The 72,089-nt window shown below is 46.7% G+C and overlaps 1 protein-coding gene across 5 annotated transcripts; it reads left to right on the forward strand.

The window, feature by feature from the left end:
- The first annotated feature begins 7,499 nt into the window (after nt 1-7,499).
- On the forward strand, nt 7,500-60,242 carry LOC122930725 (zinc finger protein 211-like). 5 transcript variants are annotated; one of them, XM_044284292.1, is made up of 6 exons: nt 7,500-7,763; nt 8,647-8,780; nt 8,861-8,980; nt 40,501-40,678; nt 44,171-44,548; nt 48,961-49,991. In XM_044284292.1, the coding sequence occupies exons 2-6, from the start codon at nt 8,661-8,663 to the stop codon at nt 49,749-49,751; spliced, it is 1,587 nt and encodes a 528-aa protein (XP_044140227.1). In that variant the 5' UTR covers nt 7,500-7,763; nt 8,647-8,660; the 3' UTR covers nt 49,752-49,991. The 5 variants fall into 5 exon arrangements, with proteins under 5 accessions (XP_044140227.1, XP_044140228.1, XP_044140230.1 ...); XM_044284293.1 differs by having other exon boundaries at nt 7,500-7,756; nt 48,964-49,990; XM_044284295.1 differs by lacking the exon at nt 48,961-49,991 and adding an exon at nt 59,506-60,242 and having other exon boundaries at nt 7,501-7,756.
- The last annotated feature ends 11,847 nt before the right edge of the window (nt 60,243-72,089 follow it).

Here is a 72,089-nt window from a genome sequence, read left to right on the forward strand (position 1 = left end):
ATGACGAAACACAGGTGCCAACTGCTGGGGCTTTCAAAAGTGTGCAGACCGACAAGGAGGGCAGGGGTGAAGACTGGGTGGAAGATGATGTGGAGGACGATGAGGTCCTCGACCCCACATGGAATCAAGGTCATGCGAGTGACCTATGTAGTTCGGAGGAAAAGGCGGTGGTTGCACAGAGCCACCAACACAGCAGAAGAGGGAACAAGGGTGCAAAAGCAGAGCGGCTGTGCCCTAGACAGTACGCCTGCTACTGCCCACCGCAGCAAGGGACTGAGCACACCAAAGCCAGCTCCAAGGAGTTCCCTGGCGTGGCAGTTCTTCAGACAATGTTCTGATGACAAGACACGAGTGGTTTGCACGCTGTGCCATCAGAGCCTGAAGCGAGGCATAAACGTTCTCAACCTGAGCACAACCTGCATGACCAGGCACCTAAGTGCAAAGCACGAGCTGCAGTGGAGTAGACACCTCAAAAAACAAGAAAGGTCTCTGGCTCCTCCTGCTTCCTCTTCTGCTGCAGTCACAGCCTCTTCATCCACCTCGGGAGTGACAGCGCCACCTGCCACGCCGCAAACAGAGGATCTACCAGCAACACCAACACCTGGGTCACCAAGCATCTCCACAATGTCCCACGGAAGCGTTCAGCTCTCCATCTCCCAAACACTGGAGCGGAAGAGGAAGTACCCCCCTACCCACCCGCGATCCCTGGCCCTGAATGCCAGCATTTCTAAACTACTGGCCTATGAAATGCTGTCATTCCGTCTGGTGGAGACGGAGAGTTTTAAAGGCCTTATGGCGGTGGCTGTCCCACAGTACGTCGTGCCCAGCCGCCACTACTTTTCAAGGAGAGCCATCCCTTTCCTGCACAACCAAGTAGGGGACAAAATCAGGTGTGCACTGCGCAACGCCATCTGTGGCAAGGTGCACCTGACTACGGATACGTGGACCAGTAAGCACGGTCAGGGCCTTTATATCCATAACAGCACACTGGGTAAATGCAGTGGTGGCTGGGCCTGAGGCGGATAGCAGTTTAGAGCATGTCCTTCCACCACCGAGGATTGCAGGACGCTTCAGTTTGCCTCCTGTTGCTTCCTCCTCCTACTCTGCTTCATCATCCTCTACCGGCTCCTCATCCGGTCAGCGTAACACCTTCACCACCAACTTCAGCACAGCCAGGGGTAACGACAGCAGGCAGTTTTAAAACGTATCTGTTTGGGGGACAAACCCCACACCGCGCAGGAGCTGTGGACGGGCCTTGAACAACAGACCGATGAGTGGTTGCTGCCGGTGAGCCTCAAGCCCGGCCTGGTGGTGTGCGATAATGGGCGAAATCTCGTAGCAGCTCTGGGACTAGTCGGTTTGACGCACATCCCTTGTCTGGCGCATGTGCTGAATTTGGTGGTGCAGATTCCTTAAAAACTACCCCGACATGTCAGAGTTGCTGCATAGAGCGGGCCGTCCGTGCGCGCTTTCGGAGTTCTCACCCTGCTGCTCTGTCAGCGGTGCAGCGTAACTTCGGCCTTCCCGCTCACCACCTCATATGCGACGTGCCCACCAGGTGGAACTCCTTCTTGCACATGCTGGACAGACTGTGCGAGCAGCAGCAGGCCATAGTGGAGTTTCAGCTGCAGCACACACGGGTCAGTCGCACTGCGGAACAGCACCACTTCACCACCAATGACTGGGCCTCCATGCGAGACCTGTGTGCCCTGTTACGATGTTTCAAGTACTCCACCAACATGGCCAGTGCCGATAACGCCGTTCTCAGCGTTACTATCCCACTTCTATGTCTTCTTGAAAAAACGCTCCTGGCGATGATGGAAGAGGATGTGGCACAGGAGGAGGAGGAGGAAGAGGGATCATTTCGTAAGGTTTCCGGCCAGTCATTCCCAAGTGGCTCCGAGGGTGGGTTCCTGCACCCACAAACCCAAGGTACACAATTGTCCAGCCAGGGCACAGTTCTGGAGGATGACTAGGTGGAGGATGAGGAGGAGGAACCATGTTCACAGCAGGGTGGCACCCAAGAATAGCTCATGGCCATCACTGGTGCATGGATGGGGGGATACAGAAGACACAGACGATACACCTCCCACAGAGGACAGCTTTTCGTTGCCTCTGGGCAGCCTGGCACACATGAGCGATTACATGCTGCAGTGTCTCCCCAACGACCACCGAGTTGCCCACATTCTAACTTGTGCTGATTACTGGGTGGCTACGCTGCTGGATCCCAGTTACAAGGACAACCTACCGTCCTTATTTCCATCACTGGAGCGTGATTGTAAGATGTGCGAGTACAAATGCACGCTGGTAGATGCACTGCTGGTGGCATTCCCACCTGACAGCGGGGGCACAGTGGAAGCACAAGGCGAAGACAGAGGAGGAGGAAGAGGTCGCCAACGCAGCTGGGGCTCCGCCAGCACCTCAGAAGGCAGGGTTAGCATGGCCGACATGTGGAAAAGCTTTGTCAGCACAACAACCAGCACCACCGGCTGATATGGAGCGTCTTAGCAGGAGGCAGCATTTCACCAACATGGTGGAGCAGTATGTGTGCACACGCCTACACGTACTGACTGACGGGTCTGCCCCCTGCAACTTCTGGGTCTCCAAATTGGGCACATGGCCTGAGCTTGCCCTTTACCCTTGGAGGTGCTCCCTGCCCTGCAGCCGGTGCACTGTCTGAACGTGTGTTTAGCTCGGCAGGAGGCGTCATCACAGACAAGCTCAGCCGCCTGTCCACAGCCAATCTGGACAAGCTCACGTTCATTAAGATGAACCAGGCCTGGATCCCTCAGGACTTGTCCGCACCTTGTGCAGAATAGACATGTATACCGGCACTGAGCCGCCATTGTTATACTGCAGCACAATTGCTCATTCATGTATTTTGGATATTTCCCACTCTTTTGGAGTGTACCCTAATAAAAAAATAAAAAATATTAGAACCAAAAACCAGTGTTGGCTACCTCGTCCTCCTCCACCTCCGCTTCCACCTACTACGCTACGTCCACCGCCTCCTCAAACTCCTACTCCTTATGGAGTGAAATTCACCAATTTTGGGCTGTGATATACCCCTGCTATACCTAGTAGATAGTTTAATAAATTTCACTCATTTTTCTGTCACATTCTTGGGTGACATTTTACTATTTTTGACGTGAATAAACCCCTGCTCTGCATAGGTGACAGGGACATAAATTTCTAAAATTCGTCTTTAATTGGCCCTTTCCTTCGATTCTTCTGCTTTAATAACTTTTCCCACATTTCTGCTCAATCAAAATAAAATTTCATCCATTGACCTCCCTTGGCGGTGGTCTCTCTTTCTCATGCTCCCTCTCCGGCGTGGAACCCTGATTCGCCGCTAACCGTGATCACCATGGTCGGCGCAGAAAAGAACATGGAACGTTGATAGAGCAGATATCCGAATGGATGGTGGACGTCACTGGGACGCCTCTGCATAGGTAACAGGAACATAAATTTCTAAAAATTGTCTGTTACATTGTCAGGAGATATTTTTCAAATTTTGCCGGATAGAAACCCCTGCTCGGCACAGGTGACAGGGAATACATTTTCTGAAATTCTTCTGTAATTGATCCGCACCACATCCTTTCATTCAATGCTTAAACTTTAACAAGTTGTCCCATATTTCCGCTCTATCATATTTAATTTCATCCATTGACCTCCCTTGGCGGTGGCCTCTCTTTCTCACGCTCCCTCTCCGGCCTGGAACCCTGATTTGTCGATAACCGTGATCACCATGGTCGGCGCAGAAAAGAACATGGAACGTTGATAGAGCAGATATCCAAATGGATGGTGGACGTCACGGGGACGTGCGACATGGTGGAGCAGTAAGTGGGCGCACGCCTACACGGACTGGCTGACGGGTCTGCCCCTGCAACTTCTGGGTCTCCACATTGGGCACATGGCCTGAGCTTGCCCTTTACCCCTTGGAGGTGCTCCCTGCCCTGCAGCCGGTGTATTGTCTGAACGTGTGTTTAGCTCGACTGGAGGTGTCATCACAGGTTATATTTCCCAATGTTTTGGGGTGTACCCTAATTTAAAAAAATAAAAACATGGATCACTCCTCCTCTCTTCAGCTCCCCCCCCCGAGTCTCCAGTACATGGATCACTCCTCCTCTCTTCAGCTCCCCCCCCCCCCCCGAGTCTCCAGTACATGGATCATTCCTCCTCCTCTCTTCAGCTCCCCCCCCCAGTCTCCAGTACATGGATCACTCCTCCTCCTCTCTTCAGCTCACCCCCCCCCAGTATATGGATCACTCCTCCTCCTCTCTTAAGCTCTCCCCCCTTAGTCTCCAGTACATGGATCACTCCTCCTCTCTTCAGCTACCCCCCTAGTCTCCAGTACATGGATCACTCCTCCTCTCTTCAGCTACCCCCCTAGTCTCCAGTACATGGATCACTCCTCCTCCTCTCTTCACCCCCCCCCCCCCAGTACATGGATCACTCCTCCTCCTCTCTTCAGCCCCCCCCCCTTAGTCTCCAGTACATGGATCACTCCTTCTCCTCAGCTCCCTCCCCCCCAGTCTCTGGTACATGGATCACTCCTCCTCCTCTCTTCAGCTCCCCCCCAGTCTCCAGTACATGGACACTCCTCCTCCTCTCTTCAGCCCCCTCCCCCAGTCTCCAGTACAGGGACACTCCTCCTCCTCTCCTCAGCTCCCTCCCCCCCAGTCTCTGGTACATGGATCACTCCTCCTCCTCTCTTCAGCTCCCCCCCAGTCTCCAGTACATGGACACTCCTCCTCCTCTCTTCAGCCCCCTCCCCCAGTCTCTGGTACATGGATCACTCCTCCTCCTCTTTTCAGCCCCCCCCCAGTCTCCAGTACACGGATCACTTCCCCTCCTCTCTTCAGCTCCCCCCCAGTCTCTAGTACATGGATCACTCCACCCCCTCTCTTTAGCCCCCCCCAGTACATGGATCACTCCTCCTCCTCTCTTTAGCCCCCCCCCAGTACATGGATCACTCCTCCCCCTCTCTTTAGCCCCCCCAGTACATGGATCACTCCTCCCCCTCTCTTTAGCCCCCCCCCAGTACATGGATAACTCCTCTCTTCATCCCCCCCCAGTACATGGATCACTCCTCCACCTCTCTTTAGCCCCCCGCCAGTTTCAAGTACATGGATCACTCTTCAGCTCACCCCCCCAGTCTCCAGTACATGGATCATTCATTCTTCTCCTCTCTTCATCCCCCCCCCCAGTACATGGATCACTCCTCCTTCTCTCTTCCGCCCACCGCCAGTCTCCAGTACATGGATCAGTCCTCCTCTCTTCAGCCACCCCCCAGTCTCCAGTACATTGATCACTCCTCCTCCTCTTTTCAGCCTCCCCCCCAGTCTCCAGTATATGGATCACTCCTCCTCCTCTCTTCAGCCTCCCCCCTAGTCTCCAGTACATGGATCACTCCTCCCCCTCTCTTTAGCCCCCCCCAGTACATGGATCACTCATCTCTTCATCCCCCCCCCCCCCCAGTACATGGATCACTCCTCCACCTCTCTTCAGCCCCCCGCCAGTTTCAAGTACATGGATCACTCCTCTCTTCAGCTCACCCCCCCCCCCCCAGTCTCCAGTACATGGATCATTCATTCTTCTCCTCTCTTCATTCCCCCCCCCCCCCCCCAGTACATGGATCACTCCTCCTCCTCTCTTCCGCCCACCCCCAGTCTCCAGTACATTGATCACTCCTCCTCCTCTTTTCAGCCTCCCCCCAGTCTCCAGTATATGGATCACTCCTCCTCCTCTCTTCAGCCTCCCCCCCCCAGTCTCCAGTACATTGATCACTCCTCCTCCTCTCTTCAGCCTCCCCCCCCAGTCTCCAGTACATTGATCACTCCTCCTCCTCTTTTCAGCCTCCCCCCAGTCTCCAGTATATGGATCACTCCTCCTCCTCTCTTCAGCCTCCCCCCCCCAGTCTCCAGTACATGGATCACTCCTCCCCCTCTCTTTAGCCCCCCCCAGTACATGGATCACTCCTCTCTTCATTCCCCCCAGTACATGGATCACTCCTCCTCCTCCTCTCTTCAGCCCCCCGCCAGTCTCCAGTACATGTATCACTCCTCTCTTCAGCTCCCCCCCCCCAGTACATGGATCACTCCTCCTCTCTTCAGCCCCCCGCCAGTCTCCAGTAAATGGATCAGTCCTCTTCTCTTCAGCTTCCCCCCAGTCTCCAGTACATGGATCACTCCTCTTCTGTTCAGCCCCCCCGCCAGTCTCAGTACATGGATCACTCCTCCTCTCTTCAGCTTCCCCCCAGTCTGCAGTACATGGATCACTCCTCCTCCTCTCTTCAGCTCCCCCCCAGGTCTCCAGTACATGGATCATTCCTTCTCCTCTCTTCAGCTCACCCCCCCCCCCAGTACATGGATCACTCCTCCTCCTCCTTCTTCAGCCACCCGCCAGTCTCCAGTACATGGATCACTCCTCCTCCTCCTTCTTCAGCCACCCGCCAGTCTCCAGTACATGGATCACTCCTCCTCCTCTCTTCAGCCCCCCGCCAGTCTCCAGTACATGGATCAGTCCTCCTCCTCTCTTCAGCCCCCCGCCAGTTTTCAGTACATGGATCAGTCCTCCTCCTCCTTCTTCAGCCACCCGCCAGTCTCCAGTACATGGATCACTCCTCCTCCTCTCTTCAGCCCCCCGCCAGTCTCCAGTACATGGATCAGTCCTCCTCCTCTCTTCAGCCCCCCGCCAGTTTTCAGTACATGGATCAGTCCTCCTCTCTTGAGCTTCCCCCCAGTCTCCAGTACATGGATCACTCCTCTCTTCAGATCCCCCCCCCAGTACATGGATCACTCCTCTCTTCAGATCCCCCCCAGTACATGGATCACTCCTCCTCTCTTCAGCCCCCCGCCAGTCTCCAGTACATGGATCACTCCTCCCCCTCTCTTTAGCCCCCCCCCCAGTACATGGATCACTCCTCTCTTCAGATCCCCCCCAGTACATGGATCACTCCTCCTCTCTTCAGCCCCCCGCCAGTCTCCAGTACATGGATCACTCCTCCACCTCTCTTCAGCCCCCCCCCCCAGTACATGAATCACTCCTGCTCCTCTCTTCAGCCCCCCCCCCCCCAGTACATGGATCACTCCTCCTCCTCTCTTCAGCTCACCCCCCAGTACATGGATCAGTCCTTCTCTCTTTAGTCTCTAGTCTAGTAGATTGATCACTCCTCCTCTTTAATTCAACCCCCCCCCCCCCCTTCCCCAGTACATGGATCACTCCTCCTCCTTCTTCAGCCTCCCCCCCAGTCTCCAGTACATGGATCACTCCTCCTCTTTCTTCAGCCCCCCCACCCCCCCAGTACATGGATCACTCCTCCTCTCTTCAGCTCCCCCCCCCCAGTACATGGATCACTCCTCCTCCTTCTTCAGGCCCCCCCCATTATCCAGTACATGGATCACTCCTCCTCCTCTCTAAAGCCTCCCCCGTCTCCAGTACATGGATCACTCCTCCTCTCTTCAGCCCCCGCCAGTCTCCAGTACATGGATCACCCCTCCTCTCTTCAGCCTCCCCCCATTCTCCAGTACATGGATCACTCCTCCTCCTCTCCCCCTAACAACCTGCTCTGTGGTATCTCCTGTAAACCCCGATGCCCCGCCCCATTGATGATGAGACGCCGCCTTTTCCGGTGATATCACACCTGACGGAGCTCCTCTATTCTCGTCATTACCGGGATTGTTCTCCCGCGGACGTTTGTCACCGGAAGTAACGAATTCCCGAACGTCGGAGAGCCCCGGATCCGGCGGGAGCTGTGAGTGGTGACGTCACGTCCGGTGCTGGTGACATTTCTGTCCTGGGTTTTGGTGACCAGAGGCGCCTCTTGTAGTTCCTGCCTCTCTGAGGGTTAGGGGGGTCCTCATCAGGGGGAGGGGGGTCCTCATCAGGGGAGATTATCAGGGGGAGGGGGCTCCTCATCAGGGGAGATTATCAGGGGGAGGGGGGTCCTCATCAGGGGAGATTATCAGGGGGAGGGGGGTCCTCATCAGGGGAGATTATCAGGGGGAGGGGGCTCCTCATCAGGGGAGATTATCTGGAGGAGGGGGGTCCTCATCAGGGGAGATTATCAGGGGGAGGGGGCTCCTCATCAGGGGAGATTATCTGGAGGAGGGGGGTCCTCATCAGGGGAGATTATCTGGAGGAGGGGGGTCCTCATCAGGGGAGATTATCTGGAGGAGGGGGGTCCTCATCAGGGGAGATTATCAGGGGGAGGGGGGTCCTCATCGGGGGAGATTATCAGGGGGAGGGGGGTCCTCATCGGGGGAGATTATCTGGAGGAGGTGGGTCCTCATCGGGGGAGATTATCAGGGGGAGGGGGGTCCTCATCGGGGGAGATTATCTGGAGGAGGGGGGTCCTCATCGGGAGAGATTATCTGGAGGAGGGGGGTCCTCATCGGGGGAGATTATCTGGAGGAGGGGGGTCCTCATCGGGGGAGATTATCTGGAGGAGGGGGGTCCTCATCGGGGGAGATTATCAGGAGGAGGGGGGTCCTCATCGGGGGAGATTATCTGGGGGAGGGGGGTCCTCATCGGGGGAGATTATCTGGGGGAGGGGGGTCCTCATCGGGGGAGATTATCTGGGGGAGGGGGGTCCTCTTCGGGGGGAGTTCTTCTGGGGGTTCATTATGAAGCTCTCTCTTTCAGTGGTGAATCTCTCGATGGCCGCTCTTTCCCTCCACTCGGACCCATTTGCTGAGGTTGGCACCTCCACTGTAAAGCCGTTTTCTCAGAGGGTGGTCCGGCATGCCCTGGCCATCATGCATCTCCTCATCACTGAGGTAAGTGTCTCCAGCTGCTCCATGACTACTCTGCTATAACCCTCACCGCGGCTGATTGCCTCCTTGCTCCACATCTTCAGGGGGATCTGGCGGGGGACATGACGTTGCGTCTGTCACTAGATCAGCGGACTGAAGACCAGAAAATTGTCATTGATCAAGTCATGAAGCTGGTTCTGGGAATTCTGCACCTGCTGAACGAGGTTAGTCTGATGATGTCATCAGTATGTGGTCAGCACGGGGTCTCCTGAAGTGCCATATTGCTGTGCTGCCAGTATTGGGAGTCGTGCACATGGAGTCAGGTCATGTAATACATGGGATCCATGGTGCCACCCTTTGATATAGACCACGCAGGAAGCCTTCTGCGGGGCAAAGTCCACCCCGGTGACAGGCCCCATGAGGTGCTCCTGCAGCACGTTCCGTATACACTAGTGCTCCTCACTCATACTCCGTGGTTATTCATGGGGGATGCTATCAGCAGAGGTAGGCAACCTCTGGCCCTCCAGCTGTTGTAAAACTACAACTCCCAGCATGCATACTTGCTCTGCTCTTCTCAGAGCGCTCAAGGTAATAAATAGAGCATGCTGGGAATTGTAGTTTCACAACAACCGAAGGTTGCTAACCCCTGCAAAATCCTGTCTGCATTAAGACTCGTGCACACGGATACCCCGATAATAGAACTGTCCTATCCTATATAGATGTAACTGCTCTGGACCTTCTCATGGTCTGATGGTGGATGTGTCCTCATGTATAGATGTGTACTGCTCTGGACCTCCTCATGGTGGATGTGTCCTGATGTATAGATGTTTACTGTTCTGGACCTTCTTATGGTCTGATGGTGGATGTGTCCTGATGTATAGATGTTTACTGCTCTGGACCTCCTCATGGTCTGATGGTGGATGTGTCCTCATGTATAGATGTGTACTGCTCTGGACCTCCTCATGGTCTGATGGTGGATGTGTCCTCATGTATAGATGTTTACTGCTCTGGACCTTCTCATGGTGGATGTGTCCTCATGTATAGATGTTTACTGCTCTGGACCTTCTCATGGTGGATGTGTCCTCATGTATAGATGTTTACTGCTCTGGACCTCCTCATGGTGGATGTGTCCTGATGTATAGATGTTTACTGTTCTGGACCTTCTTATGGTCTGATGGTGGATGTGTCCTGATGTATAGATGTTTACTGCTCTGGTCCTTCTCATGGTCTGATGGTGGATGTGTCCTCATGTATAGATGTTTACTGCTCTGGACCTCCTCATGGTGGATGTGTCCTGATGTATAGATGTTTACTGCTCTGGTCCTTCTCATGGTCTGATGGTGGATGTGTCCTGATGTATAGATGTTTACTGCTCTGGTCCTTCTCATGGTCTGATGGTGGATGTGTCCTGATGTATAGATGTTTACTGCTCTGGACCTTCTCATGGTCTGATGGTGGATGTGTCCTCATGTATAGATGTTTACTGCTCTGGACCTTCTCATGGTCTGATGGTGGATGTTTGCTGGCCACAGATTGTGATTATCCATCTTCCGCCAGCAATCAAGGATTTTTAAGTAAAGTGTGATTTTTTTTAATTGGCGACAGTATTACACTGCGATCGTAACAAGCGTTACTAGGAGTGTGCGATGATCTGGCATCCAATCTGCCGGGGTAATCCCGCTAGTCCAGGGTCAGAGAGGGAGGGTGACGGGTAGTAGAGGTTTTAGCACGGAGCAGGATGGGGGCAGTCAGACCGGGTGTAGATCGGTTGTCACTGGCTGCAGCCGTTTCCATCCATGCAGGAACTGCTTGCTCTGCACATAAATATTTAAAGAGGACCTCTCCCCGCTCCCATCATCCCTGGTTTAATAGCTTTTTGCATCAACCATGTATTAACGATCTGGATCTGGGGGGGGGGGGCGGCGTCCCTGCACAGACTCCCTCTATCCAATCGGTGCTTCCATTGTCAGACTGTGCAGGGGGACCCCCCCCCCCCCCCGCTGGTTACCATCCCTCACTGCAGACCGCGCCAGGTGCTCTCCTCCACGTTTAGGGGCCCGATCAGGAGGTGGTACCTGCACCGTTCTGACTTTGATGGCATATCCTAGTGATATACCATCAAAATGTAAGATGAAACCGTCCCTTCAACACAGGGCGTTCCTGTACGGAAGGGGAACAATGCGCGGGGGGTCAATTCAGACCTGCGGTTTGCGGCGGCGATCAGGCGTGCTATCCGGTCCCCATGCGGCTGTGGGGGGGACCCGATGGCATGGAAGGCAGCGCAATGCCTTCCTGAGGCATCGCGTTGCCTTCCGGTGCTGAGCATGTGAGATCCAGCCCCCTGGATCTGACAGGCCGGAAGCTGTATGAGTAAAGGGCTCTTTCACACTTGCGTTGTCCGGATCCGGCGTGTCCTCCACTTGCCGGAATTACACGCCGGATCCGGATAAAACGCAAGTGTACTGAAAGCATTTGAAGACGGATCCATCTTCAAAATGCGTTCAGTGTTACTATGGCAGCCAGGACGCTATTAAAGTCCTGGTTGCCATAGTAGTAGTGGGGAGCAGGGGAGCGGTATACTTCCCGTCCGTGCGGCTCCCGGGGCGCTCCAGAATGACGTCAGAGTGCCCCATGCGCATGGATGACGTGTCCATGCGATCACGTGATTCATGCGCCTGGGGCGCCCTGACGTCACTCTGGAGCGCCCCGGGAGCCGCACGGACGGTAAGTATGCCGCTCCCCACTACACTTTACCATGGCTGCCAGGACTTTAGCGTCCCGGCAGCCATGGTAACCATTGAAAAAAAGCTAAACGTCGCATCCGGCAATGCGCCGAAACGACGTTTAGCTTAAGGCCGGATCCGGATCAATGCCTTTCAATGGGCATTAATTCCAGATCCGGCCTTGCGGCAAGTGTTCCGGATTTTTGGCCGGAGCAAAAAGCGCAGCATGCTGCAGTATTTTCTCCGGCCAAAAAACGTTCCGTTCCGGAACTGAAGACGTCCTGATGCATCCTGAACGGATTTCACTCCATTCAGAATGCATTAGGATAATCCTGATCAGTATTCTTCCGGCATAGAGCCCCGACGACGGAACTCTATGCCGGATCCGGACAACGCAAGTGTGAAAGAGCCCTAATACACACAGTATTACTCATACAGCCAATGCATTCCAATACAGAAGTATTGGGATGCATTGTAAAGGGGATTAGACCCCCAAAAGTTGAAGTCCCAAAGTGGGACAAAAAATAAAGTGAAAGAAAAAGTCGAAAAAAAGTTTCCCGCCCAAAAATTAAGTTTCAAGTAAAAAAAAAAAAAAAAAAGTCATTTTCCCCAAATAAAGTAAAAAAGAAAAAAAATTGGTAAAAAATAGGGAAAAAAAAAAAAGATATATTAGGTATCGCCGCGTCCGTATCGACCGGCTCTATAAACATATCACATGACCTAACCCCTCAAATGAATACCGTAAAAAATAAATAAACTGTGCTAAATAAACAATTTTTTTGTCACCTTACATCACAAAAAGTACAACAGCAAGCGATCAAACAGGCGTATGCCGACCAAAATAGTACCAATCTAACCGTCACCTCATCCCGCAAAAAATGAGCCCCTACCTGAGACAGTCGCCCAAAAATAAAATAAAATATGGCTCAGAATATGGAGATACTAAAACATCATTTTTTTTTTTGTTTTAAAAAAGCTGTTATTGTGTAAAACTCACCTAATATGTATACTTCTTTTTATTTATGTATCGCCGCATCCGTTTTGACCGGCTCTATAAAAATATCACATGACCTAACCCCTCAGGTGAACACCGTAAAAAATACAAAATAAAAACATTTTTTGTCACCTTACATCACAGAAAGTGTAATGGCAAGCGATCAAAAAGTCATATGCTCCCCAAAATAGTGCCAATCAAACCGTCATCTCATCACGCAAAAAAATGAGACCCTTCCTAAGATAATCGCCCAAAAACTGAAAAAACTATGGCTCTCAGAATGTGGAGACACTAAAACATACTACAATAGCGTGGGGATCAGAAATGATTACATGAAGTACCTGGGTATAAAAGTGGGACGGGACCCGGGGAAACTTTATTCCCTAAATTATCCTCCACTAATACAAAAGATAGCACAAGACCTGACCAAATGGAGAGCTCTCCGCTGTCCCTGTGCGGTGGGGCGCATCTAATCTCACGATTATTATACCCTCTGAAGCATATGGACATTGTCAGGTTGCAGTCGGCTTTCACGGCTTTTCTTTGGGCACGTAAAAGACCCCGATGGCGTACAGCAAACTCACAATGCTGAAATGAGGGGGAGGGCTCCAACTGCCAAATATTAGGCACTACAATTGAGCGGCCCTTTTCCGCCATGTGAGGGATTGGATGTGGGGTTCCTCCCACTTCTCGGCAACACCGTTAGAGAAGGAACTGGCACATCCATGGCACCTGGGATCGCTCCTTCACGCCAGGTTACGTGACGTTCCTTCCCAAATTAAACATAGTGTAATATTACGAGACACGATGATGGCATCGAAAGCCACCAGGAAGATATATAGACTCCCATTTTATTTGTCGCCTTATGGACACTGCCGGCATTCCCCCAAGGTAGAGAGAATAAAATGTTCAAGGTATGGAGAGAAAAGGGGATACAGCAATTGAGCCATGTTTTAGATCCATCAGGTCAGGCCTTGATTCCTTGGGAAGACTTAAAAACCAAATATCAGCTGACGGACGCCCATTTCCTCTCGTGAAATCTTACTGCAACTCACAAGCAACCAAACTGGGAGAGGCAGACGGGCTGCTGTGGTTTGAGGCGCTTTTGGGGGGGTGAGAATACACTGATATCCCTGTCGGAACTGTACTTCAAGATTCATAATACCCAAATGATAGGAGTAGTGGAGAGAGCTTTTCACGCTTGGGAGAGAGAGCTGGATGACCTGACTATTACGAAAAAGATGAAAGATGGTCTTGAATTTGTCAGAAAAGCCATCAAAAACGAGCAGCGGAAGGAGACTCAACTAGGTATACTCCATAGGGCCACCTACGCATTCAATCTGTCCTACAGGGATGCCTCCGACACTGTCCCAAATGTAACCTTCCAAAGGCCGATCTGACCCATAGCCTCCTAACCTGCCCGTGACTGCAGTCTATTTGGTCAAAAGTGGTGGAGTTTGTACACAAGGTATGGGGGGTCGAAGTAGTTGTAAATCCACAGCAATGTATCTTTCAATGCATTCCCAGAGATCAATCAGAAGATCTGGGTCCAGGAGTGTCGGACGGAGGTATACACATTGTACTTATGTCTGTCAAGAAATCAATCTTAAGGAAATGGCTGCAACCGAAACCACCAGAGTGGGAAGAGGTTTTAGGCACAATGAAACATGTGTTGTACATAATACCATAGGCAGGTTCATGAAAAAATGGAAACGGTTTGTTATTGAGGTTCTGTCCGACTCAGAAATTGAAGAGCTGATGTCTCCCTTCCGACAAACAAAGTGGTTCCTCGCATCCCAACTAAAGGGACGCCTGGGGAGACTAAGTGTTGGTGGGAGTTGAGAAGGGAGCGATACCGCGAGATACCCCGGCCACCGGATCACTAAGCCGCTGACGTGAACCATTTATTTTGATTAGGTAGAAATAGATGGAAACAGAAGCACCTGGGGGGGGGGGGGTGGTGGTTAAGTTCTGGGTGGGAAAGAGGGGGAGAAATCAATGTTTTCATTGTTTTGGGCATTTTCTTTATTGTTCCATGTTAAGAAAAGAAAGAGAAAAAATTAGTAAGACCCTTAATCTCTACAACTCTCTATTAGTGAGACCCTTAATCTCTACAACTCTCTATTAGTAAGACCCTTAATCTCTACAACTCTCTATTAGTAAGACCCTTAATCTCTACAACTCTCTATTAGTGAGACCCTTAATCTCTACAACTCTCTATTGTGAAAATATCCAACTGGATTGACACAGCCTTGTATAGAAACAGGGGTGGACCTCCTTAATATATGAATCAACAGAAGAGAACTGGTACCATAAAATACCCAATAAAATACATCATTATTTGACATAAAAACATAGACAAAAATACAGATACATAGAGACCACACAGGGCACTTCCAGAGGACCGTCCACAATGAAGGCTATATTCCCAAATAACAAATGATGTGGTATTTTACATTTACCGTGTGGGACCCTGCATATAATAGATATCTGAGTCAGCGTGCCATATATAAGCTTTCTCTAATCATGGATGCAGCTATCTCTCACCTTACATGCATATAGCATCACTATGACGGGGTATCGGTAACATCTGTATTCAGAGGCCGGTGCCATATATAAGCTTCTCTAATCATGGATGCCGCTATCTCTCACCTTACATGCATATAGCATCACTGTGACCGGGTATCGGTAACATCTGTATTCAGAGGCCGGTGCCGTATATAAGCTTTCTCTAATCATGGATGCAGCGATCTCTCACCTTACATGCATATAGCATCACTATGACCGGGTATCGGTAACATCTGTACTCAGAGGCCGGTGCCATATATAAGCTTTCTCTAATCATGGATGCAGCGATCTCTCACCTTACATACATATAGCATCACTATGACCGGGGTATCGGTAACATCTGTATTCAGAGGCCGGTGCCATATATAAGCTTCTCTAATCATGGATGCAGCGATCTCTCACCTTACATGCATATAGCATCACTATGACCGGGTATCGGTAACATCTGTATTCAGAGGCCGGTGCCATATATAAGCTTCTCTAATCATGGATGCAGCGATCTCTCACCTTACATGCATATAGCATCACTATGACGGGGTATCGGTAACATCTGTATTCAGAGGCCGGTGCCATATATAAGCTTCTCTAATCATGGATGCAGCGATCTCTCACCTTACATGCATATAGCATCACTATGACGGGGTATCGGTAACATCTGTATTCAGAGGCCGTGCCATATATAAGCTTCTCTAATCATGGATACAGCGATCTCTCACCTTACATGCATATAGCATCACTATGACGGGGTATCAGTAACATCTGTATTCAGAGGCTGGTGCCGTATATAAGCTTCTCTAATCATGGATGCCGCGATCTCTCACCTTACATGCATATAGCATCACTATGACCGGGGTATCAGTAACATCTGTATTCAGAGGCCGGTGCCGTATATAAGCTTTCTCTAATCATGGATGCAGCTATCTCTCACCTTACATGCATATAGCATCACTGTGACGGGGTATCGGTAACATCTGTATTCAGAGGCCGGTGCCATATATAAGCTTCTCTAATCATGGATGCAGCGATCTCTCACCTTACATGCATATAGCATCACTATGACGGGGTATCAGTAACATCTGTATTCAGAGGCCGGTGCCATATATAAGCTTTCTCTAATCATGGATGCAGCGATCTCTCACCTTACATGCATATAGCATCACTATGACCGGGTATCAGTAACATCTGTATTCAGAGGCCGGTGCCATATATAAGCTTCTCTAATCATGGATGCAGCGATCTCTCACCTTACATGCATATAGCATCACTGTGACGGGGTATCTGTAACATCTGTATTCAGAGGCCGGTGCCATATATAAGCTTCTCTAATCATGGATGCAGCGATCTCTCACCTTACATGCATATAGCATCACTATGACCGGGTATCAGTAACATCTGTATTCAGAGGCCGGTGCCGTATATAAGCTTTCTCTAATCATGGATGCAGCGATCTCTCACCTTACATGCATATAGCATCACTATGACGGGGTATCGGTAACATCTGTATTCAGAGGCCGGTGCCATATATAAGCTTCTCTAATCATGGATGCCGCTATCTCTCACCTTACATGCATATAGCATCACTATGACGGGGTATCGGTAACATCTGTATTCAGAGGCCGGTGCCGTATATAAGCTTCTCTAATCATGGATGCAGCGATCTCTCACCTTACATGCATATAGCATCACTATGACCGGGGTATCGGTAACATCTGTATTCAGAGGCCGGTGCCATATATAAGCTTCTCTAATCATGGATGCAGCGATCTCTCACCTTACATGCATATAGCATCACTATGACGGGGTATCGGTAACATCTGTATTCAGAGGCCGGTGCCATATATAAGCTTCTCTAATCATGGATGCCGCGATCTCTCACCTTACATGCATATAGCATCACTATGACGGGGTATCGGTAACATCTGTATTCAGAGGCCGGTGCCAGTATATAAGCTTCTCTAATCATGGATGCAGCGATCTCTCACCTTACATGCATATAGCATCACTATGACGGGGTATCGGTAACATCTGTATTCAGAGGCCGGTGCCATATATAAGCTTCTCTAATCATGGATGCAGCGATCTCTCACCTTACATGCATATAGCATCACTATGACGGGGTATCGGTAACATCTGTATTCAGAGGCCGGTGCCATATATAAGCTTCTCTAATCATGGATGCCGCGATCTCTCACCTTACATGCATATAGCATCACTATGACCGGGGTATCAGTAACATCTGTATTCAGAGGCCGGTGCCATATATAAGCTTCTCTAATCATGGATGCCGCGATCTCTCACCTTACATGCATATAGCATCACTATGACGGGGTATCGGTAACATCTGTATTCAGAGGCCGGTGCCATATATAAGCTTCTCTAATCATGGATGCCGCTATCTCTCACCTTACATGCATATAGCATCACTATGACCGGGGTATCAGTAACATCTGTATTCAGAGGCCGGGGCCATATATAAGCTTTCTCTAATCATGGATGCAGCGATCTCTCACCTTACATGCATATAGCATCACTATGACCGGGGTATCGGTAACATCTGTATTCAGAGGCCGGTGCCGTATATAAGCTTCTCTAATCATGGATGCAGCGATCTCTCACCTTACATGCATATAGCATCACTATGACGGGGTATCAGTAACATCTGTATTCAGAGGCCGGTGCCATATATAAGCTTCTCTAATCATGGATGCAGCGATCTCTCACCTTACATGCATATAGCATCACTGTGACCGGGTATCGGTAACATCTGTATTCAGAGGCCGGTGCCATATATAAGCTTTCTCTAATCATGGATGCCGCGATCTCTCACCTTACATGCATATAGCATCACTATGACGGGGTATCGGTAACATCTGTATTCAGAGGCCGGTGCCATATATAAGCTTTCTCTAATCATGGATGCCGCGATCTCTCACCTTACATGCATATAGCATCACTATGACGGGGTATCAGTAACATCTGTATTCAGAGGCCGGTGCCATATATAAGCTTCTCTAATCATGGATGCAGCGATCTCTCACCTTACATGCATATAGCATCACTGTGACCGGGTATCGGTAACATCTGTATTCAGAGGCCGGTGCCATATATAAGCTTTCTCTAATCATGGATGCCGCGATCTCTCACCTTACATGCATATAGCATCACTATGACGGGGTATCGGTAACATCTGTATTCAGAGGCCGGTGCCATATATAAGCTTTCTCTAATCATGGATGCAGCGATCTCTCACCTTACATGCATATAGCATCACTATGACGGGGTATCGGTAACATCTGTATTCAGAGGCCGGTGCCATATATAAGCTTTCTCTAATCATGGATGCCGCGATCTCTCACCTTACATGCATATAGCATCACTATGACCGGGTATCGGTAACATCTGTATTCAGAGGCCGGGGCCATATATAAGCTTTCTCTAATCATGGATGCAGCGATCTCTCACCTTACATGCATATAGCATCACTGTGACCGGGGTATCGGTAACATCTGTATTCAGAGGCCGGTGCCATATATAAGCTTCTCTAATCATGGATGCCGCTATCTCTCACCTTACATGCATATAGCATCACTATGACGGGGGTATCGGTAACATCTGTATTCAGAGGCCGGTGCCATATATAAGCTTCTCTAATCATGGATGCCGCTATCTCTCACCTTACATGCATATAGCATCACTATGACCGGGGTATCAGTAACATCTGTATTCAGAGGCCGGTGCCATATATAAGCTTCTCTAATCATGGATGCAGCGATCTCTCACCTTACATGCATATAGCATCACTATGACGGGGTATCGGTAACATCTGTATTCAGAGGCCGGTGCCATATATAAGCTTCTCTAATCATGGATGCCGCGATCTCTCACCTTACATGCATATAGCATCACTATGACGGGGTATCGGTAACATCTGTATTCAGAGGCCGGTGCCATATATAAGCTTTCTCTAATCATGGATGCAGCGATCTCTCACCTTACATGCATATAGCATCACTATGACGGGGTATCGGTAACATCTGTATTCAGAGGCCGGTGCCGTATATAAGCTTCTCTAATCATGGATGCAGCGATCTCTCACCTTACATGCATATAGCATCACTATGACGGGGTATCAGTAACATCTGTATTCAGAGGCCGGTGCCATATATAAGCTTCTCTAATCATGGATGCAGCGATCTCTCACCTTACATGCATATAGCATCACTATGACGGGGTATCGGTAACATCTGTATTCAGAGGCCGGTGCCATATATAAGCTTTCTCTAATCATGGATGCCGCGATCTCTCACCTTACATGCATATAGCATCACTATGACCGGGTATCGGTAACATCTGTATTCAGAGGCCGGGGCCATATATAAGCTTTCTCTAATCATGGATGCAGCGATCTCTCACCTTACATGCATATAGCATCACTGTGACCGGGGTATCGGTAACATCTGTATTCAGAGGCCGGTGCCATATATAAGCTTCTCTAATCATGGATGCCGCTATCTCTCACCTTACATGCATATAGCATCACTATGACCGGGGTATCGGTAACATCTGTATTCAGAGGCCGGTGCCATATATAAGCTTCTCTAATCATGGAGGCCGCTATCTCTCACCTTACATGCATATAGCATCACTATGACCGGGTATCGGTAACATCTGTATTCAGAGGCCGGTGCCATATATAAGCTTCTCTAATCATGGATGCAGCGATCTCTCACCTTACATGCATATAGCATCACTATGACCGGGGTATCGGTAACATCTGTATTCAGAGGCCGGTGCCGTATATAAGCTTCTCTAATCATGGAGGCAGCGATCTCTCACCTTACATGCATATAGCATCACTATGACCGGGTATCAGTAACATCTGTATTCAGAGGCCGGTGCCATATATAAGCTTCTCTAATCATGGAGGCCGCTATCTCTCACCTTACATGCATATAGCATCACTATGACCGGGTATCGGTAACATCTGTATTCAGAGGCCGGTGCCATATATAAGCTTCTCTAATCATGGATGCAGCGATCTCTCACCTTACATGCATATAGCATCACTATGACCGGGTATCAGTAACATCTGTATTCAGAGGCCGGTGCCATATATAAGCTTTCTCTAATCATGGATGCCGCGATCTCTCACCTTACATGCATGTAGCATCACTATGACGGGGTATCAGTAACATCTGTATTCAGAGGCCGGTGCCATATATAAGCTTCTCTAATCATGGATGCAGCTATCTCTCACCTTACATGCATATAGCATCACTATGACGGGGTATCAGTAACATCTGTATTCAGAGGCCGGTGCCGTATATAAGCTTCTCTAATCATGGATGCAGCGATCTCTCACCTTACATGCATATAGCATCACTATGACGGGGTATCGGTAACATCTGTATTCAGAGGCCGGTGCCATATATAAGCTTCTCTAATCATGGATGCCGCGATCTCTCACCTTACATGCATATAGCATCACTATGACGGGGTATCGGTAACATCTGTATTCAGAGGCCGGTGCCATATATAAGCTTTCTCTAATCATGGATGCCGCTATCTCTCACCTTACATGCATATAGCATCACTATGACGGGGTATCGGTAACATCTGTATTCAGAGGCCGGTGCCATATATAAGCTTTCTCTAATCATGGATGCAGCGATCTCTCACCTTACATGCATATAGCATCACTATGACCGGGTATCGGTAACATCTGTATTCAGAGGCCGGTGCCATGTATAAGCTTTCTCTAATCATGGATGCCGCTATCTCTCACCTTACATGCATATAGCATCACTATGACCGGGGTATCAGTAACATCTGTATTCAGAGGCCGGTGCCATATATAAGCTTTCTCTAATCATGGATGCCGCGATCTCTCACCTTACATGCATGTAGCATCACTATGACGGGGTATCGGTAACATCTGTATTCAGAGGCCGGTGCCATATATAAGCTTCTCTAATCATGGATGCAGCTATCTCTCACCTTACATGCATATAGCATCACTATGACGGGGGTATCGGTAACATCTGTATTCAGAGGCCGGTGCCATATATAAGCTTCTCTAATCATGGATGCCGCTATCTCTCACCTTACATGCATATAGCATCACTATGACCGGGGTATCGGTAACATCTGTATTCAGAGGCCGGTGCCATATATAAGCTTCTCTAATCATGGATGCCGCTATCTCTCACCTTACATGCATATAGCATCACTATGACCGGGGTATCAGTAACATCTGTATTCAGAGGCTGGTGCCGTATATAAGCTTTCTCTAATCATGGAGGCAGCGATCTCTCACCTTACATGCATATAGCATCACTATGACCGGGGTATCGGTAACATCTGTATTCAGAGGCCGGTGCCATATATAAGCTTTCTCTAATCATGGATACAGCGATCTCTCACCTTACATGCATATAGCATCACTGTGACGGGGTATCAGTAACATCTGTATTCAGAGGCCGGTGCCGTATATAAGCTTTCTCTAATCATGGATGCAGCGATCTCTCACCTTACATGCATATAGCATCACTGTGACGGGGTATCAGTAACATCTGTATTCAGAGGCCGGTGCCATATATAAGCTTCTCTAATCATGGATGCCGCTATCTCTCACCTTACATGCATATAGCATCACTATGACCGGGGTATCAGTAACATCTGTATTCAGAGGCTGGTGCCGTATATAAGCTTTCTCTAATCATGGAGGCAGCGATCTCTCACCTTACATGCATATAGCATCACTATGACGGGGTATCAGTAACATCTGTATTCAGAGGCCGGGGCCATATATAAGCTTCTCTAATCATGGATGCAGCGATCTCTCACCTTACATGCATATAGCATCACTATGACCGGGGTATCGGTAACATCTGTATTCAGAGGCCGGTGCCATATATAAGCTTCTCTAATCATGGATGCAGCGATCTCTCACCTTACATGCATATAGCATCACTATGACGGGGTATCGGTAACATCTGTATTCAGAGGCCGGTGCCATATATAAGCTTCTCTAATCATGGATGCAGCGATCTCTCACCTTACATGCATATAGCATCACTATGACGGGGTATCGGTAACATCTGTATTCAGAGGCCGGTGCCATATATAAGCTTCTCTAATCATGGATGCAGCGATCTCTCACCTTACATGCATATAGCATCACTGTGACCGGGTATCAGTAACATCTGTATTCAGAGGCCGGTGCCATATATAAGCTTTCTCTAATCATGGATGCAGCGATCTCTCACCTTACATGCATATAGCATCACTATGACGGGGTATCAGTAACATCTGTATTCAGAGGCCGGTGCCATATATAAGCTTCTCTAATCATGGATGCAGCGATCTCTCACCTTACATGCATATAGCATCACTATGACGGGGTATCAGTAACATCTGTATTCAGAGGCCGGTGCCGTATATAAGCTTCTCTAATCATGGATGCCGCTATCTCTCACCTTACATGCATATAGCATCACTATGACCGGGGTATCGGTAACATCTGTATTCAGAGGCCGGTGCCATATATAAGCTTCTCTAATCATGGATGCCGCTATCTCTCACCTTACATGCATATAGCATCACTATGACGGGGTATCGGTAACATCTGTATTCAGAGGCCGGTGCCATATATAAGCTTCTCTAATCATGGATGCAGCGATCTCTCACCTTACATGCATATAGCATCACTATGACGGGGTATCGGTAACATCTGTATTCAGAGGCCGGTGCCATATATAAGCTTCTCTAATCATGGATGCAGCGATCTCTCACCTTAAATGCATATAGCATCACTATGACGGGGTATCGGTAACATCTGTATTCAGAGGCCGGTGCCATATATAAGCTTCTCTAATCATGGATGCAGCGATCTCTCACCTTACATGCATATAGCATCACTATGACCGGGGTATCGGTAACATCTGTATTCAGAGGCCGGTGCCATATATAAGCTTTCTCTAATCATGGATGCAGCGATCTCTCACCTTACATGCATATAGCATCACTATGACCGGGTATCGGTAACATCTGTATTCAGAGGCCGGTGCCATATATAAGCTTCTCTAATCATGGATGCAGCGATCTCTCACCTTACATGCATATAGCATCACTGTGACGGGGTATCAGTAACATCTGTATTCAGAGGCCGGTGCCATATATAAGCTTTCTCTAATCATGGATGCCGCTATCTCTCACCTTACATGCATATAGCATCACTATGACCGGGGTATCAGTAACATCTGTATTCAGAGGCCGGTGCCGTATATAAGCTTCTCTAATCATGGATGCCGCGATCTCTCACCTTACATGCATATAGCATCACTATGACCGGGTATCGGTAACATCTGTATTCAGAGGCCGGTGCCGTATATAAGCTTCTCTAATCATGGATGCCGCTATCTCTCACCTTACATGCATATAGCATCACTATGACGGGGTATCAGTAACATCTGTATTCAGAGGCCGGTGCCGTATATAAGCTTTCTCTAATCATGGATGCAGCGATCTCTCACCTTACATGCATGTAGCATCACTATGACGGGGTATCGGTAACATCTGTATTCAGAGGCCGGTGCCGTATATAAGCTTTCTCTAATCATGGATGCAGCGATCTCTCACCTTACATGCATATAGCATCACTATGACTGGGTATCGGTAACATCTGTATTCAGAGGCCGGTGCCGTATATAAGCTTTCTCTAATCATGGATGCAGCGATCTCTCACCTTACATGCATATAGCATCACTATGACGGGGTATCGGTAACATCTGTATTCAGAGGCCGGTGCCGTATATAAGCTTTCTCTAATCATGGATGCAGCGATCTCTCACCTTACATGCATATAGCATCACTATGACGGGGTATCAGTAACATCTGTATTCAGAGGCCGGTGCCATATATAAGCTTCTCTAATCATGGATGCCGCTATCTCTCACCTTACATGCATATAGCATCACTATGACCGGGTATCAGTAACATCTGTATTCAGAGGCCGGTGCCATATATAAGCTTCTCTAATCATGGATGCCGCTATCTCTCACCTTACATGCATATAGCATCACTATGACGGGGTATCAGTAACATCTGTATTCAGAGGCCGGTGCCATATATAAGCTTCTCTAATCATGGATGCCGCTATCTCTCACCTTACATGCATATAGCATCACTATGACGGGGTATCGGTAACATCTGTATTCAGAGGCCGGTGCCGTATATAAGCTTTCTCTAATCATGGATGCAGCGATCTCTCACCTTACATGCATATAGCATCACTATGACGGGGTATCAGTAACATCTGTATTCAGAGGCCGGTGCCATATATAAGCTTCTCTAATCATGGATGCAGCGATCTCTCACCTTACATGCATATAGCATCACTATGACCGGGTATCAGTAACATCTGTATTCAGAGGCCGGTGCCATATATAAGCTTTCTCTAATCATGGATGCCGCGATCTCTCACCTTACATGCATATAGCATCACTATGACGGGGTATCGGTAACATCTGTATTCAGAGGCCGGTGCCATATATAAGCTTTCTCTAATCATGGAGGCAGCGATCTCTCACCTTACATGCATATAGCATCACTATGACGGGGTATCGGTAACATCTGTATTCAGAGGCCGGTGCCATATATAAGCTTCTCTAATCATGGATGCAGCGATCTCTCACCTTACATGCATATAGCATCACTGTGACCGGGGTATCAGTAACATCTGTATTCAGAGGCCGGTGCCATATATAAGCTTCTCTAATCATGGATGCAGCGATCTCTCACCTTAAATGCATATAGCATCACTATGACGGGGTATCAGTAACATCTGTATTCAGAGGCCGGTGCCGTATATAAGCTTTCTCTAATCATGGATGCCGCTATCTCTCACCTTACATGCATATAGCATCACTATGACCGGGTATCAGTAACATCTGTATTCAGAGGCCGGTGCCATATATAAGCTTTCTCTAATCATGGATGCCGCTATCTCTCACCTTACATGCATATAGCATCACTATGACGGGGTATCGGTAACATCTGTATTCAGAGGCCGGTGCCATATATAAGCTTCTCTAATCATGGATGCAGCGATCTCTCACCTTACATGCATATAGCATCACTATGACGGGGTATCGGTAACATCTGTATTCAGAGGCCGGTGCCATATATAAGCTTCTCTAATCATGGATGCCGCTATCTCTCACCTTACATGCATATAGCATCACTATGACGGGGTATCAGTAACATCTGTATTCAGAGGCCGGGGCCATATATAAGCTTTCTCTAATCATGGATGCAGCGATCTCTCACCTTACATGCATATAGCATCACTATGACGGGGTATCAGTAACATCTGTATTCAGAGGCCGGTGCCATATATAAGCTTCTCTAATCATGGATGCCGCTATCTCTCACCTTACATGCATATAGCATCACTATGACCGGGTATCAGTAACATCTGTATTCAGAGGCCGGTGCCGTATATAAGCTTTCTCTAATCATGGATGCCGCTATCTCTCACCTTACATGCATATAGCATCACTATGACCGGGTATCAGTAACATCTGTACTCAGAGGCCGGTGCCATATATAAGCTTTCTCTAATCATGGATGCAGCGATCTCTCACCTTACATGCATATAGCATCACTATGACGGGGTATCAGTAACATCTGTATTCAGAGGCCGGTGCCATATATAAGCTTCTCTAATCATGGATGCAGCGATCTCTCACCTTACATGCATATAGCATCACTATGACGGGGTATCAGTAACATCTGTATTCAGAGGCCGGTGCCATATATAAGCTTCTCTAATCATGGATGCAGCGATCTCTCACCTTACATGCATATAGCATCACTATGACGGGGTATCGGTAACATCTGTATTCAGAGGCCGGTGCCATATATAAGCTTTCTCTAATCATGGATGCCGCTATCTCTCACCTTACATGCATATAGCATCACTGTGACCGGGTATCAGTAACATCTGTATTCAGAGGCCGGTGCCATATATAAGCTTCTCTAATCATGGATGCAGCGATCTCTCACCTTACATGCATATAGCATCACTATGACGGGGTATCAGTAACATCTGTATTCAGAGGCCGGTGCCATATATAAGCTTCTCTAATCATGGATGCAGCTATCTCTCACCTTACATGCATATAGCATCACTGTGACCGGGGTATCGGTAACATCTGTATTCAGAGGCCGGTGCCATATATAAGCTTCTCTAATCATGGATGCCGCTATCTCTCACCTTACATGCATATAGCATCACTATGACCGGGTATCGGTAACATCTGTATTCAGAGGCCGGTGCCATATATAAGCCTTCTCTAATCATGGATGCCGCTATCTCTCACCTTACATGCATATAGCATCACTATGACCGGGTATCAGTAACATCTGTACTCAGAGGCCGGTGCCATATATAAGCTTCTCTAATCATGGATGCAGCGATCTCTCACCTTACATGCATATAGCATCACTATGACCGGGTATCAGTAACATCTGTATTCAGAGGCCGGTGCCATATATAAGCTTCTCTAATCATGGATGCAGCGATCTCTCACCTTACATGCATATAGCATCACTGTGACCGGGGTATCAGTAACATCTGTATTCAGAGGCCGGTGCCATATATAAGCTTCTCTAATCATGGATGCCGCGATCTCTCACCTTACATGCATATAGCATCACTATGACGGGGTATCGGTAACATCTGTATTCAGAGGCCGGTGCCATATATAAGCTTCTCTAATCATGGATGCAGCGATCTCTCACCTTACATGCATATAGCATCACTATGACGGGGTATCGGTAACATCTGTATTCAGAGGCCGGTGCCATATATAAGCTTCTCTAATCATGGATGCAGCGATCTCTCACCTTACATGCATATAGCATCACTATGACCGGGGTATCAGTAACATCTGTATTCAGAGGCCGGTGCCATATATAGTTCACAGCATATTGCATAAAATCTGTTATCTAAGCACCAAGACTGGTCTAAACTCCTCTCTTACCCCAATATCCAGTGATTCAAATGCGGCCTGTCTCTGTCGAGCGATCCTCGACGCACGTTTCGCTTATTGCTTTATCGGGAGGATCTCACACGGTAAATGTAAAATACCACATCATTTGTTATTTGGGAATATAGCCTTCATTGTGGACTGTTCTCTGGAAGTGCCCTGTGTGGTCTCCATGTATCTGTATTTTTGTCTATGTTTTTATGTCAAATAAAGATTTATTCTCTATTGTGAAAAGCAAAATCTATGTACTTACCAGGGCTGTGGAGTCGGTAGATAAATGCTCCGACTCCACAGCCCTGGTACTTACACTGTTTATTCTTCTTGTATAATTTGTTACACATCATTTTCACCATGTCTTGCTGATAATAAAAATATTGGGGGGGTGGGGGGGGGGAAATATGATTTATTTTTATTTTTTTTGTTTCAAAAATATCACATGACCTAATCCTTCAGGTGAATACCGTAAAAAAATAAATAAAAATAAACGGTGTAAAAAAAGCCATTTCTTGTCACCTTGCATCAAAAAAAGTGTAATAGCAAGAGATCAAAAAGTCACACGCACCCCAAAATAGTGCCAATCAAACAGTCATCTCATCCCGTAAAAATCATACCCTACCTAAGATAATCGCCCAAAAACTGAAAAAAACTATGGCTCTCAGAATATGGAGACACTAAAACATGATTTTATTTTATTTTTTTTTCAAAAATATTATTGTGTAAAACTTACATAAATAAAATAAAAGTATATATATTAGGTATCTCCGCGTCCGTATTAACCTGCTCTATAAAAATATTATATGACCTAACCCCTCAGGTAAATACCGTAAAAAAAATTAAAATGGTGTAAAAAAAAAGCCATTTTTCGTCACCTTACATCACAAAAAGTGTAATAGCAAGCAATAAAAAAGTCATACACACCCCAAAATAGTGCCAATCAAACCATCATCTCATCCCGAAAAAAATGAGCCCTCTACACAAGACAGTCGCCCAAAAAATAAATAAAACTATGGCTCTCAGAATGTGGAGACCCTAAAGAATCATTAAAAAAAAATTAAAAATAATGCTTTGTTATGTAAAACTGAAATAAACAACCAAAAAGTAGTCCTATTTGGTATTGTTGCGTCCGTGACAACCTGCTCTAAAAAAAAAATACCACATGATCTAACCTGTCAGATGAATGTTGTAAATAACAAAAAATAAAAACGGTGCCAAAACAGCTATTTTTTGTTACCTTGCCTCACAAAAAGTGTAATATAGAGCAACCAAAAATCATATGTACCCTAAACTAGTACCAACAATACTGCTACCTTATCCTGTAGTTTCTAAAATGGGGTCACTTTTTAGGAGTTTCTACTCTAGAGGTGCATCAGGGGGGCTTCAAATGGGACATGGTGTCAAAAAACAGTCCAGCAAAACCTGCCTTCCAAAAACCGTATGGCGCACCTTTCCTCCTGCGCCCTGCCGTGTGCCCGTACAGCGGTTTACGACCACATATGGGGTGTTTCTGTAAACTACAGAATCAGGGCCATAAATATTGAATTTTGTTTGGCTGTTAACCCTTGCTTTGTAACTGGAAAAAAATTATTAAAATGGAAAATTGCAAAAAAAGTGAAATATTGAAATTTTATCTCCATTAATTCTTGTGGAACACCTAAAGGGTTAACAAAGTTTGTAAAAACTGTTTTGTATACCTTGAGGGGTGTCGTTTCTAGAATGGGGTCATTTTTGGGTGGTTTCTATTACCCTAAGTTCAGACCTGAGCGTTTTACAGCGCGTACGATCGCGCTGTAAAACGCCCAACGCTCAAACAAGTTCTTGAGCTTTTTTTGGGGCGTTTGTCGCGCGTTCCCGCACATAGATATTCGGGAACGCGCGACAATGTGTGAACGCCTGTCTCTGTATGCGCGATTGTAAACGCCCGTACAATCGCGCATACAGAGCGCTCGTTTCAGAACGCTCAGGTCTGAACCCCCTGTTATGTAAGCCTCACAAAGGGACTTCAGACCTGAACTGGTCCTTTTAAAAAAGTGTTTTTTTTTTTTGTTTTTTTTTCTGAAAAGTTTCATGATTTGCTTCTAAACTTCTAAGCCTTGTAACTTCCCAAAAAAAGAAAATGTAATTTACAAAATGATCCAAACATGAAGTAGACCCATGTGGAATGCAAAGTAAATATTTTTGTAGGTATTACTATGTATTATAGAAGTAGAGAAATTGAAACTTTTAAATTTGCTAATTTTTTGAAACTTTTGGCAAATTTTTTATTTATTTTTTATAAATAAAAATGTTATTTTTTACTCCATTTTACCAGCGTCATGAAGTACAATATGTGATGAAAAAACTTTCTCAGAACGGCCGGGAGAAGTCAAAGCGTTTTAAAGTTATCACCACATAAAGTGACACTGGTCAGATTTGTAAAAAATGGCCGGGTCCTTAAGGTGAATATGAGCCCGGTCCCTAAGGGGTTGTAAATGCGTAGCAGCCCAGTCATTCACCATAATGGCTGACTTACCTTTATGCGTCGTAGTTACACTGGAGTCGCTCCTCGTGTTTTTCAGCGTCGCATTTGCCATGTGTTGCTTTCGGCTCTGTTCAATTGCGCGTTTTTTACAGTATTTCCCGGACGTCCTCCATGACAGCACCACGTGGAGGATGTCCTTATTGACCTCTAAGGGACAGGAAGCATAGAGAGGTTAATGGGCCCCTCCATCATCAGTCCCTTACAGGTCAGCAGCAACAGAGAGGCTCCCTTAGCCTCTCCTTCCTCCCTTATGTTGGGGCTCGAGTAGCACTCTTTGTGGTTGGGGTCTCCTGGCCTTACCAGTTCTCTGGGTCCGGTGCAGAAGCCGTTTCCCTAAGGTTGGGCTCTGCGTTGTTCCAGTGCTCTGGGTAGCGCCATGACAGGACATGTGGCGGCAGCATCTTTCCGATCTGGGGCCACAGCGTTTGACGTCACTGCTGGGCTTCACCACAGCAGCAGGCCGCAAGCACAGCATCGGGCTGCATCGTCGATGATCGCTTCCGGGCGCGAGACGCCTGCGCCTGACGTCACTTTCACCCTTAGATGGGCGCAGCCATGTTTTTATTTTATTTTAACAAACGAAGGAGCCGCAGATACCAGTGCCCCTGGGGGAGGGGTAGACTCGCATTACTACAGCATGGTCGACTTTCCAGGTGGATTGAGTCCCCCATTAAGGAGAAGTTCAGCTTCATACCAATTAAGGTCTGAGGGAGAGTTAGAGGATGATGAGGAAGATGATGTTCCCTCATGCTCTATGGAGGAAGATAACAAGTTATTTTTTCCTCAGAAGATCTGGACTCACTTATTTCTTATGGAGGTAGAAGAGGTTTCAACAAACCCGCCCTATACAGGATGAAATGTTTGGCGGGCTAAAAGTAAAAAGAAGACGCCTTTTTCCTGTAAATGAGAATCTTAAATCACTTGTCATGGAAGAAGGGGAAGAGGCAGAAAAGAGACTCCATGTCTCTCGGGAATTTAATCCTGAAGACACTAAATTATGGGTCGAAAGCCCCCAACATCGACATTGCTATAGTTAAAGTAATAAAGAAGACTACCTTACTGTTTGAGGATTCTTTTTAGCTAAAAGATGCCATGCCCGAAAAATGGACAGTCTCTTAAAAAAGTCTTGGAAACTTCTTCTGCCCTCATCAATACTAACATCACTGCCGCATCTGTCGCCAGATCTTTATTTTTATGGTTAACCCAATTAGAAGAGCACCTCAAGATGGAAATTTTAGAATCAATACCGCTTTTGAAAATGGCTACAGCATTTGTTGCAGATGCCTCCGCAGAGTCGCTCAGGTTCGGAGCAAGAGGCAGTGTCCGGTCTAAGTCCACTAGACGACCCTTATGGCTTAAAACCTGGTCTGGTGACATCTCTTCTAAAAACAATCTGTGTACCATACCCTTTTCTGGCTTTTACGTATTTGGCCCTGTCCTGGATACCTTTTTGGAAAAAACTACAGCTAAGAAGGGGTTTCCAGAAGAAAAATCTAGAAAGACTCAGTCCTTTTGTATACCAGGGCCTCGTTACCAGTAGGGTTGTTGCGGGTGTCGAAATTTTGATACCCAATCGATACTTTTGTCCTGGTATTGTATACCAGGATTTCCATTTTTTTCAATACTGGCCTGCGCTGCTGCGCAGTCTAGTGTCACAGAACATGAGCGCGCTGCTGAGAGCGTGCTCATGTTCCCTCAGCAGCACAGGGGAGAAGGAAGCAGTCTCTCCCTCCCCCTGTGCTGCTGCTGCCGATAGAGAGGGGTGGAGGAGGGGCGGGTGCACTGCGCACTCAATAATAGGAGGACCTTTAATGGGTCGGACTTTAAGTATACAGACATGTAGAGCGGCGCCCAGGGGTCTCCCTGCACTTACTATTATTCCTGGGCGCCGCTCCGTTCTCCTGCTATGCCCCGGTTACAGTCTCCTGCTCCGTATGCCAATTACTACTATCGGAGCGATGGGGAGGAGACATCAGCTTCTCTAGTGGGCGTTCCTGGCTGTAGCGCTGTCCAATTGCAGCACAGCTCAGGGAGAAGGAACACCCACTAAGAGACAGTAATGGGGGCACAGCGGGTGAATGGAGCGGCGCCCAGGAATAATAGTAAGTGCTGGGACATCTCTGGGCGCCGCTCTACATGTCCTGCTAACAAAAGGTACTTTTAATACAGGAGGCAGGTGCTGGCAGCAGAATCACATTGCCGACACCCTGCCTCTGACAGGGAGCTGCGATCAGCGGCACCTGAGGGGTTAACTGCCGCTGATTTGCTGCCAGTACTCGCCTCCTGTATTAAAGGTTAATTATCATTGGTCGCGCAGTGCCCCCCCCCCCCATCATCAGTATTAGAATCATTGGCTCCAATCGGTTACCATGGCAGCCAGAACGCTACCATAGTCGGCTCCCTGCTGCTGTGTGCACAGAGCAGCAGGGAGAGTGTAAAGTCCTAGTCACCCTAATAGAGCTCTATCAGGGTGAATAGGACAAGGGATGAAAAGATCCCAGGCTCTAGCCCCTAAGGGGGGAAATAGTTATAAAAAAAAAAAAAAAAAAGTTTTAACAAACCCACCAAAATATTAAGTATAAATTACATATAAAATATATAAACAAATAAATAAACATATCGCCACGTCCGAAAAGTCAAAACTATTAAAATAAGAAAATATCTATGCGGTGAACGCCGGAACAGGAAAAATAAACCTGCGCGATTCGCCATTTTAAAAAAATGCAAAATGCACTAGACTTTTTTTGGTTTATTTTTTTCGCGTGGTATCAAGTATCACAATACTTTTTTATGGTATTGAAATCGAATAAAAAATTTGGTATAGCTACAACTCTAGTTACCAGTCATCGACCTATCGAGGGAAGGGCAAGACGAGCAGGTAGAGTTTTCCCAAAGGTAGTAAAGGGAGGTGCTTTCTCCTTAATCCAAGTTCATCCCAAAATAAGCAATGACGGTCTCGTGTGGGGGGAAGACTAAAGTTCTTTCTCCCACAGTGGAAATAAATGACAGACACCCCTTGTATCCTCGGGATAATAGAGAAAGGGTACAGAATAGAATTTTCAGGCTCCGCCCCCAAAAATATTAATCTTGGCCAGTTTCAGCCAGATCAGAATCAGAAAAGATCTCACCAAGCTGTTATTTCTCCAGGCCATCAGGCCGGTACCCCCAGAAGAACATTTTGCAGGTCACTATTCAAGCGTATTCCTGATAAAGAAACCCAATGGCACATTCCGATCCATTCTAAATCTAAAATTTTTGAACCAGTGGGTAAGATACAAGAGATTCAGGATGGAGTCCGTAAAATCAACAATCGAACTCATCCGTCCGGGGGGCATGTGATGTGTACACTGGACTTAAAGGATGCATATCATGTGCCAATATGCCCAGAAGATCAAACATTCCTGAGATTTGCAATTCAAGAAGGATCCTCGATACTACATTACCAGTTTCAGTGTCTTCCATTTGGCCTGGCTTCTGCACCAAGAATATTCACAGAAATTATGTCAGAAGTAGTTTCTTGGTTACGGAGAGAAAAGGGAATTGTGATCATCCCATTTCTAGACTATTTCCTTTTAACAGCACCCTCTTCCACCATCCTTCAAGATCATCTAGTGTTCACTCTGAAAACCCTTTCTTGGCTAGGTTGGATAATCAGTATGGAAAAATCTAATTTGCTTCCAGAAACAAAAATAATCTTTCTGGATACCCTCCTAGGCTCCAAGATCCAGAGATCTTTTCTACCAGAGGAGAAGCGTGTATCAATTTGCAGGGAGATCTCCATTCTACAAAATAAAAAGAAAAGCCATGAGAATAATGCGATTGTTGACTTCTTGTATACTGACTGTTCCATGGAGTAAATTCCATTCCAGACCTTTTCAGAAAATAATTGACAAGATGGAACAAGGATTCGAGAACCTTGGATCTAAAAATACAACTACCAGACAGTGATTCACAGCCTGGCATGGTGGACAATTCTCGAAAAATTATCAAGTGGTGTCCCATGGTTTTTTCAACCACAGATCCTGGTAACGACAGATGCCAGCAAAACAGGTTGGGGTGCGCAAATCTATGACAATTACTTCCAGGGACTCTGGAATCAGGACCTATTTCACCGGTCTTCAAATTACAGAGAATTGAAAGCGGTCCTGGAGACCTTTCAGAAAGCAGAGCACATACTAAAGGGTCACCATGAGTATTGTTGGACAATATGACAACTGTCTCCTATCTAAAAAGACAGAGGGGTTCAAAATTCCTGCCCGTTCTTGGCAGACCAAATCTTCAGTTGGGCAGAAAGATTGGTCCTTTTATTTTGAGCTATCAATTTTAAATGGAAAAGAAAATGTGATGGCTGACTTTTTGAGCAGGTCTCCCATCAGTCCAGGAGAATGGAGTTTCAAAAAAAACATCTTCAATTTTCTCTGCAAGAAATGGGTGACTGCCACAAGGAAAAACGCGCAGCTACGTCTATTCTTTTCTCTAAACCCGGTAGACAATCCAGTAGCGGTGGATGCGCTTTCTCAGAAATGGGATATAAATCTGGTCTTTGCCTTTCCACCCTTTCTCCTAAATACCAGCAGTCTTAAAGAAGCTCAGATCTGATCCTGTGACCCTAATAATGATGGCTCCTTTTTCCCGGTGTTAAAGGAGCTAACTTTGGAAGAGCAATGTTTTCCCCCTCCAGAGGAAGATCTTCTCATGCAGGGCCTTCTAAAACACCCTCAGGTGCACAGACTGAGATTAACAGCATGGCTTCTGAGGAACAGATGCTGAAATCCAGAGTTTTTTCAGACTCTGTCGTTCTTACTATGCAACAAAGTCATAATAAAGTTACCTCTGCTATATATGGTGAGGTGTGGAAGAAATGTTGTTCTTGGTATAATTCTTTGTAACAGGGCTCTTCTCTGTCTGTGCAGAATATTCTTGAATTTCTTCAAGAAGGTTTCGACAGGGGTCTTAGACCTAGTACTAGGTAAGTACAGATTTCCGCATTAAGCTGGTTTTTTAGACTTTCCTTTAGCAGATCACAGATGGATTAAGACTTTCTCTAGAGCCGTATGCAGAATCCATCCTTCCACACAGAAGTGTGTTCCGCCCTGGGATTTATCATCGGTTCTAAATTGCCCATGTAATCCTCCCTTTGAACCTCTTAACGAGTGTAGCATAAAAATGTTGTCTATGAAAACGGCTTTTTTAGTGGCTATAACCTCGGCCAGAAGAGTAGGAGAGATACAGGCTCTATCAGAGAACCATATTTGAAAATCCTGGAAGATGGAATAATATTTAAGCTTGATGCAGCTTTTGTCCCAAAAGTAGTGTCAGCATCCCATAGAAATCGGGGAAATAATTATTCCTTCATTTTGTACAGATACAAAAAAGGAGAAAGATTTTATACACTCAATGTCAGACGTTCAGTCCTGGAATACCTGGAGTCTACGTAACTTTTTAGAAAAGACTTGGCTTTTGTAAAGGATCTCCTGGCACCCCGACCTCAGTTAATGGATGCTCCCAGTGCCTCCCGAGGACACCAAGCACTCCGCTCGACACAGATACCACTACAGGAACCAGGAACAGCTCTTACAAGAGCTAGAAGTAATAGCCAGGGGAGTATACACGTATACAAATCCCCATACACATGAGACGAGGCTCTATGTTGAATGTAAAAACAGCAACTCTTTAATGGGTTATTTTTCAGCCTTTTATGCAGGTCTCCTAGCAAGGGACACTCCCTCTGGGGCCCCTGTAGAAGACTGTGACAGTTTATATTTTAGCCAATCACATGCATTTACAGTATTGAAACCTTCCCAGCAATTGTACACAAAACCCCCTTCCCTCTGTCTGTAACGCAATCAACAAAATACAATGAGCATCGTCTGAGACGCAATTAACTAACACACTGGCATTGTCTGAGACGCAATTAACTAACGCACTGGCATTGTCTGAGACGCAATTAACTAACACACTGGCATTGTCTGAGACGCAATCAACAAAATACAATTACCAAGCATAATGGGATAACTTAATCACTCACAGACAGAACAGACACATTTTTTCCAAAACACAGAAAACGCCTTAAAACCCCACATATATCCCCATAATGTATACATCCATGGGTAGCTCTGATCTGGGTGAACAACATATCCAAAAATCACCCAGATCCGAGCAGGGGTTCCCGAATTCCATGGAAGTCACATTTGGCCGGCCGCAAGCATGGCTTTCCGGACTATCTTCTCCTTCAAAGTTAGTATGGGCCATAATCCTGAGGCAAGAGGCTGGCAATCCGACCCCTCCAAAACCCAGTGGCGACGTTGGTTTCACCACAGTTTTATTTCTACAGTTTTCAGGGAAGAATAAAGGAAAACGAGCATCAAAAACCACAATTGCAAGATGGATAAAAGCTTTGATTCTCATGCCAATTCTTCTCGGGAAATTGATTTTACCTTACAAGTTACGGCCCATTCTACCCGTGCAATGGCGGCTTCTTGGGCGGAAAAGGCAGATGGCTCAATTGAACAGATCTGCAGGGCAGCAACCTGGTCCAGTGTTAATACTTTTTGCAGACATTATAGATTGGACCTTGCTGCCAATAGTGATTTGGCCTTTGGAAAGAGAGTCCTCCAGGCCATAGTCCCTATCTAAAAAAGTTGATCTGGTATTGCTCCATGTGGTGCTATCATGGAGGACGTCCTGGAAAGTAGGATTTAGATCTACCAGTAACTGGTTTTCCAGGAGTCCGACATTACAGCACCCCCCTTATTCCCTCCTTTTTTTTTTTTTGATAGATTGCATGTAAAAATAATAATAAATAAATAGGTTTGCATCTATCCTGGTGTGGTGATTGAAAAAGCACTGGTGATGGAGGGAGGGGCTTTTAACCTCTCTGTGCTTCCTGTCCTTTAGAGGTCAAAAAGGACATCCTCCATGTGGTGCTATCATGTCAGACTCCTGGAAAACCATTTACCGGTAGGTCTAAATGCCTGCAGTACCACTTTGTGGATTATACTGCCTTTAGGGAACTGATAAATGAAGAATACACAAGTGGCATTTTTTTTCTCCGCAGCAGAAAGGCCATCCCTGCCTTGTATTTCCACGAGGCTCCACAAGCCCTCTCAGCACTGCTGATACAACATGTAGCAGAAGAAGCAGCAGTGCACTTTGCTGAATATGGTGGACAGATGCCACCTCCACCTGACTGTCATCATGTGAACAGCCAGGTTCAGTCCTACCTGGACTCTACCCTTTCTCTGTCACAAACCCTGTTCTCTTACCCCCTGGACTTCTGGGCCAGCAGAATAGACCAGTGGCTGGCACTGGCCCAGTTTGCCATTGGGGTCCAGCCTCCAATGTCAGACATGGTATTCAGCCTGGCAGGCGGTGTCTTCACACCAAAGAGGGAAAAATTGCCCTCCACAAGTGTGGAAAACATTATATTTGTGAAAGTGAATCAGGCACTGATCCTTGAAGATTGACCCACCTCTAGCTGATGTTACTGAATCGATCTTCCATTGCTGACCATGCCTCTTTAACACCATCCCCTGATGCCACTGCTACCTTCTGTCTGGTCATCATGTTCCATCCTGTGCTGCTGCCGCTACTACTACCCCTACATGTCCTTCATGTCCTATACTTTACGGCTGCCAAAAAGAGGTTTTTTTTTCATGGTTTCTGTAAAAACCAAAGCCATTGCTTCTTCACTTCCCTGACATTCTGGCACATGTATTTCTGGCAGTGGAATATACACTCCTTGACCAAAGGACCAACACAGCCAAATGGAAATCTTGGATTGCTGCAAAACTCGGCATGCAGTTATGTCTCGGGTAGATTTGTAAGGCTACATGCACACGACCGTATGTGTTTTTTGCAGATCCGCAAAAAAAAAAAAAAGATGACATCCATGTCCCATCCATTTATTTATTATTTTTTATTTATTTTTTGCGGATCCATTGTAACAATTCCTAAAACGGACAAGAATAGGACATGTTGTTATATACTTTTTTGCGGGGGGAACGGACATATGGATGCGGATAGTACACGGTGTGTTGTCCGCATTTTTTTGCGGACCCGTTGAAATGAATGAGTCCACATCCTATCCGCAGAAAAAAACGGAACGGACGCGGAAACAAAATAGGTTTGTGTGCATGAGATCGAAATGATTTCAGGTGTCGTCTGATTAGACTTCTGTGTCTTCCCACAAGAGGGCGTAAAAGTGCTTCCCTCGCTGCCCTATAAGAACTGTCGTCTTCATTTGCAGTGGTGTCACAAATGAGAAACCTGGACTGGAACTGTATAATCTTTAGAGATGAATCCAGCTTCTGTTTGGGATTCCACAACAGCTCGTAGTAATACGAGGACACAGACAGCTCAGTGATATGTGCAGAACGTCCTGCCTCACATGTGTTCCCCTCATGGCAGGGCTTACAACTGCTGGTGTGATTGGGGGTGCCATCACATATGTCAGTTGGTCACCCCTAGTAGTGATACGAGGACACTAACAGCTCGTCTTGTGTTTGGCCTAGAGGCCGTGTCTCGTCTTGTGTCCAGCCTAGAGGCCGCGTCTCGTCTTGTGTCCAGCCTAGAGGCCGCGTCTCGTCTTGTGTCCAGCCTAGAGGCCGCGTCTCGTCTTGTGTCCAGCCTAGAGGCCGCGTCTCGTCTTGTGTCCAGCCTAGAGGCCGCGTCTCGTCTTGTGTCCAGCCTAGAGGCCGCGTCTCGTCTTGTGTCCGGCCTAGAGGCCGCGTCTCGTCTTGTGTCCAGCCTAGAGGCCGCGTCTCGTCTTGTGTCCAGCCTAGAGGCCGCGTCTCGTCTTGTGTTTGGCCTAGAGGCCGCGTCTCGTCTTGTGTTTGGCCTAGAGGCCGTGTCTCGTCTTGTGTTTGGCCTAGAGGCCGTGTCTCGTCTTGTGTTTGGCCTAGAGGCCGTGTCTCGTCTTGTGTCCGGCCTAGAGGCCGTGTCTCGTCTTGTGTTTGGCCTAGAGGCCGTGTCTCGTCTTGTGTCCGGCCTAGAGGCCGCCATCCGGGTCCTAGAGCCTCCTCTCCATTGTACAGTCCTTGTAATCTCTTAAATCTATCATCATTGCGGTCACACAGTGAAAGCTTCATTCCAGCAACGCCTTCTTGGTGCCTTTATGTTATTTGTCAATGAGTATCGCATATAGGATCACTCAGGTACTACCTATTGTAGGAACTCTGTAATGTAGACATGATGTGATCCTCCCTACTGGTTCCTGTCAGGCTGCCCACAGGATCACCTCATGTCTGTATGACAGAGCCTCTGTGTCACGGCTTGGTGGTAGTTTGCCGTGACACTTTTGCCGCGCATGATGGTTGCCGGTGGCAACATGTTGTTTGTTATGCATGCATGTGCACTTTTCCCTTCCCATTTCTGGTGTTATGGGGTTAAGGTGTGTGCAAGGTGGAGCTGGATGTGGCCTCTTGGCGCTTATTGTTCTGAGTTGTGAGGTCAGATTGTCTTCAGTGTCTTGAGCCGCTGGTGCTTTTCCATCTGCCCAGTCCTTGAGGGCCACCTTATGGGACATCAATGTCACCTGATGTCTTTTTATCTCACCCCTTTGTGTCTGTTTCTGGTACCCTACCTCACTTGTTGTATGTTTGGTGTGGGGTTTATGTTTGGGGTTGTTGTTTTGTCTGGTTTGGTGTTTCATGTCTGGCCTGTTTGGTGTTTCAGGTCAGCATGGATGCCAGACATATCCTTTGTATGTCCTATATCTCCTGAAGGAGGTCCCTGGGGTTCCCCGGCGGGGGAACATCAGGCAGCACAGCCTGGTGCCGCCATGGTTCTTGTCGCATGGTGGTCCAGGTTGTTACTACTAGTTTGTGTTTGTTGTTCGTGCTGGGTCCTGCCCGGTGTGTGTGTGTGTTTGGGACCATGCGCATTACCAGGATCCAGTGGTAGCGGCATGGACTGCTCGTGTTTCTTGTTGCTGCTGTGTCAGGTAGGGGTCCATGTTGGTCCTGTTGGCAGTTGTGTTTTCTGCCTCTGGACACTTACCTGTTTTGTTGTCCACTGCTGGCTGCTTTCTTCCCCTTTGTTGCTAGGCCTGTTGGAGACTCCGGTTCCTCCGTGTCTTGGAGGAATCGGTTGTCTTCACCTTCTGCCGCCATATTGCAGGGACCGTTAGGGTCAGTAGGGCCCTGGTTCGAGAGTATGAGCCCCCCCTATCATCGAGGCGGCTCATATAGTCAGGATGTCAGGGATAGGATTTAGGGATGCTTAGTTGGTTTCCAGCTCCCTTTTACATGTGAGTCCATGATGCATGTGTGCTCCCTGTTTACATGTGAGTCCGTGATGCATGTGTGCTCCCTGTTTACATGTGAGTCCGTGATGCATGTGTGCTCCCTGTTTACATGTGAGTCCGTGATGCATGTGTGCTCCCTGTTTACATGTGAGTCCGTGATGCATGTGTGCTCCCTGTTTACATGTGAGTCCGTGATGCATGTGTGCTCCCTGTTTACATGTGAGTCCGTGATGCATGTGTGCTCCCTGTTTACATGTGAGTCCGTGATGCATGTGTGCTCCCTGTTTACATGCGAGTCCGTGATGCATGTGTGCTCCCTGTTTACATGCGAGTCCGTGATGCATGTGTGCTCCCTGTTTACATGCGAGTCCGTGATGCATGTGTGCTCCCTGTTTACATGCGAGTCCGTGATGCATGTGTGCTCCCTGTTTACATGCGAGTCCGTGATGCATGTGTGCCCCCTGTTTACATGTGAGTCCATGGGACAGCCTTGGCCTCAGTGGACATGTGTTTTTGACATGGATGTTCTGGGGGCTAACAGTGGTATTGAGCTTGTTCCACAACACTTTAATAACAGGCCGGTTTTGTGCATTCTGCTTGTTGATGGTTTCCAGGCTCTGTAATGTGTTTCCCATGTTTCAGGGCCCCGTGTCTCATGAACAAGCTGTGAACTTGTCAGATGAAGACTGGACGCATCTCGAGAGAGAGCAGCGGGAGCTGTACGGCGACCTCCTGACCGAGAATGAGCAGACCCTGCAGGGCATGGGTAATGACTGCGACTCATCACCAGGCATGAATAGAGCCCCTCCCCCGGTTTGCGGTAACTGTCCTCTACCTTTCCCACACATTAGTCAGCAGGTGGCGCTATCATGATGGTGATCAGGTAGTAAAGATCTCTGCGGGTTAGAAGACAAAAGCTGATTGGCTGAGACAGCGGCACGGCAATAACTCCCACTTGTATCTATGTGTGCGGGGCCCGGACCTACTGGGTACTGGCCGGCCGGGGCCTACTGGGTACTGGCCGGCCGGGGCCTACTGGGTACTGGCCGGCCGGGGCCTACTGGGTACTGGCCGGCCGGGGCCTACTGGGTACTGGCCGGCCGGGGCCTACTGGGTACTGGCCGGCCGGGGCCTACTGGGTACTGGCCGGCCGGGGCCTACTCGCAGCTAGACGTAGTCAGAAATCATAGGCAAAGTTGTATTAATTGTGCCCAACTTGCCAAGAGGGTGTGGCCTCATATGCAATATCGCCTCAGAATTCTGGCATATAACGTAGGCCGTCAATTATAGATTTTTTTTTTTTTTAACTAGAATTTTTTCTCCATTTCACCATTTTGAGGCACATATAATTTTACTTTTTTGGGGCTGGTAATGTTAAAAAAACATCCCGTAAGGTATATTTGCCCTTTAAATTTGCAGCGTTTCTGGCGTGGCATAGCTAGCGTGGTACTGCTGCGGGTCAGTCCAATTAATGTTGTCTGCGGGAGGTTTCACTGGGACCATTGTGCGCTACACGGAGTTGAGGAACAGAGAAGAAAACCATTTTCGTGTCTTTTCTGTATAAGTTGTCCGGCTTTACAAGTAATATGAAAAATAATGGCTTTTAATATTTTTAAAACTTTTAAAGGCGTTTTCAGCCCTTTTTTTTTGCACTGATGACCTATCCTCTGGGCACCAAGGACCCCCGCCGACCGCGGCTCTCCGGACAGCGCTGTGCGTTGTCTAGGCCATGTGACCGATGAATGTGATGTCACTGGCCTAGGGTGTCCTGGGCTACAGAGGATCCGTCATCACTATATATACTACATAAACAGCAGCCAGATGATGGGCCGGGTGGAGTTCACACAGTTGGGGCCATATATGTTTGGACACTGACACAAATTGTGTTTTTATTACCTGTTTACCAAAACATATTCACGTTATAGTTTATATAATGGACATAAAGTCCAGACCTTTAGCTTTCATGTCAGGGCATCCACATTCACATTGGATGAAGGGTTTAGGAGCTTCAGCTCCGTTACATGTGATGCCCTGTTTTTAAAGGGACCAAAAGTAATTGGGTAATTGACTCGGGGGCCGTCTCATGGGCGGCTGTGGGCAGTTCCTTCAGTATTTCCTTCTCAATTAAGCACATAAAAGGCCTGGAGTTGATTTGGGGTGCGGTGCTTGCATTTTGAAGATTTTGCTGAGCAGTAAACATGCGGTCAGAGGAGCTCTCCGTGCAGGTGACACAAGCCGTCCTTCATCTGCGAAAACAGAAGAAACCCGTCCGAGAAGTTGCTGCACTATCAGGAGCGGCAAAATCTACAGTTTGCTACATCCTGAGAAAGAAAGAAAGCGCTGGTGACCTCAACCATGCAAGAAGACCTGGACGCCCACGAAGACACCAGTGGTGGATGATGTCAGAATAATTACCATGGTGAAGAGAAGCCCCTTCACAACAGCCGACCAAGTGACCCCACTCTCCAGGATACAGGCGTATCAATATCCAAATCTACCATAGAGAGAAGACTGCATGAACGTAATACAGAGGGGTCACTGCGCGGTGCAGCCGCTCATCAGCCTCAAGGATAAGAAGGCTGGATCGGACTGTGCTCAAAAACATCTTCAAAAACCAGCACACTTCTGAAAGAACATTCTGTGGACGGATGAAACCAAGATCGACCTCTACCAGAATGATGGAAATAAAAAAGTATGGCGAAGGCTCGGTACAGCTCATGATCCAAAGCATACCGCATCATCTGTAGAACCACGGTGGAGGCAGGGTGATGCTTGGGCATGCATGGCTTCTGGTGGCCCCGGGGCCCTAGTGTTTATTGACCATGTGACACAGGACAGAAGCAGCCGGATGAATTCTGGGGTCTTCAGAGACAGACTGTGCGCTCAGATCCAACCAAACTGATTGGTCGGCGTTCATAATACAGACGGACAATGACCCGAAACATAAAGCCGAAGCAACCCCGGAGTTTATTGAAGAAGTGGAATATTCTAGAACGGCCGAGTCACCGGATCTGAACCCAATAGAGCATTTCACTGGTCACAGACTAAACTTCAGACAGAAAGGCTGAAAACCGCGACAGTAAAGGCCGAGCATTAAAGAGGAGGAAAGAGCGTCCGGTGATGTCCGTGAGGTCAAGACTCCAGGCGGTCACTGCCAACAAAGGGTTACAACCAAGTATTAGAAATTATTATTTTATTTACAATTATTGTATTTGTCCAATTACTTTTGAGCCCCTGAAATGAAGGGATTGAGTTTAAAAAACATTTTAGTTCCTCACATTTTTTTGCAATCATTTTGTTCAACCGACTGAACTAAAGCTGAAAGTCTGAACTTCTCCGGCGTTTGACTCCATTGTGGTGACGAACAGAGATTAGGAAAACGTCGTCTCTGTCCGAATATATATGGACCTAACTGTAGATCTAAAATAAACAAATAAATATTCCATAATGTAATAAAATTATAAAAAGATCTAAAAAATACAAATGCATCAATGATGATGTCACTGTTGGTACCAGCATGGCTCCCATCAAAGTAAGACTCCCACAAAATGTTTCTTCTCTGAGCTGCTAGAAAGGTCCATGATGTCATCTGTGGAGGAGGGAATCTTCTTACCACTGACTGTATTTGTACGTTATAACCCCCCTTCTGATCCTCAGCTGTGATCGCCTCATGTGTGGACAGGACGCCAGTGTTAGCCTCCTAGGGATCAGTAGAGATGTAAGTGACTTTCTGTCTGGTGTCAGTTGGAGGTCGGTCACATGACACAGCTGAGGATCAGAAGGGAGGAGATAACTCACAAGTACAGTCACTGGGGAGAGGAGTATCCTCACTATAGTTCACATCGTGCACCTTTCTAACAGCTCAGAGAATAGAATATCGTGTGGGAGTGCTTCTTTACTAGCGGGCAGTGCGTGCGAGGGCCCCGCGTTGGCAGCTGATTGGACCAGGACCCTGCATTGTATTGTTATATTACATTGATCTGTTGGTTTATAGATTTAATTCACGGCTGGTCTCAATGTGTTTTTACCACCTTTACAAAATAAAGCTTTATGAACACTCGCTCTTTACCCTAATTACATGGGGGTCGGATGGGAGCAGAGCCTAGAGCGTGACTGAGGCATCTAGGGGGTGATGGTGCTGTGGTCCGGGGCAGTGTAACAGCGCAGCCACCCGCAGTATAAGGTCCAGCCTGAGGCCCAGTGATCAGGTCTAGGGTGAGGCTCGGGGTGCATGCAGCTCCCTCCCGGAGTGATGTGCTCCCGCTGTGCAGGTTGGTCCAGATGTTATAATGTGGGATCTTTTTTTGGGCAGGGTCCTTCAATGTCAAAATGGAGACTGCGCTGGGAATGGGGCAGAAGGAAACTCCTCCAACCAGTGTGTCTGCCAGCGGCCAAGATGGAAAGTCCGATGCCTGCAGCGATGCCCCGGCCGATCCCGCCAGAAGTCCATTGCCTGATTCCTACCACCCCAACACCTTCTTAAGTCCTGGGAGCGATTGCAGCCGTTCCTTCCATGAAACATCTGGCCGTACAAGCGCGCATGGAGTGCCTTCTTCAGCTTCCCTCGGTGCCTTCCAGAGAACATGCCCCAACCCCTGCAAGGATCCCTATGTGACTGTATTTCCAGAGGCCTCAGGTGCCAACAGCTACAGTGAGGCCTATGCCAGTAGCTCCACTGACGACTTTACAGGTGGGTAGATGGCTTTCAGGCAGTATCTCTAGAGCTGGCAGTGCAGCCTGGCGGGTGGGGATAGCCCTCATCTTGGGGTCCATTGGGCAGATACATGTGTAGTTAAAGGGGTTGTCTGACTGACTCCATGTCTGACTCCTGCCCCCCCCCCCCCCCCCCCATGAGCTGTTTGACGAGGCTACTTACGTCACATGTTTACTGGTCACGTGACGTAGGCGGAGCACAGTCTCTGTTGCAGTGACTGGACCTCAGCTGCCATCTGATGATGCTCACCTGCCACGGGTCCGACATCCTGAATATGGCCCAGCGATTTCAGAATCTCCGGAAACCCATTTAGTAACCTGGATGGCTTTTTCTATGAGCATTTTAGGGAACGCTGCTCTTTATTATTAGGAAAGTTTGTAGGAGTCCGGGGCCCCTGTATCTGCCTTCATGCTGCTGTCCTCGTAGGGCTCCAATGAGGGGCCGGTGTGGAGCTTCTAGTTTCTGCTCCGCTCCCCCGACACATAATACTTGTATTCCCCATAACAATTAGTGCTCGAGCACCTTTCTTCCTCTGTTAACACTCCCGGAAAAATCTGACTAAATTGATAATGGAGTGTTCCATCCGCCTTGCCAATGAGTTGTGTCCTGCGCGGTCCCTCCCGGTGTGTAGTCCGCAATGGCGACATAATAGTGTGCCAGGAACCACCACACTGACGGGAACTGAATTCCTCCATTTCCAGGGAGAATAGCGCAGGGACCCTGAAAAACGTGACTGCCCTAGATATACCCTGAGCCCAAAACCTCGCCCAGTAAACCCAGGGCCGGTGCACAGAAATGATGGCCGCATCCGATATTTGTCTTATTCTGAGCCACCACAGCTCCCTCCACCTGCACACAGAGGGCATTCCACGGCAGGCGGTGGCTGGATGGGAGTTAGGCAGTCAGCAGCTCCTCTTTAATTTTCTGAAAAGGTAAATGAAAAGTTCTGCTTGCTGTCAGTGAATGAACAGAGCCTATTGGTTACGGATGAAGTGCTTTTGGATCTGGCTTCTCGGCGACACTTCCTTTAATCGCAGTGGTGTCGGCCGTGGAATGTAGTGTCGCAGCATGTCGTATAGCGGCACCATTGAAATCCATGACATGAAATGTTGCGCCAACAGTGTTGCCGTAGCCTTCAGGGGGGTCCTCACAGTGAAGAACCTGAACACCTTAGGCTGGTTTTACACGGTGGTTGCGGGAACATGCGCGAGTGCAAAACATTGTAATGCATTTTGCACACGCGTGAGAAAAATCGCCATGTTTGGTACCTAGACCCGAACCCAGACTTCTTCACAGAAGTTCAGGCTTGGGATCGGTGTTCTGTAGATTGTATTATTTTCCCATATAACATGGTTATAAAGGAAATAATAGCATTGTGAATACAGAATGCATAGTACAATAGCGCTGGAGGGGTTAAAAAATAATCTAACTCACCTTAATCCACTTGATCGCGCAGCCCAGCTTCTCTTCTGTCTTCTTCTTTGCTGTGCACAGGAATAGGACCTTTGATGACATCACTGTGCTCATCACATGGTCCAATCACATGGTTCATCACTATGTTGAGGGACCATGTGATTGGATCATGTGATGTGACGTCACCACAGGTCCTTAGCCGGCAATTCAGCATTACAGAAGAAGACAGAGATCGGCAACTACGCGATCAAGGGGACTTTTTATTTTTTTAACCCCTCCATCACTATTGTACTATGCATTCTGTATTCAGAATGCTATTATTTTCCCTTATAACCATGGTATAAGGGAAAATAATACAGATCGGGTCCCCAGCCCGATCGTCTCCTAGCAACCATGCGTGAAAATCACACAGCATCCGCACTTACTTGCGATTTTCACGCAGCCCCGTTCACTTCTATGGGGCCTGCGTTGCGTGAAAAACGCAGAATATAGAGCTTGCTGCGATTTTCTCGTAACGCCCAAGTGATGCGTGAAAATCACCGCTCGTGCACCGCCCCATAGAAATGAATGGGTCCGTATTCAGTGCAGGTGCAATGTGTTCACCTCATGCATTGCACCCGCGTGGAAAACTGGCCCGTGTGAAAGGGGCCTTAGGGTCTGCTGCCTCACCTTCATCGTCTTATGACAAGGGTCTTAACCCTTCATTTACCATTGAAGCATTCACTTGCTTTGAGTTGTAGTTTTCAGGGTGCATAAATGCTGAGTTGCTGTGGTCGCTAGCAGCAGATTAACCCCTTAGATGCCAGCATCGGTATCAGCCGTGACGAGCGATGTAATCGGATGTTCGTAGATGACTCTTGTACAAAGATTGGGTCAAAGTAGCGCATGCTGCAAGTTCTTCCATCATTGCAGGATATTGGACCGTTGGCTATAATGAGAGTTCAGTACATGTCTGAGTAGGAAGCGATCGGCAGTACTGCCCACTTACTGTGCCAGCTAGACTTACCCACTTACACTGCAGGAACAATGCCCGCTCAGTTTGGTCGCACCATGCCACCAGCTAGTTACCATTTCAGGGAAGAAGCAGAAATAGAGCAGGCAATAATAAAAAGCTTGTCCGGTCCCTCTGCTTTCCTCCCCCATTACCCGCTGGGCAGGCCCATTTCCAGCTCAAGAAGAGCCATAGGACTGAGACCAGCATCGAGCGGCATAGGCGGGGGAATCGGGAGGCGACTGATGCTCAGTTTTTACTTTAATGTTGTCTGACCCAATTATGCTGCTTTTTATGATACTGCCCTTTGGGAAGCAGAATGCCCGCATGAATCCCTGCCACCCTGGCTTCCATCAGTGTCTGATTCATAGACTGGTGGCGTGGTACTGTGGAAACGTGACCCTGGGCCAGGGGCTGCTCCTAAGACTGGTCCAGCAGTCCTTTGTGACTGAGACCTCCTGGTATGTTGGCCCTGTGTCGGTCCACAGACCGTGGCCATGTTGTTTGACTTCTAGATTTACACACAATGGAATGAAGCCCATCACAAGGAATACCAAGGATTTCCTTTGCTATGATGAGACCCAAGGCTGGCCAAGACTAACCCTGATTGGGCTCTGCTATGTTAGCCTGGCCTCATAGACCTCAGATTTGCCTCTCTGAATAGAAAAGGCCGGCATTCACTGGAGGAGACGCAATACGTGCGTTCTGAAGACCCGCAGAAGATTCTTCCCTTCTCTGGGTCAGATCCAGAAGAGGATTACTCAGTGAGTGTGGCTAGTATTAACTGAATAGGGCTAGCAGAGATGTCCTGCCCTGGGCCTCTTCCTGCTCACATGTGCAGATAGAGCTCAAGCCCCCCATACTCGTATAGTCTACAATCTAATGTGTGGGGCGCTCCCATCTCTCCCCCAGCAGATGGGCGTCTTCCTGCTCACATGTGCAGATAGAGCTCAAGCCCCCCATACTCGTATAGTCTACAATCTAATGTGTGGGGCGCTCCCATCTCTCCCCCAGCAGATGAAAACTCTTTTGCTCAATCTTTGCTGCTCGCCCGATCAGCAGCTCTTTTCTCTCACCCCATTAACAACACCTAAATACTTAGTATAATCGGAGAGCGCTCCAGATGATACGATGAAGTAATTTGTGAGTTTTATTCAGCCGGACATAATGCACAACAAATTATGGCAACGTCTCGGGCTAAACGGTAGCCCTTCATCAGGCCTAGTTATCCCCACGTGGAAAGCGCGCCGGCAGGTTCACCAAACGTGTATGGGGGAGTCGGGGGAGAGAGATATCAGCTATTGAATGTCTATGGGCGGCTTTAATGCCTTTGGGTGGAGCAGTCACTCTCCCCTCGGTGAGCGCCACGTCTCTCCCACTTTTATAGTCATTGATAGAGTCCACATTGAGCACCACCACATTACTCGAGTCTCCTAGTCCACTACTACGGTCAGGAGATGCCGATGTAGCAGTGCCGGCTTTGATTGGATTACTCTCCCTGTAGCAGATTTCTAGCTGAAAAGAGGTCATATTTGGTGGCAGATTTCTAAATTGGAGAAGGTTTTAGCAGAGTTTTTTCAAGTATTCGATTGAGGTTTTTCTGCTTCCCATTGACTTCTATGAAATCCCCAATCAAATCGGCTTCCAAGTAACATGGAGTTTTTGACATGAAAGTGACTATTGGGGAGCTTTGAATCTGAATAGGGTTAACCCTAACGCCTGCTGCTGAATCAGTGGCAGAGTTTAGCCATGTGAACATACCCAATGTGTCCCTCAGTCAGAAATCACCAGACCATTGAACAGAGGTCGCCCCTATTAAGCAATGCCCATCAGTAGTCTTGGGGTCTTCTAGTACAGAAGATAAAAGGCTGACGGCTGCTTCTCCTCCTTCACCCATGCTGCTCCTCTAGTTTAGACCTTTTTAGAAGATATAAATTAGTGGAAGTAAAGTCTTTTTATTTTTCTGATTTTCTCTGTGTTTCAGTAGAAAACATGCACATTATTCATATCAAGCAGGAAGGATCCCTCCCCGACCTCCTACCGCAAAGTAAGGCTGTGGACCGCGATGTCTGTGCTGAGAATCTGTGTGGTGAGCAATCAGTCAAACAAGAGGAACTACGTGGCTTTGCTGGTGGGACATTAATGGTTTCACACGGGAGCATCAACACTAAACACACTTCTAGAATTACAACCCTCAATGAACAAGTGAAGATCCTTCTCAGCAAGTCCATGAAGAAACGTCCGACGAAGAAGCGTTTCCAATGTCCGAGATGCGAAAAGAGCTTCCACTGTCAGTCGCACCTCATTATGCATCAGAGGGTGCACACTCGAGAGAGGCCGTATGTGTGCGAGTGTGGAAAGACCTTCACCCAGAGTTCTAGCCTGTTCAGACACCAGAGAGCCCATCGGGGTGAGCGACCTTACATTTGCCCTGACTGTGGGAAAACATTCACCCAGAGCTCCTATCTTCAAATTCACCAAAGAACACATACAGGAGAAAGACCCTACGCCTGTGGATATTGTGGCAAGTGTTTCCGTGTCAACTCCACCCTTGTCAGGCACCAAAGGGTTCATGTGGGGGAAAAGCCATATATATGTGGCAAATGTGGTAAAAGTTTTAGCCAGAGTTCCTATCTGTACATTCATCAGAAGACGCACACCGAGGAAAGGCCGTTCACTTGTAATCAGTGTGGAAAAAGCTTCAAAGTCAACTCCTCTTTACTCCGACATCGTAGACTTCATCTAGTGGAAACCAGCGAGTGTCCACACAGCTAGAAAGTGTGCGGCTCCTGGGGGAGGACTCCAGAAATGTGACTAGTATTCATGTACATAGAATTTTATTATATATCGAATGTTGGTGCTCATGCCCTTTGTAAGATGAATAGAAGATATTTCAACCTGGGAAACTGTTTATCTGTTTTGTATAAAAAGGTTTAGAAGAAATGCCGACGGCTCCTTATTCTGTAGTCATTGGATTTAAGGGTGGATTACATTATTTTACTATGTAACTCTCGGGAGTTCTCCTCATGTGGGTGGGTGATGGGTGCGAGATCTCCTCATGTGGGTGGGTGATGGGTACGAGATCTCCTCATGTGGGTGGGTGATGGGTACTAACAAAGCGTTGTTCCATGGGTGCTTAAAACGTCTCAAACCATGGTCTTGTGGGTCTTGTGACTTTATTTATTTTTTGACCTAGTGCTGTTCGTAAATGACCCCCACGGTTTCTGCTTTTTTTTCCCCTACAATATAGAATTTACTTCTTTCCGCGACTGAGTGTTTTGTGAGCCTTGACACTTCTTCTTGTTCTGTTTGTCCAGGCACCTTTCAGTGCATTAAACGGCAAGACCTGTGATATGTTAAATTGGAACCTGCATTCCCTATGTACTTTACAAAGCCACAAACGATCTTCTCAAACTCCTGTGACGTCACACAATGCACAAGACATGCAGAGAAAACCTTAAGCGTATAGGGAAACCTCCACCAATCACTAGTGCTCCTGACTGTAAGGAGTGCTCTAGGCATGCATATCACTAGCTGGAGCCGCCGTTTACACTGCATTCTAGGTTATTTAGCAGAAGGTGAAGTCAAGGACCAGGTAATACATGTCCGTACTAGGGGCTGGTGCTACCACCACGTGTCTAAAGCGGACAGGAGGCAGGGCACTTTAGTTTCCACCATTTAACAGTTTTTAGTGGCCTTATGGTTTTTACTGTTTTAGGAGAATCTATGACCTTTAGTCAGATTAATCAGTAATGGTCTACCACTGATGTCCAACTACAGAATGTTGGTGTGGAATTTGTGCCAGAATTGAGAACACGAAGATGTCCCAAAATTCTGTTGAATGCAAAATTTCTTCTGTCACCATCTGTAAACCGATGCTTTGACTGAAAGGTTGACCGAGACCTAATTAATAACCTTCATTGCGGCAGTTTGAGACGTGACGAGAGACTCCATTGGTGGTGCCAACTCGTAATGCATCAGCAAGTGCAAACCAGGGCGAGGCCTTGTGTGTGGGAGTGTGGAAAGACCTTCACTCTAACATCAGGCACATTGCAGCAGAAAGTCTTCAGACTCTTTTACTTTGACATTTTATGTTGCAGTCTTGTGATAAAAAAAAAATATAATGTTTCCCACATCGTTCTGCCCTCAATCCACCATAATAAGAAAGTGAGAATTTGGTAGAAATAAAAAAATTAATCTTTCATTGATCTAAGTATTCAGCCCCTTTACTCAGGACTTGGTTAAAGCCCTTTCGGCAGTGATTACAACTTACAGTCTTGGGGATGATGCCACAAGGTTTACACCTGAATTTGGGAATTTTCTGCCCTTCTCTGCAAATCTTCTCAAGATTTGTCAGGTTGGATGGGGGTCGCCGGTGGACAGCCATTTTCAGGTCTGTCCAGAGATTTTCCATTGTGTTTAGGGCTCTGGCTGGACCACTCACAAGAGGACATTCACAAAGCTGCTTCTGGGTTGTCTTGGCTGTGTGCTTGGGGTCAGTGTTTTGTTGGAAGGTGAACATTTGGCCTAGTGTGAGTTCGAGAGAGCTCTGGATCAGGCTCTAATTAAAAATACCTCTGGACTTTGCTCTATTTGGGGTTCCCTCAACCCTGACCAGTCTCCTTGTCCCCCACAGCTTGTTGCTACTACCACCATGCTTCACTTTATGGATGGTATTGTGAGGGGTGCCTGGTTTCCTTCATGATGCTCTTTAGGGCCTTCTTTTTTTTTTATTTATTTTTTACTGAGGCGAGGCATCTTTCCGGCCACTCTACTATTAAACCCAGATTGGTGGAGGCTGCAGTGATAGTTGACCTTCTGGAAGTTTCTCGCATCTGCACACAGGGTCGTTGTAGCTCTGCCAGAGTGACTACTAAAGGAAATATGTCACAAAAAATGTTATCTGCCAGTTAAAACCAGACAACAACACTTGATTTTGGTGCCGGCCATCTTGCCTAAACTGAGCTTAACAGCATTTAGAGATCCATAAAAAAAATTGCTTTACAGCAAGGCCATGGTCCATTTACAAATTGGTCAGGAGGGGACCTCCTATGGGAAAGTTTTCTAGGCATGCTCAGTGACCTGTGTAGCGGTCAGGAGGGAGCTGATAAGCTGTGATATCACTTGTGATATGGTGGGTCCTGTGTTGTCTGTACACAGAGGGGCTAATGAGACTGCAATGATAAGATAACAGCAGTAAAGTGATCTGTACAGACTAAGGGCTGTATTACATCAGCCAATTTCTACAAGACGCCTCCCCAATGGCATTGACAGGAGGGTGTCCCCGCCGCCTGGACATGAAACAACACTGAAGCTCCAGATTTAAAAGGCCTCCTCTCCCTACCTAAGCGAGTGTTGTTTCCTGTCCCCGGAGAGCACGGAAGTTCCTGCTCTGGCTGGTATGCCAAATTATTGACTGCATGGCCTTGTTTCTCCAGGATTGGGAGGGCCGCTGCAGAGGTCAAGAGCTCCGGGTACACTGTGCCTCCCTTCCCCTTCCTTAGGCATAAGCCCCGGGCTTTTACCTCTATGCAGAGGTTGTGGATCCGATGCGGCAGGCATCTTGGCAGACAGGCTCTTCTCAGAGGTGGAGGAGGCTCCTGGTGGAGCAGGGCGTCGGCACACATCATGACGCAGCGACGGTGCGTTGGCATGTCATGTGCGCATGCACGCAGGCTGCGACCGGAAGCCGGTGTTGGTGGGGATATTAAAGAAGATGTCCACAGCAGAGTCTGGTGTTTCCCTGCTACAGCATGTCTGCTCCTCAGGACGCCAACTCAGCCCGCAAGCCTGTGGATCCTGGTTCCAGCGCCCTCAGCCTGGTAAGCTTCCTCTCCTGCAAACTTGGGCAGATATTTGTTTCTGGTGTGAGGCTCTTTTCTCATGCATCATAGGGTGTCTGTTGCTGAAGGTTTAAAATTAATTTTCTGCTAGACCTTTTTTTTTATCATTTTGATTATTTTAGGGCAGAGAAACCTTCAAGACACCAGGGGGAGATTCAGAACGCAAGAAGTGCACCATATGCAGGAAATCCTTTATATCTAAATCCAAGAAGTCACTATGTGTGAAGTGCACAGAAAAAGTGGTATCAGAAGATTCTCCCTCATTTCTAGACGCCATGAGGAGTATGATTAAAGAGGAAGTAAATGCAGCAGTAGAATCAAGATTGCCCCCCTTGTCTCCACATGCCTCCCACAATTTCCAGTTATATGGATTTGATGTAGATGAAGGAGAAATCCTTGATGACAGATCTGACTCCTCGTAAGACGGTTAATGAAGACCGTTATTCCTTCCAGAAGAATCTTAAAGTCTTCTAAAAACCATAAGGGCTACCATGAACTTAGAGGATACTAGAGAAAGCCAGTCTGTCCAGGACCAAATGTTCCAGGGTCTGGGGAAAAGAAGACAAGTCTTCCCTGTCCTTAATAGCATTAAAGATCTAATCTCTAAAGAATGGAGAGACCCTGAGAAAAGAGCCCCTGTCTCAAGCTGTCTTAAGAGAAAATATCCTTTTGTAGATTCTGATTCAAATCTTTGGCATAAGACTCCAAAGATAGATGCACCTGTTGCCCGCATTTCAATGAAAACCTCCCTTCCGTTTGAGGACATGGGGCTGCTACGTGACCCCATGGAAAAAAAATGCAAAAGCTTACTTAAAAAGGCATGGGCGATAAATACCCGCTATGTTTAGGCCCAGTATTTCTTCCACATGCACGGCTAGGTCCTTGTCAGTATGGCTGGGTCAATTAGAGGATCATCTGGCAGCGGGAATCCCTAGGGAGAAAATTTTGGCATCCTTACCAACGTTGAAACAAGAGTAAAATTTTTTAGCTAATGCTTCGGCTTATTTAGTAAAACTGTCTGCCAGATCAGCTGCCATCTCCAATGCTGCCAGAAGAGCCGTATGGCTCTGTTCCTGGTCAGGGACAATGCTTATTAAAACCCTTTTTTTTTTTTTTTTTTTTTTTTTTATCAGTCCTTGATGACATTTTGGTGAACGCTTTTGATAAGAAAAAAGGATTCCCTACAGCGAGCAGATTTTTCTTTTTTCATCAGAGGCGGTCCTTTCGGAATCAAAAGAACAGGCAGAAGGCGAACCAGAAGAGATTTCTCGGGTAGATGGCAGACCTCAAGAGGTAGAGGGAAAGGATTCCTCTTCTATCCGGACAATCCTGCAAAATCCACTCAATGACGCCAGATATCAAGTAGGAGCAAGATTTAAAAAATTTGTTCCAAAATGGAAAGAAATTGGAACCTCCCCAGGGGTTCTGGCTTCCATTCAAAGAGGCTTCAGTCTAGAATTAGATACCTGTCCAACAGATTATTTTATAATCAACAAGCCGTTGCCTTATAGGGAACAACAACTGTCCCTGTAGTAAGAAATCTCCTTTCTTCTCCAGAAAAAGGTATCACTTCCGGTCCCAGAAGACCAACTCAAAAGGGGTTTCTATTCTCCAGTGTTTCTGTTCAAAAAAACTGTAGGGATCATTTAGGCTCATTATAAATCTACAGAGATTAAACAAATGCTTAAAGGGAACCCGTCACCAGGATTTTGTGTATAGAGCTGAGGACATGGGTTGCTAAATGGCCGCTAGCACATCCGCAATATCCAATCCTCATAGCTCTGTGTGCTTTTATTGTGGGAAAAAAACTGATACATATGCAAATTAACCTGAGATGAGTCCTGTCCCTGACTCATCTCATGTTAATTTGCATATGTATCAAATCATTTTTTTTACACAATAAAAGCACACAGAGCTATGGGGACTGGGTATTGCGGATGTGCTAGCGGCCATTTAGCAACCCATGTCCTCAGCTCTATACACACAATCCCGGTGACAGGTTCCCTTTAACTCACAAGAAATTCAAAATGGAAACCATCAAATCGACCATAAACCTCTTTCGCCAGAACTGCTATATGGTAACTATGGATTTACAGGATGCTTATTATCATGTGCCCATCCTCATCCTAACCTTAACCCCAGAAGTATTTGAGAATCGCCGTTTACATAGGAAGTCGCCTTTTGTCACTTTTTTAATTCCAAGCTCTTCCCTTTGGTCTCTCTTCTGCTCCAAGGATCTTCTCAAAAGTAATGGGTAACCGGCTACCTTCATCTACAGGGAATTCTTATAATACCCTTTTTAGCCGACTTTCTAATTGCAGCCGGAACAGAAGAGCTTCTCCTACTCCATCTAGACCTGGTAAAAAGACCTTACTCGGTTTAGGATGGATAATAAATCTCAAAGTCTGATTTCATCCCAAGTCAACAAAAAGTCTTCCTAGGCGTTCTAGATTCACATCTGTTTTTCCTCTGGAAGAGAAGACATCAGCAATTGACCATGTATCAGAAAATCTCTGTTTTGCAGGTTAAAACCTCCACCATCAGGAATATTTTGACTATTCTGGGTCATCTGACATCTTAAATACCCGCAGTCAGATGGGCACAGCCATACAAGGGTTCTACAGTCCCTTCTCCTAGATTCTTGGGACGGTACTCAGACCTCCTTAGACAAAAGGGTAGGTCTTCCATCAAAAGTATTGCAGTCCCTAGCCTGGTGGAAAATAAGAAATTTACAGACGGGTCTACTGGCATCAAGATCCTTAGATCCCAATGTCTTCCATCAGATAATATTAAGATGGGGAGTTCCAATCCTGGACCTGTTTGCAGATCGGGGCAACAAGAAGGTACAGAGATTTTGTTCTCTATCCCCACAGGATCAACCAGAGATTCTGGATGCCCTATCTCACTCATGTCCAAAAGGACTGCTATACGCATTTCCCCCTTTCAACTTTATTTCAAGAACTCTTATGAAAGTAGCAGAGGAACAGTCTCAGGTAATCATGATCGCTCCTTATTGGCCAAGAAGAGCCTGGTTTTCTCAACTTGTCAGCAGGAGAATACTGGACTCTTCCACTGTTTCTAGGGTCCGAACTACCATCCCAGTGTGTTTCCAAATCATGTCTGATCGCCTGAATTTACCACAGGTGACTCCAATCAAGATGCAGAACTCGGCTAAATGTCAAGTGTCATTGCAAGGGGCTGAATTCTTATGTCCATGTGAAATTATATTTTTTTCTTTATAAAAAATTTGCAGAAATGTCTAAGATTCTGCTTTTACTTTTCAATTATGGAGGATGGAGATCATATTGATGGGGGAAAACATTAAAGAAAAGGTGAAAGGCTCTGAAGACTGTGGGGGGGGGAATTTATCATGAGTAGAATATCTGACGTCAGTTTTGCTTTAGCCTGTGTTGGAGTACTTTGCGCCATATTTATCAAATGTCACAGGTTGTTTGATAAATTTGTCTTGTCCTTAAACCTAACACTTTTGTCTAGAAAAGCTACTGCCGTTTTTCTACTCCCCTCCTCCTGCAGTGAGATTGCGACTATTCTGCAGCTTTTTAAAGTCGCAATAATAAATCAGGAGTGAAACTCATTAACCACACCCACTTTCCCACCCATAATACTAAACTGGAGTGAGTGGTGTAAAAATGCAAAAAGTCGCAAAATTTTGTGCAAGTGCATGTAAACGTCGCAAATTTTTGCGCAAATGCTTAAATTTAGAACAAATGAGTGCAAAAAGTCACAAAAGCCGTATTTTGCGACTTTTTGACTCCAGAATTTTGGAGTGAAGGCTATGATAAATCAGGGCCTTAGAGTGCATTGTATCAGAGAAACAACTGGGGTGAGCGGATTTATGTTTGTACTGTGGGAAGACCTACACCCAAAACTCCCACCTGATTTTTTGAAGAACACACACAGGAGATTCTGTAGCTGTGGATATTGTGGTTTGGTGTGAACTCTACCCCTGTCAGGCACCAGGGCTTTACATGGAGCTGTATACATAGATGAAAATATACAAACCGGATTCCCAAAAAGTTGGGACACTAAACAAATTGTGAATAAAAACTGAATGCAATGATGTGGAGATGGCAAATGTCAGTATTTTATCTGTAATAGAACGTAGATGACGGATCAAATGTTTAATCCGAGTAAATGTATAATTTTAAAGGAAAAATACGTTGATTCAAATTTTCACGGTGTCAACAAATCCCCAAAAAGTTGGGACAAGTAGCAATAAGAGGCTGGAAAAAGTAAATTTGAGCATAACGAAGAACTGGAAGACCAATTAACACTAATTAGGTCAATTGGCAACATGACTGGGTATAAAAAGAGCTTCTCAGAGTGGCAGTGTCTCTCAGAAGCCAAGATGGGGAGAGGATCACCAATTCCCACAATGTTGCGCAGAAAGATAGTGGAGCAATATCAGAAAGGTGTTACCCAGCGAAACATTGCAAAGACTTTGCATCTATCATCATCAACTGTGCATAACATCATCCGAAGATTCAGAGAATCTGGAACAATCTCTGTGCGTAAGGGTCAAGGCCGTAAAACCGTACTGGACGCCCGTGATCTCGGGCCCTTACACGACACTGCACCACAAACAGGAATGCTACTGTAAAGGAAATCCCAGAATGGGCTCAGGAATACTTCCAGAAACCATTGTCGGTGACCACAATCCACCGCGCCATCCGCCGCTGCCAGCTGAAACTCTACAGTGCAAAGAAGAAGCCATTTCTAAGCAAGATCCACAAGCTCAGGCGTTTTCACTGGGCCAGGGATCATTTACAATGGAGTGTGGCAAAATGGAAGACTGTTCTGTGGTCAGACGAGTCACGATTCCAAGTTCTTTTTGGAAATCTGGAACGCCATGTCATCCGGACCAAAGAGGACAAGGACAACCCAAGTTGTTATTAACGCTCAGTTCAGAAGCCTGCATCTCTGATGGTATGGGGTGGCATGAGTGCGTGTGGCATGGGCAGCTTGCATGTCTGGAAAGGCACCATCAATGCAGAAAAATATATTCAGGTTCTAGAACAACATCTGCTCCATCCAGACGTCATCTCTTTCAGGGAAGACCCTGCATTTTTCAACAAGATAATGCCAGACCACATTTTGCATCAATCACAACATCATGGCTGCGTAGGAGAAGGATCCGGGGACTGAAATGGCCGGTCTGCAGTCCAGATCTGTCACCTATAGAGAACATTTGGCGCATCATAAAGAGGAAGGTGCAACAAAGAAGGCCCAAGACGATGGAACAGTTAGAGGCCGGAATTAGACTAGAATGGGAGAGCATTCCTATTTCTAAACTTGAAACTGGTCTCCTCGGTCCCCAGACGTCTGCTGAGTGTTGTAAGAAGAAGGGGAGATGCCACACAGCGGTGAAAATGGCCTTGTCCCAACTTTTTGGGGATTTGTTGACACCATGAAATTCTGATTCAACATATTTTGCCCTTAAAATGGTACATTTTCTCAGTTTAAACTTTTGTTCCGTGATTTATGTTCTATTCTGAATAAAATATTAGAAGTTGGCGCCTCCACATCATTGCATTCAGTATTTACTCACGATTTGTATAGTGTCCCAACTTTTTTGGAATCCGGTTTGTAGTAAGAATTTTACCCCAACCTCAGATCTTTACATCCATCAGAAGATCCACAGCGAGGAAGGGCCCTTTACTTGGAACCAGTGTGGAGAAAGCTTAAAAGCAAACGCCTGTTTACCCAAAGGTTTTCTAGAATTGGCCAATCTTTAATCACATTAGAAAAAAGAATCCTCAAATATTGGAATGTCTCACAATGAAGACATGGAGAATTGATGTGAAGATTGCGGGATAAATGGGAAGACTACAACCACCTCATTCGATGGCAAGCCAATATATTTTCTTCATTCAGTAGCTGCCCCATCAAACCCAGTTTTAGGGAAAGCTAATATATGCCCCCCAAAATAATGTAAATCTTGTCGAGAGCGGCAATAAACCGCTGACAATACAGATGCAGCAAAAGTCTTCCCGTTCTTCTGCCATTGTGATTTATGGAGGGTTTATCTTAAATTATTTTTTACTTCATTCTGCTGCTCTGTGGTCAGTGGTTTCCATCCTTTACATAGTCAGCATTGTATTACTGGTGCCTTCGTGTGTCCACCTCTGTATAAAAGGGCTGTTTGAGAATCGAGGAAATGATCTGTTCTTTTCATCGTAAACCCCATCATACCTGACCATGGCTTGTGTCTGGTATCCACTTGAATAGCTGCAATACTAAAGAAAGGCCATGCTCGGGAGGGCTCTGTTTAAGCCTGTTCACTTGAGCAAGTTTGATTTTTTGCTTTTAACTTTAGTTGTATTTTGTTTTATGTTTTAAACTTTAGTTAGTTTAGACTATATTGAATTACCTCGTCTACCATTCAAGGCCTCAACTGGTAATCTGAATAATACTCCCTCGACAAAGGCCGTCAACCACAACTGATACTCTCTGAACTGAAGGGCTGGAGATATAATGGTAGCTGTCTCCATCAGGTGTCCCTTTCCTCTGTTCCAGGGCTGAAGGGTAGTGATTCAAAAGTAATGAAACATGAGAAGCATGACCCTTAACTTTTTGTCTTACATATTTAATCTACATTTTTGATCAATCAGTAAAATTTCATGTACAGATTATTATCCTCTTTTTACGATTTTCTCTTTCATTAGAAAACATATCCATTATTCAGATCAAGCGGGAAGCATCTCCAAGCGACCTCCAACCACAAGCCAGTACTGAGGACATTGATGTCAGTCCTGAGACTTCCTGTGTGGAACAAGCACTCCAGGGCTTGAGCAGAAATCATGGGAAACCAGCAAAGGCATCAAATGGAAGCAGAGCACCCAAAGTTAGTAAGCCGCTTGATGTGACAAGGGCATATGTGCCTAGCCAGGACATGGAATACAGCGAAGAGACATTAAAAACACAACGCTCTATAGCCATCACCAAATCATATTGGGGTCGATATGATACAAATGCTTCTGCTAAGAAGCCATTTCAGTGTCTGAGATGTGAAAAGAGCTTTAACTGTAGATCCCACCTCATTATGCATCACCGAGTGCACACCCGAGAGAGGCCCTACGTGTGTGAGTGTGGGAAGGCGTTCACTCAGAGCTCTAACCTATTCAGACATCAACGAGGCCATCGACATCACAGAATGCAGCTCCATGGGCAGAATTATTCATGCCCTCAGTGTAACAAGGAGTTTCCTGAACTGTCAATACTTCTTACTCATCAAACGACCCATCACAGGGCAGAAGACGGACTTGTGGGTGCTGTGGAGACTTGTGACTCCAAAGTAGGATAAATGGAAGGAGATGAGCACTAGTCTCTTAGAACGGCTTCAAGGGTTAATAACTGTAGAAGACTAATGATCTGTAATAAAATCTGTGATCACATCCTTTTATACTAACCGTCTGGTGTTTTGCTTGTTAGTTAAATGTTTTTGGGTCAGGACCATTCTAAATTACAAAATGAGAACCTTGTCATATAGTGATGATGACCTTAAAGACCTCAAGCAATTGATTCTGGGTCGCTACCCCCTGAAGACTTCAGCTTGTTCTGGATGAGGACAAAGAACTATACAAACACTGAGATCTGTGTGTGAACAGTAACCAGCAGAACCTAGAGGGCTGATCCCAGCTTCATCAGGTGAGCCTTCAGCAGTAGATGGAAACCTATCCTTTCACTGGTAAGGGATGGCCACGTCGTCTTGGAGTCCGGTACTGCAGCAAATCCTTACTAATAAATTAAGGACACGGCAATGGTTTTTTCTCTGCACTTCAAGAAAGGGAACTTTTTTATTGTCCTGCACTGACATGCAGTAGGATTTTTATTTTATTTTTTGGGTGGGGGGGGGGGAATTATATTTTTAAATGCCACAGTTTTTGGGGTACACAATATCATGTAACCTTTAATAAAATTTTAGGGGTGACAGCATGAAAAAACCCAGCAATTCACACTTTGTATTTTTGGCATTCGACAGGTGGGAAGCTCACCCTCTGCTACATATCAGCTACTTGTCATTGGTCATAGTCAGATACGGAATCTTCCATGTGATATAGAACGCCTTCAGCTTCCCCAGACGTCCTGAATCAATAGTATGCTCTTCCAGATATCCATACATCTGTCTTCTACAAACCTCTAGTGACTGCTTGGCTTCTACGGGTAGAACTGAGTCGATCTAATGTGCACAGGTTTGGAATCTGGGGCCCATAATGCATCTCCAATCTCATAGAGACATTATAGTGGCACACATGGGGCCACATTGTGCACCCACTTTATCCTTCATAACATTCTACTCCGTCTTCTGCCCTGGGCCTCAGCCTGGAAAGTCTATTACTCAAAGATAATTCACCCCATCTTTCATTTTAAACCGCTTCTGGTTCTTCCTTCAAAATTGCTGGAGTGTAATCTAAACCATGCTAACAACATGGAAGTAATAGGATTTTCTCCATTTACAGGGGAGTGTCTGTCACTGAGCACTTGGAAACCCCCCAGTATCTAGAATACGCTAAAAGTGAATATTGCAACAAACCTAAATCCCTCATCCCCATTTTCCAGGATTCTGCTTACCTGAAAACCAGAACGCAGCACTGATGATTACAAAGGAAACTGGAAAAAACCATCAGATATTTATGTCCAGACTTGGTGGCCCTTAAAGGGGTTATCCGGTAATTAATATTGATGACCTAACCTCAGGATAGGTCATCAATATCAGATTGTTGGGGGTCCAACACCCAGGACTCCTTCCGGTCAGCTGTTAGAAGTAGCCAGTGCCCCATGAGGGCCACAGCGCTTCCTAGGCCATGTGATGTCACTGTACATCGGTCACATGACCTAGTTGCATCTCAGACCCCTTGAAGTGAATGGGGATGAGCTGCAATACCAAGCACTGCCACTGTGCTATGTATGGCGCTGTGCTTGGAGAGCTGTCGGGAGCTGGCTGCGCTGACCAGAGCTCCGGTGACTGCAGCGGCTGCCTGTAACAGTTGATGGACAGGGGTCACATTGACCCCCCCTGATCTGGTAATTATGACCTATCCTGAGAGGTCATAATATTACTGGACAACCCTTTTAAACCTTTTGCCAAAGCCTTTAAAGAAGACATGAAGGGGCAGGCAGGACTGCTCAGTGCTCTACCCCTTCTGCTTTCATCAGCACTGCTCAGAGCACTCTGCTCCTTCAGCTTTCATCATCACTGCTCAGAGCACTCTGTCCCTTCACCTTTCATCTGCACAGTTTGGAGCACTCTGCCACTTCAGCTTTCATCTGCACAGTTTGGAGCACTCTGCCACTTCAGCTTTCATCAGCACAGTTTGGAGCACTCTGCCTCTTCATCTTTCATCTGCACAGTTTGGAGCACTCTGCCTCTTCACCTTTCATCTGCACAGTTTGGAGCACTCTGCCTCTTCACCTTTCATCTGCACAGTTTGGAGCACTCTGCCTCTTCATCTTTCATCTGCACAGTTTGGAGCACTCTGCCTCTTCACCTTTCATCAGCACTCACTGCTCAGACTGCTTTGTCTCTCCAGCTTTCATGAGCACTCTGCCCTTTCAGATTTCATCTGCACTGCTCGGAGTGCTCTGCCTCTTCAGCTTTCATCATCACAGTTTGGAGCACTCTGCCTCTTCAGCTTTCATCTGCACCGCTCAGAGCACTCTGTCCCTTTATCTTTCATCAGCACAGTTTGAAGCACTCTGTCCCTTCACCTTCCATCTGCACCGCTCAGAGTGCTCTGTCCCATCAGCTTTCGTTGGCACAGTTTGGAGCACTCTACCCCTTCAGCTTTCATCTGCACAATTCAGAGTGCTCTACCCCTTCAGCTTACCTCTCAGGGCGTTATCTTTGCAGTCCCCTGGTTTTCACCCTTTAATCCCTAAACAAGGAGCGGTGCACAGGAGCCACATGCCGCTATCTCTATAGACCCAGAAGTTGGCAGCTAACGCACTGGGGTCAGACACCCTGGCGAAGCACAGAGGGGGCAGCTAAAAGGGACAGTTGACAGGGCAAGGACAGAGCAGGGAGACACGGGTCGCAGGCAGGGGTGCACCTAGCCTTTCTGCTGCCTGAGGCGAAAACTGAAATGGCGCTAAAAGCCTATTAGAGGAAACGGTGGACCGAATGGAATTAATCGTTTTGCTGTGGATGAAGACATGATACATATAGGTTTTTATACCACTGCTTGTACACAATAAGTAAACTTTAATGAACCATTTCTTTTTGTGTAATAACTTTTATTTTCCGGTGGGGGAGCGTTGTGAGGGGCTGTTCCTTGCAGGACAAGCTGCACTTTTCATTGGTACCACACTATTTAGACATGCAATAACTTACATACTGTATTATGTCTGTCAGTGTAACGCTAGCAGGCACTCTGGCTTAGCTAAGCCTAATAGGGGTGCAAGTTGTCAGATTTATGGGGTATTATAGTAATCCATCTACACCCCATGATTGCATCTGGAGAGTTTGATGGGGTGAGCGAGGTATTAGAACCCTATACTCTGGAGGGGCATGACTAAGCAACTACCTGGTCTTCACTAGAGCCTCTGATGGTGAGAATAGACTTGGGCCGTTAGGATAATTGTCAGCTGCCACTCCAGAGCAGAAGCCTCTTTCAGAGCGGCCCTGGTCTCCTCCCAGATTTTAGAGAACTCTCTTAAAGTTGCATCCGCTGCAGGGGTACCAGTAGTAGAAGACACCAGGAGTGGGATGTTAGGTTGTTTACCATAAACAACAAGAAAATTGTGATTTCTTGGAAGACTCACTGACATGGTTATTATACGAAAGCTCAGCCCAAGGTAATAACTCGACCCAGTCATCATGATGGAGGGTGGTGAAATGTCGCAAAATATTATCAGGATTTGATTGACACGTTTCACTTGACCATTTGACTGCGAATGATAAGCTGAAGAGAAATCCAGAGACACATTCAAAAGATTACAAAGAGCTCTCCAGAACTTGAACGTGAACTGCACACCTCTATCTGACACAATACAGTGGGGAAAACCATGGAGGTGAAAAATATGTTTAATACATTTTTCACCAGCTGAGGAGCAGAAGGAAGACCAGGCAGAGGGACGAAGTGCGCCATTTTGGAGAAACGATCCACCACAAACCAGATCACAGAACACCCAGTGGACAAGGGTAGATCAGTAAAAAAATCCATGGCAATCTGTTGCCAAGGAGCCTCAGGAAGAGGAAGTAAGAGGCCCGCTGGACGTTGCTTGGAGGTTTTATACTGTGCACATGACTCTTGGATGGCCACCAGTACTGTTGAGCAATGAAGTTGAAAGTCTTTTGTTGTCTGGCATGACCTGCAATTTATGAGGAATGACCCCAGACTAGGCCATGCTTCCTGAGGTTCTGCGCAACAAAAGGGCGAAATCTTAGACAACTTGACAGGACAAACAGCAATTTTCCTCTTATTGCCGATGGTGCGCCGTAATCTCGCTCATGCGCCCTGTATCCACTGGTCAGCGCCTGCAAGCAAAGGGTGCAGACAGCTGGCGCATGCGCGTTTCGTTTGCTGAGGATGCTGCCAGGACACTGCGCGGGCACTAACCAGTGGATCCAGGGTGCATGCGCGATATTACGGAGTTTAAAATACGAATTTTGGAACACTTAAGTGATATTAGAAACAAACAAACCGTTAGTGAGACATATTCAGTTGCAGCATGATGGGAATATGGTCGGTATTTCCTTCTCAATGGTTGAGGTTGTTCGCACATCAATCAGGAGGAAGTATTGATCAGATCTTAAAACAAAAGGAATCACGTTGGATATACCGACTAAACACAGTTTCACCCGCAGGATTAAATGAGGACATAGACTTTGCATGCTTCATTTAAAAACTGGCCTGTTTATATTGGACACAATGGGGGAGTATCAGTGGAGCCCTACGTTATCGTGGGGCCCCCTTTTTTTGTGTGCAAGGAGAAATAGAGGACGGTAACTACCTCCATATTCCAGTTGCATTGATATACATGGTGCATAATGACTTAAGATATTTAAGGTATTGTATAATACTCTGCCCTGTCTATATACCTCTGGTATGTAAAGAGGGCTGTTTAGAATGGAATTTGTCATCTTAATTAATACTATAGCGGTCAATCACATATATTATTTTTTTTTTAATAAAGTTGCTGTTGTTGCCCCATAGTACAGCCAGCCAGAGCAATGGAATGGATTGCTATGTGCGTCATAACGCCATGTGACGTCGATGTGCGAGCCAACGTCGTGACGCAACACTGAGGGAGGCGGCCTCCTTATAAAAAGCGCGATGAGACACCAGACGCCGATCCATACTGGGACCGACGTCTACATTTGCCACAGGCTGCAGCCATCATACAGCGCCACGTGGGTCCCCTTGGACTCTCGAGGTGCCACCAGTGTATATGTTGGGGCAGCGATTCGACCACAAGAGCCCCTTACATGTATACATCGCTACAAATGCACAAGTATCTGTCCTGAGTGGCCAGGCTCAATATGTATATTTGTTTACCAATATTTGAGACTCATTGAAGATAGATAGGAGATCATTTGGCGCTTTCAAGGGGGATTTCTGGTAATGTTGACATGACCATATAAGGGCTACGTATCCTACACCATTGGCCGTCAACACTTACGCCGGACATTTGACACCTTATTCCAACCGGTGGTCACACTCCACCCTATTATTATTTGTTTTTGTTTTCTTTGTTCTGTAATGAACCACATTTCTTGAATCGACCTATACGGGCACACTCTCATTTGGATTTTGTCCCCTGAGTAGCACAGCGAAACGCGTTGGAACCCTAACGCGGCATAAGTGTCTTTATCTGTTATAAATATTTTATTTACTAAGGGTGCATACAATTGGAATATATGAAAGGATTACAGTATAGTAAGGTGTGACTAAGGGACTCTGTGACCTGGACTGGATGACTGGTAACAATTCACTAGTCTCTGGTACTATGGTGATGGCATTTCTTTTCTGTGTCAGGGACATACTAGGGTAACTAGGAGGTTCCAGACACGGGATCACCCCTATCGGGGCGGCTATTCCGTTCTTAGGCAGGGACCCAATTGTAACAGGGAGAGGAATAGGGATAATTACTTTCTCCTCTTCTATATAAGAATTGAGTTCCCCATGTCTATTTCATTGTTTTAGATTATTTATTAAAAGTTACGCTTTAGTGGTGGTGGTCTGTGATACTTAGGAATTTCAAAGTCACTTAATTCATTTAAGAAATACGTTGACTCTATTTTCTTAATTCTCTTGTCAATAATGAGCGGAAAGTCAGTCAGGTCCATAAATATTGGGACATGGACACAATTCTAACATTTCTGGCTCTATACACCACCACAATGGATGTGAGATGAAATGGACAAGATGTGCTTTACCTGCAGACCGTCGGCTTTACCTGCAGACTGTCGGCTTTACCTGCAGACTGTCGGCTTTACCTGCAGACTGTCGGCTTTACCCGCAGACTGTCGGCTTTACCCGCAGACTGTCGGCTTTACCCGCAGACTGTCGGCTTTACCTGCAGACTGTCGGCTTTACCGGCAGACCGTCGGCTCTACCTGCAGACCGTCGGCTTTACCTGCAGACCGTCGGCTTTACCTGCAGACCGTCGGCTTTACCTGCAGACTGTCAGCTGTAATCTGAGGGGATTTACATCCAGATCAGGTGAACGGTGCAGGAATTACAGCAGTTGCATCTGTGCCTCCCACTGGTTAAGGGACCAGAAGTAATGGGACAATTGTCTTCTCGGCTGTCCCATGGCCGGTGTGTGTTATTCCCTCATTATCCCAATTACAATGAGCAGATACAAGGTCCAGAGGTCATCTCCAGTCGGCTATCTGCATTTGGAATCTGTTGCTGTCACCTCTCAAGATGAGATCCAAAGAGCGGTCACTATCAGTGAAGCCATCAGTAGGCTGAAGAACACCACAAACCCATCAGAGAGATGGCAAAAACATCAGGCGCGGCCAAAACAACTGTCTGGAACATTCTTATAAAGAAGGAACGCACCGGTGACCTCAGCAACACCACAAGACCTGGAAGACCACGGAAAACAACTGTGGTGGATGAGCGAAGAATTCTTTCCCTGGTGAAGAAAACGCCCTTCACAACAGTTGGCCGGATCAAGAACACTCACCAGGAGGTAGGTGTATGTGTGTCAGAGTCACCAATCAGGAGAAGACTTAGATTTGTGACTTACACTTGGTGACTGTGTATCGGTGTGTGGGTCTGGTTTTATAACCATCTTATATGGAGTATAAACCAGATGGAATTGCTGTCTTTCACAATTTCTTCTATGTGAATATAATGCTTTGCTCTGTTTAGGCCGGGTTCTGTGTATCGTTACATCTGCCTGCGTTCTCTCCACCCTTCTTATTGTTGATGGGGACACATTTTGCTTCAAATGTTTTCTAGCAGTGTTCAGAAATTTTGCAGCCTCAAATAATGATGGCTTCTCTGATGCCAAGACTAATATACAGTGCCTTGCAAAAGTATTCACCCCCTTGACTTTTTTCGTGTTTTGTTGTCTCGCATCCTGGAATTAACAGGATTTGCATGCTATAATTTGCAGAACCTGCCGACCGCTTTGAAGATGATTTTTTATTTATTTATTATTGTGAAGCAAACAACTAATAGGAGAAAATACCAGAAAAGGTCAATGTGCAGAACTATTCACCCCCTACAGTCAGTACTCTGTAGAGCCCCTTTTGCAGCAATCACAGCTCCAAGTCGCTTTGGATAAGTCTCTAGGAGCAGTCGCCACATCTGACCGCTGGGATTGTTGCCCGTTCCTCCTTGCAGAACGGCTCCGGCTCCTTCAGGTCGGATGTTTGCACTTGAACAGCGATCTTTACGTCTGACCTCAGATCTTCTATTGGACTGAGATCCGGGCTGTGACTCGGCCGTTCCATCACATTTACAGGTTTCCCCTTAAACCCCTCAAGTGTTGCTTTAGCCGTGTGTTTGGGGTCATTGTCCTGCTGGAAGGTGAGCCTCCGTCCGAGCCTCAGATCACACACAGAGTGGGCCAGGTTCTGCTGAAGGATATCCCTGTATTTAGCACCATCTTTCCCTCAGCTCTGACCAGTTTCCCAGTCCCATCCCCCCAGCATGGTGCTGCCACCACCATGTTTCACTGTGGGGATGGTGTTCTTTGGGAGATGTGATGGGGTTTGAAGTTTGAATCTTTTAGATGAATCGGTTCATTTGATTCAAATGAACCGATTCATCTAAAAGATTCAAACTTCCCATCTCTACAAAGCACCCCCCCCCCCCCCCCCCCCACCTGGAAGCGCAAGCCAAGACGCGTGGGCTGGTGCAGTGATGTCATATCACCGCGCCAGCCCACATGTGGGAGGTGCGGGAGCGAGCATCGCAAGGTTTAAATAACCCGGTGGCGCTGCGCTCAAAAGGAGGGAAGAAAAGGCAAGTTGAGCCCAGCAGTCCAATGGAAAGGAATCATCCCTGGAGACGAGCAATTAACCCCTGGATGGCTGATTATATTATACCACGAACTATTAACGCCTACTATAACCCTTGCCCTGCATTAACCCCTGAACCACCAATCCATAAACCCCTGCTATAACCCTTGCCCTGCATTAACCCCTAAACCACCAATCCATAAACCCCTGCCCTGCATTAACCCCTGAACCACCAATCCATACCCTATACCACCAACTAACCCATACAATATTACCCCTGCATTATACCCCTACACAACATTCACCCCATGCTGTAACCCCTGCCCTATTTTACCCCTACAGATTAACCCCTATATCCCTGCAATTCTTGCCCTGCAGAACATTAACCCCCTCAACCACCATATTCCCATTGCCCACATATTATAATTAACCCCTTGTTTTCCGTAGGGACAATATAGAGCCAGGTGGGTGGGAGCTGCTAATAGTGTGTGTGTAAGTGTAATTTTAGGTAGAGTTTGGGTGGAATTGTGTTGATATTGTGTGTAGCGCAGTTTAGGTGTATTGTTAATATATAACTGTGTGCGACTATAAGTATATATATTCATATGTCCATTGATGTAAATATATATAGTTATAGCAATAATTAGACTTGTTATTGTGTAGTAAATACGTTATTATTCTTAGTACAGCGTATAGTCACTTATTGTAGTAGTAATTTCGCACGTAGTTCAGTTCAAAGTTAGTGCAACAAGGAAGTTAGTATTTAGAATATAAATAGGCGGAGTCATCCTTAGACAACTCACGCCGATTTTTAAATATTAATATTAACACAAAATATGAATAATTAATATTTCCTTTTACATTGGCGAGCCAGGCCACTGCTAAGATTCTGTTTTTGTGTTTGGCTTTGGTGAAGCAAATCGCTTACGCTGGTAACACGTCAAGCAAGAGCGACGCGGTCAGTGGACTTTTTTTTCCAATCAGAAAGAACACAAGGCAATATCTACAGCAGAGAACTTTAATCTTTAGATTTTTGTATTTTAAACGATTTTCCGTTGCCTTTCACGAATCTTGAACACGTACGAGCGTCACAAAAGAAGTCGACGCATACAGTCGCTTTGAGAAAACAATTGCCGTTGGAGCTGATCAGAAGAAGTCTGGCTGGGCGGGGGAAGGCCTTCCGGGTACTAGAGGACCTCCTCCAAGCAGCGAACCAATGACCGGAAAAGACCGCACCAGATAAGATGGCATCTCAACAAGACTTGAGTATGGACTTCTCCACACTGAAACACCTAGCAAAACACAGAACATTCAACCCCATCCTCCCCACCACTTACAAGTCAGCAGAAATGCTGTGGTCCGATTTATTGGCACAGGCTTGTAGTTATGACAAGCTATGTGTTAACAAAACGGACGGTATTGAACAAGGCAACCAAACGGCTTCTGATGCTAGCCAAACTTCTGCATACATTTGAGGGTAGCATCTGCAAGCCAGAGCCTATTGCACTGGTGTCTCGGTCAACAGCGACAATTCCTCCGACCATTCATTGCCAAAGCTGTGCCAGTAATTCGAACCAGGTTTCGGCATTGCGGGCGCAGCTGGCGGAGAATGTACAGTCTACCGTTGACCGAGATGCGCAGGTGGCTAGATTAGAGTCACAGTTATATGCTGAAATCAAGGCCTTCAAGAAACAGGCTGCCTCTACTGACGTAATGGTAGCCACATTGAAGGCTGAGGTGTCACGGAATGTGTACAGGAAACAAGACAATACAAAATGAACATATGACTCACTGGATCCAAAACTAGGGAACAAAAAGGGGACCCCCTCCATAAGACCTGGCACTCTCCCTGACTGCTCAGCCTATGCGAACACCCCAATGGTGGATGATCGCATATCCTCGTACCTCGACTATATAACACCTGAACACCCTACAATAGTGAGGGGACACGACCACCGGCTCCCTACACTAGACACGGAGGGAGTCAGGGTCACCTGGGATCCAGCTAACATAAAATCACAAAAGAATGTACAACACTTATTTTGTAGAAGACTGGGAAATAGGATCAGCATGCACACACACTCCAGGAAGTTGTATAAACCGCACACTAATGCATTATGGGGAGGAATTTAAAGGGATGCAATCAGTCCAACTACAAGACAGCTCAGAGAGGCTAACGAGATGAGGAACTGAAAACCAAAACAAAGAAAGCTCAAGGAGGAGGTTCTGAAAGGCATCTGTCAGAGCTTCTCAGATGTCTGGTTGTGACATGAGGTTGCTGTAAGGTCCCAGTTGATGACTGGCTTACAAAACGTCATCCAAAATTTTTCCAAAATGAAGCCGGCCCTTTTTTTCTCTTTAAAGTCAGGGCCAGAATCTCCAAAAATGTTGCCCTGTCCAGGGCAAAAAGGGGGGAGATTAGTCTGTGATGAGCCAAATCTCCCAAAATTTGAGCCTGTCCAGTATAACAGAGATTTTTCCCTGACTTTGGGAAAAGGAAATATGGTGAAAATGCGTCCCTGAGGATGGAACAGTTCAGGAGAAGGGAGCACGACGGCAGTGTAGACGGACCTAAGCCATGCAGGGAAAACATTAGATGTTTTGCATGTGGTGGCTTAGGTCACATAGCGAAACATTGCGAAGCAGGTAAGAACAAAACACTCAGGACAGGAAGTCAGGTCAGGTGCTTCAGAAGTGGGAACAAGGGACACATTGCAAGGAATGGCCCATGTGCAAGTAATTGCAATGTGTCCAGTAATAATAGCCAGGTAACAAACCGTACAGTGGGACCTAGTCAGCTTGGCCATAAAGGGGTTACCTCTCAGCAGCATACGCCTCACCAGGCGCTGAGGGGTCAGGATGGCCAGTCTAGGCTAGAAAAAAATATTTGACACCCCTGTACTATTTGTTCCCCGTGTATGTCCATGTTGTGTGATTATGTTCTCTTTGTATGTTATTTATGTTGATGGTGGTAGTCCTTGTGTATGTGTTTCGCCCTGCTGATTTTTGTAGTTTGCATTCCCCACTATGAGTCCAGTCGCTGCTCTTTTTGATTTATTCTTGTGTCCCCTTTGGGTAGAACTGTGTTATACCGTGGACTGAGGAAGATGTTGGGTTGCGGACGGGTGACATTGGTTCACAGTTTAGTTTGATGTTACGATGAGCAACCAAGGTCTCAGATTGATGCGGGTAACACTGTTATCGGTAGGGCTGTGTTATACTGGGGACTGAGGCGGACAGACAACACTGGTGTAATGTACTGTGCACTTACTTTCTAGTCTGATCAGGTAACACAGCTTTGATTTGAGGTTAGGTGCAGAGTGATTGGCAGCAGAGTGTGGCCTGTGTTTGTGTTGTGGAGTCCTGAAGAGTCTAGGCAGGTCTTATGCCATGGATTCTGCTGGATAGGATGACAGGGGGAAATCAGTACACATGAGTAAGAAAAGGATACAGCGCCATCAATTACAAGATGGTGCTTCATCCACAGCTCCTCTCGGATATCTTTGATAAGGATGGTCACCCTAATAGGTTGTTGGTGCAGATGGATGTGAAGTAGAGGACACGATCCTCTGATAGTCGGGTGTTCATACACCAGTGTTGGGATAACGAGGGGTCCTGTGAAATGAAGGGCAGCCCAATACCTTTCTCTAAACTAGGGTCAAAGGTATTGGAGCTGGTTTTTGAAAACTAATTGCACCGTGAGGGAAGAACTCCCCCAGGAGCGCCTGGTATTTTCTTCTGTCCTAGGTATGTTTACTATGGAGCAGAAGGAAGAACCCCAATAACGCCAGAGAAGAGACTGGATATCCGCCTCGACACTCATGAGGC

This window comes from Bufo gargarizans, chromosome 3 (assembly GCF_014858855.1).
Source record: "Bufo gargarizans isolate SCDJY-AF-19 chromosome 3, ASM1485885v1, whole genome shotgun sequence".
Taxonomy (NCBI): Eukaryota; Metazoa; Chordata; class Amphibia; order Anura; family Bufonidae; genus Bufo; species Bufo gargarizans.

Bases quoted from the DNA above. Each gene is read 5' to 3' on its own strand.
- LOC122930725 (XM_044284292.1), top strand. From the start codon at position 8,661: ATGGCCGCTCTTTCCCTCCACTCGGACCCATTTGCTGAGGTTGGCACC. The intron at 8,981-40,500 runs GTTAGTCTGATG...CCCATGTTTCAG, and splicing joins TTCTGCACCTGCTGAACGAG to GGCCCCGTGTCTCATGAACA. The intron at 40,679-44,170 runs GTAACTGTCCTC...TTTTTTGGGCAG, and splicing joins AGCCCCTCCCCCGGTTTGCG to GGTCCTTCAATGTCAAAATG.